A 69,681-nucleotide genomic window follows, 5' to 3' on the forward strand; every position below is an offset into this window, starting at 1 on the left:
ATCAATTAGCGGATATCTTCACTAAACCGCTAGATGAAGCTACATTTTGTAGATTGCGGAATGAGCTCAATGTACTTGATTTTAGTAACTTCACTAAAAATTGAGCTTGTGTTGTCCCTTGCATTCATTGTAATATACAACATGTTTAATTTGTAGCAATGCATATAGGGCTTGTCTAACATGGTTAAGATAACCGCCGAAAAGCGTGTGAAGAAGCTTAAGCTTGGATCAAACTTGACAAGCAACTAGATTTACTTACAAGCATTACATATGCATGAATGTTGTTTTGTCGTTTTGTTCCATTTGCCCTCTTGTTGCCTATTTTCTTAAAAAGAATTATAGCCTAAGGCAAAATATTTTGAAAAATATGAGGGTTTGAGAGAGGTCACTCACATCAGTCCCAATTGGTGTTTATTTGGATCTTATTCAAGTTGGGACTTGATTGGGAACAGGCAGCGCGAAGGAAGGATGAAGGATTGCTGGAAAAGGTGCACCGGACGCTGCACCGGACGCTGCTGTTCAGCGTCTGGTCAGTTCACAGGAGGTGAACTGCTGATGAAGGAGTGACCGGACGCGGCGTCTGTGCGTCCGGTCAGGAAGGTTTCAGCGTCCGGTTGATCGAAGGATGACCAAGCTGTACTGACCGGACCCTGTCTGCGTCCGGTCATGGACCACCGGACGCGTCCGGTCGCGATTCCAGAGGATTTGGACCTCTCTGGAATCGACCGGACGCTGGGTGGTAGCGTCCGGTCGCTACCACCGGAGCGTCCGGTCAGTGGATCTTGCGCGTCTTAAGGACTCTTTTCCCTTTTCCTTTTCTGTCGCGTTTTGGGGGTTACTTATCCGAACCTTCGGTTCTTCTTCCTTGACCTAACCCGAGCCACCGTGAGCCCGCAGCCAAGCCACCACCTCTTGCCTAGCCACGCCGCCGCAGCCGCCAGCCCAAGCGCCGGGTCGCCGCCGTCCCTCGCGCCGACCGTCGCGCCACCTCGCCCAGCCCCCGCGCCAGCCTCGCGCCGCAGTCCCGCGCCTGCCCAGCCGCGCGTCTCCGTGCCCCTGCCCCGCGCCACCATCGGCCAGTCGCAGCCACGCGTCGCCGTCTCACAAGCCACCGCCTGCTCAGCTCCTCGCCGGCCTTCTCGCACCCAAGCTCGTCGTTCCATCGGTGCCAAGGCTGAAAATCCTCGCCAAGTGATCTTGCCCTATCCTCCCATTGTTTGGTAAGGCAAATCTTGTGGTTCAATCTTGATCTCCAATTGTGACCTAGATCAAATTCTAAATACACTGATTCCCCATTGCATTCAGGGCGTTTGACCTAACCCTAACCGGTTCCGAGATCCCCCATGTGACGTCTTATCTATTCTCGGATCGCTGATCGTCAGGTAGAAAGCCACTCGATTCAAGTTCGCATCTAAAATTGCTTTCTCTATTAGGATTTCGCATCTATTAGATATATGGTATTTATTTGTATATCCATCTATTCTATCATGCAGCGAGTCGGTTCCGTTGTGTTTCGTCTGGCAGTTGGCAGTAAACTCGGAGCCAAGCTCGCGAGTAAGGATCGAGGCCAAGGCTCGAAAGCAGCAGTTTGACAGTTGATCTTCATCAGCGACAGTTCATCATCTTGTCAGTTCAGATGGCTCGCACCAAGAATATTGGTGGTGGTCCAGGTGATGATGATCGGAGGCCCCCGCCTCGTCAGCCAGCCGGATCCAAGGGCAAATCAACCAAGCAAGTAACATCCAAGAAGCGGAAGTACCCCGATGCAGAGACAGCCAGAGCAGCAGCTGTTGCAGAGGCCACAGAGCGTGCCGAGAGAGGTGACACCCGCAGCGGAGTTGTCATTGCAGATCAGCCAGTTTCACCCGCAGTCAGAGCTGCAATTGAGGAGGTTGAGCGTCATCATGGTAGTCCAGCAGGGACTGCCACGTTTGCAGGACGACGGGTTGCCATTGAGGAGGGTCCGTCAGCACAGCAGCAGCCTCCACCAGCAGAGCCTCAGCCAGCCCAGGAGACTCAGGAGAGTCAGGAGACCGAGCCGGCACCTCAGCTACGCCGCTCGAGTCATACCAGTGCTGCAGTTCCACCGAGGCCAGCTACACGGCGCAGGGGTTCACGCCCTCCGCCCAGACCATAGGGTCCGCCTCCAGTGGTTCACCTCGACTTGAGGGCCGCTACAGCCAGGCAGGTTCAGCAGCTGCGGTTTGTTGAGTTTGAGGTTTGGTTCCCTCCGAGGAGGGATGAGAGAGCAGCTGAGGGGTTCTACACGCCACTGCAGGAGGATTTCTACAATGCATATCTAAACAGTGGGGCAGTGTTCAGATCACAGAGGGTCTGTCCGATAGAGTCCATTGTGGCAGCAGCCGGAGAGGGCATTCGGCAATACTTGTCATATTTGCTAGGACTGTCAGATCTGATTGGACGGACAGGGATATATGTACCTTCTTGGGTTCGTCAGTTTTATGCCTCGCTCTACATCGATCCTCATCACAGATTCATTCACTTTGCCTTCAACGGCAAAGACTATAGAGTGATGAGTAGCAGGGCCAGAGAGATACTAAGACTACAGGAGCAGCCTGTAAGGATGCATGAGGTTTGCTATGGACATCAGGAGCCTCTCAGGCGTCCTCATGGAGGGTTGGTGCCCCCTACAGACTTAGTGCGCCATTGCTTCAAGGAGCCGTTTGGTGAGGGGTCGAACAGGAACCCTAGTGACTTGACTCCTACAGCGAGGATACTAGAGGCCATCATCAGGAGGACACTGCTTCCTAGGTTGGGATACAGGGAGGGCCTGACTCGCTTACAGCTCTGGCTTCTCAATGCCATCATGCAGATGACAGTGTTTGACATCTGGGACCTCCTACTTTCAGAGATGGAGGATACTATAGCTGAGGGATTCAAGGGTCGCAGGCAGCTTCCCTATGCTCACTGGATCACGTTTCTCATCCGCAGAGTTGTGATTGATAAGCCCCCTAGCATGATGGATGAGTATACAAGTGCCACTACAGAGTTCCCAGCTTACAACCTGTCACAGAGGATCAGACACGCCACTCCTCAGGCACCCAGTCAGCCTAGCCGTCGCCCCGATGTGCCAGAGTCTGCAGCTCAGCAGGACGAGATCATCAGAGGGATTGTAGCCACTGAGGAGGAGGAGCTAGAGGCACAGCAGGGAGTGAGTGAGTACAGTGACAGCTCTGACGACGACTACCAGCCTATACCTCAGATGCCTCCATACAGACACGATGCAGAGGCCGGTAGCTCCAGTTCTGCTCCACCTGCTCCACAGACAGACCCCGCTCTCATTGTTATTCTTGAGCAGATGCAGCAGGATCAGACACGACAGGCATAGGAGACAGCTACAAACTTCGCACAGTTTCAGGCTCGTCAGGACGAGTTTCAGCGGCAACAGTAGCTCCTTCAGCACCAGCAGTTACTCATGTAGTAGCAGCTCATGGGATTCATGCAGCATGTAGTGATAGCCATTGGGATTCCACTGCCACAGACTTCGCCCCAGCTTGCACAGCCTCCTACCACTTCGACGACTCCAGCAGTTGAAAGCTCTAGTTTGGTTTTGGTGAATTGATGAAACCCTAAGTGCTAACCTAGTTCATCAAGTGATCATGAGATAGATAGCACACTTCAAGTAGAGAAGCAAATGAAGATCATAACATGACAATGGTGATAGCATGGAGATGATCAAGGGCTTAAACTTGAAGAGAAGAAAGAGAAAAACAAAAAGCTCAAGGCAAAGGTATAAACCATAGGAGCTATTTTGTTTTGGTGATCAAGACACTTAGAGAGTGTGATCACATTTAGGTTTGATAGCCGTACTATTAAGAGGGGTAAAACTCGTATCGGAATGCGGTTATCAAAGTGCCACTAGATGCTCTAACTCATTGCATATGCATTTAGGGTCTAGTGGAGTGCTAACACCCTTGAAAATATTTGTGAAAATATGCTAACACTTGTGCACAAGGTGTGTGCAGGGTTGAGATGGGTTTGTGAAAATATTTGTGAAAATATGCTAACACTTCGGCGCTTTTGGAAAAATGAAATGTCTATTTTCTATTGCGCCGGATGCAAAATTCTTGGTGGTTGGCACAGTTGAGCAAGGGTGAAGAAGTTAGAGTTGAAATAGAGTTGGTCAAAATGATGCTGGCGTCGGTCTACTGACCGGACGCTGGGTCACTCAGCGACCGGACGCTGAAAGGCTGCGTCCGGTCGAGCTGTCAGACGGCACAGTAGGTAGGGTTGAGCACCGGACGCTGGTCTGCGTCCGGTCAAGATGGACCGGACGCGTCCGGTCGGAAAAACATGCCTCGGGGAGCTTACTGGAAACGACCGGACGCTGGGGCTTCAGTGTCCGGTCAGTTTTGACCGGAGCGTCCGGTCAGCTTCGTAGCCGTTGGAATCTGACGAACAGCGTTTGAAGCTAGTGACGCGTGGCGTCCATCGGACGACCGGACGCTGAGGGCCAGCGTCCGGTAAGTATGACCGGAGCGTCCGATCAGAGCGCGTTTTGCCTAGTGAAGGGGTATAACGGCTCTATTTGATGGGGGCTCTATTTATAGCCCCATGGCCGGCTGTGGCTCACATCTTTTGGCCATTTTCATTGACATAGCAACCTTGTGAGCTAAGCCAAAGCCCTCCCACTCATCTACATCATTGATTCATCATCATAGTGAGATTGGGAGTGATCCAAGTGCATTGCTTGAGTGATTGCATCTAGAGGCACTTAGTGATCGTGGTTCGCTGCGGATTTCGCTTGTTACTCTTGGTGGTTGCTGCCACCTAGACGGCTTGGAGCAGCGAGGATCGTCGAGCGGAGGTGGTGATTGTCTCCGGCTCCGATCGTGGTGATTGTGAGGGGTTCTTGACCTTGTCCCCGGCGGAGAGCCAAAAGGTACTTTAGTGAATTGCTCGTGGCTTGTGTGATCCTCATCTTGTGTTGGTTGTGCGGCACCCTATTGAGGGTTTGGCGTGTGAAGCCAATTAGCGCGTGAACCTCCAAGTGAGTGAATCGCCACAACGAGGACTAGCTTGCCGGCAAGCAAGTGAACCTCGGTAAAAATCATTGTGTTCATCATTTGATTCCGAGGTGATTGGTCTCCATTGTTATTCATCTTTGTGATTGATTGGTACTTCATCTACACGGCGGTATAACTATCCTAACCACTCTCTTTACTTTACCGTAAACTAGTTGACAAGCTCTTTAGTGTAGCTAGTTGTGAGAGCTTGCTTGCTCGGTTGGTGTGGCTCTTTAGTTAGCCTTTGAGAGCACACTAACATAGGGTATTGTCATTGCTCTTGTGTGAATTGACACTATCTAAACTAGAATTGTGGTAGGTGGCTTGCATTTTGAGTAGGCTAGCGCAACACTCGCTTCGCCTCATAATTGTCTAACCATTTGGTTAAGTGTTGTTGTAGAAATTTTTATTAGGCTATTCACCCCCCCTCTAGCCATTAGGACCTTTCAGCAGTACAGCCCATCAGGCTTCAGAGTCAGGGACAGCCTCCAGCTCAGTTTACTTCACCTCCTGTATAGGTGTCCCAGTGGTTAGCTTCACCTGGTGTAGCCCCACAGTTTACTCCTTATCACACGGGTTTCTCACCAGAGCAGACTTCCTCGCTATTCGTGCCTGAGTCGTCAGTCTCCAGGAGTCTTGGAGCATCATTCAGCGAGTTGACCGGCATGCCTACTCCGCCTCACATGCATACTGCCGGTCCGTCTACAGCAGCTCTAGCTATCATGACTACTCAGAGGCTCCCCTCGTCTGTCGCCTCGTCAGATCCTACGACCGACATACTTGCAGCTTCACAGGCAGCACCAGCCCTAGCTCAGACCCAGACCGCTTCAGCGACACTTCCTGCTTCAGAGGGTTAGTCAGTTCAGAGCTCAGGGTCAGATGATGATGGCGCCCAGTTCCACCTTGCTCCACGTACTTCAGCGCCCGACTCGTCCGCTGCAGCCCCGCCGACCGACCTTTAGGTTTTGGTGTTTGACGCCAAAGGGGGAGAGGGTTTGAGTATGTAGACTTAGGGGGAGCGAGTTTAGGGGGAGCTAGTTATCTAGTATTAGCTTATTATATACATTTGGAGTTTTATTTGTGTGATACACTATTACTTATGCATTCGTGTGTTTTCTTTCATGCATACTATTATATATACATGTGATAGTGCTATCTACATGATTGTGATATTTGACATGTGTGATCTCTACTTTGCTTTATCTATATGTCATATCACTTGTGGAATGCTCATTTGCTTTTGTTTCCGCGTTTTTACTTCGAAGCAAATGAGCTTTGTTATTTATACTCATGCTTAATTCATATCCTTTGAGTACATTGTGTTGGCTTGGATCATATAAGCTTGACTAACTCTTTTGTTCTTATTGACAAAAGCTTATATGAACCAAGCCCATCAAAAACCTCACTCCATAACATACTCGAGGTGGTATTGTCATCAATCACCAAAAAGGGGGAGATTGAAAGCATCTAGGCCCCTAGTTGGATTTCGGTGATTAATGTCAATACAAGATTACTATGACTAACGTGTGTTTTGCAGAGGCAATTAAGTTAGGTCATGGTAATGGAGATCGATTGGGCAATCGAGGTTGTCATGCCCCTACGCTGGAAATCGTTTCGGTTTTTAAAGGATGGACGACAAGGTTAAGGATAACTAGTTCTAAGTGTCGATTGAAGTTGGAGAGACACTTAGAGTAGTTTAGGACTTTGTTTTTTCCTTTGGCCGTACTATGAAGGGGGGTATGAACGGGTAGCTTGACCTAGTTGAGTCTAGTGAGTTAGGTGTGGTGCACACTTGTTAAAACTAGCTCTAGGTAGCTTCTATGAATGCCTAAGATCCTTTGGAGCAAACTTCATTCACATATGTTCGGAAGTTGGAAGTGAATGGAGGGTCAAATACTGACCGGACGCTGGCTTCGGTGCGACCGGACGCTGGCCGCAGGGTCCGGTCAGTTCATTTGACCGAGAAGATCAAGTCTGGTGTGACCGGACGCTGGGAGGTCATGTGACCGGACGCTGAGGGCCAGCGTCCGGTCAACTCCAGTAAGGGTCCAGACTTGGAAAAGTGTGACCGGACGCGTCCGGTCAGTGTGACCGGACCCTGAGTATCCAGCGTCCGGTCGTTTACAGTAAGCATCCAAGAGCGACCGGACGCGTCCGGTCGGTACTGACCGGACCCTGACAGCGTCCGGTCATCACTTGAATGCTAGTTCGCGGGTTGAACTGACCGGAGCGTCCGGTCATCACGACCGGAGCGTCCAGTCATCCCGCAGAAGCTCATAACGGTTCGTTTTTCAGGCTGGCTTATAAATAGAAGCTCCACTCGTGAGTGGAGCATCCTTTGCTCATTCCAACAGCTGAGAAACACGTTTGTGAGTGCCAAGAAGAGCAAGATCCTAGTGAGGTGTTTGTGATTTGAGAATCCAAGAGAGTAGCCTCACTAGCAAATCAAGAGTAGCAAAGTGTGCATCCATCTTCTCATTAGGCTTCGCGTGGTCAAGTGAGAGTTCGTGCTTGTTACTCTTGGTGATCGCCATCACCTAGACGGCTTGGTGGTGATTGGGAGTTTGGTGTTCACCCGGCGGAGCTTGTGGGTGACCCAACTCAAGTTGTGAGCGGCTTTGGGTGATTCGCCGCGACGGAGTGTCGAAGAATCAACCCGTAGAGAGCACTTGATCCTTGCGCGGATCAAGGGGGAGCTACACCCTTGCGCGGGTGCTCCAACGAGGACTAGTGGGGAGTGGCGACTCTCCGATACCTCGGCAAAACATCGCCGCGTTCCTTTCTCTCTCTACTTACTTTGAGCACTTACTTTGAGTATTTACTTTGAGCAATTCAATACTTGTTTTACATCCATAGAATTGCTTGCTAGAGTAAGTTTGGAACATAGGTTGAGAGGTTGTTGTGCATTAGTTTGATATAAACACTTTTCTAGGCACAAGGGGTTAATTGGGCTATCCGTAGGATTTGATTATTGCAAGTGAATTTAGAATTAGCCCAATTCACCCCCCCCTCTTGGACATCTTAATCCTTTCAAGGGGTCAGATGGAGAGTCCTTAGAAATGAGGGCCAAGGTGTGTGATTTGTGGGCCACCTAAATTTAAGGGCTTAAGTAGGAGGCCTGCTGGACCTGTGTTTTGAACCCTCAAATTTTACTTTGGAGCTTGTTTGGGGCCCTGTCTGAGATGCGACTTTATAAAAATGCCAAACCCGCCAGCTGTATACGTTTAGTACTGCAATTTCTGATCTGCCAAATTATTATTTTTTTGCAAAAAACGAAAATAAAAAAATAAAAATATCTAGTGATTGGGGATTGGGCATTTGGGCTCCATGATTCGGACCCATGATGGAAGGGCTTCAGGCCTGCAACCATTCAACGTGGACCCGATTTTTTGGAGCATTCGTTGCAGGGATGCGATTATGCGAGCGCCATTCGTGCTCTGAGCCTCTGAGAAGCATTGCGTAACGCACGACGAACAAACGGAGACGAGAAGCTGAACCTGAACCGCTCCCACCAATGCGCGAGGAGAATGCGCAACCTGCCGATCTCTCGCATCTCCGCCCCCTCTGAATTCTTTTCTCTCTCCTCCCGCACGAATCAGCTCGCTGCCACCGGCAACTTTTTCCGCCGTCCACGAAGAAACCGACGAGGAGGAGGTACCAATACCGCGGGAACATAACGACGGCCGGAAACGGCGCGGGCAATGAAGGCGGCCGCCGGAGGAGGCGGCAAGGAGAGCCCGGCGGCCTCCCTCCTCCGCTTCGTCCTCCTGCTCCTTCTCCCTCTCACCGTGCTCTACGTCTTCTACACCCTCCACGTCATTCTCTCCTCGACCCCCTCCTGCCCGCCGGCGGACCCCGTCACAGCCAAGGGCACGTCAAACGCCTTGACCGTCTCTCATCTTACCAACAATTTTGACGAAACTCAACTTACCAACAATTTTGACAAAACTCATCTTACCAACAATTATAACCTTACATCGTCAACGCCATCGCCGCCGCCGCCGCCTCCTCCTCCTCCCGCCGTGCTCACGGCGACGACGCTGCAGCACGTAGTGTTCGGCATCGCGGCGTCGGCGCGCCTATGGGAGAAGCGGAAGGAGTACATCAAGATCTGGTGGCGCCCTGGCGGGGGCATGCGCGGCTTCGTGTGGATGGACCGCCCCGTGCGGTCTTCCAGCGTGCCGGATGGGCTGCCGCCCATCAAGGTCTCGGCGGACACCTCCCGCTTCCCCTACACGCACCGGCGCGGCCACCGGTCCGCCATCCGCATCTCTCGCATCGTCTCCGAGACCTTCCGCCTCGGCCTCCCCGATGTGCGGTGGTTCGTCATGGGCGACGACGACACCGTCTTCCTCCCCGACAATCTGCTCGCGGTCCTCAGCAGGCTCGACCACCGGCAGCCCTACTACATTGGCTCCCCCTCCGAGAGCCACCTTCAGAACATCTACTTCTCATACGGGATGGCGTTCGGCGGCGGGGGCTTCGCCATCAGCCAGCCGCTGGCGGCGAGGCTGGAGCGGATGCAGGACGCGTGCATCCGGCGGTACCCGTCGCTGTACGGCAGCGACGACCGCATCCAGGCGTGCATGGCGGAGCTGGGCGTGCCGCTGACAAGGCACCCGGGGTTCCACCAGTACGACGTGTACGGGGACCTCCTTGGCCTCCTGGCCGCGCACCCCGTTGCGCCGCTCGTGTCGCTGCACCACCTCGACGTGGTGCGCCCGCTGTTCCCGAACGCGCGGTCCCGCCCGGCCGCGGTGCGGAGGCTGTTCGAGGGCCCCGTCATGCTGGACTCGGTGGGGCTGATGCAGCAGTCCATATGCTACGACGAGGCGAAGCGGTGGACGGTGTCGGTGGCTTGGGGGTTCGTGGTGATGGTGGCGAGGGGCGTGATCTCGCCGCGGGAGATGGAGACCCCCGCGCGGACGTTCCTCAACTGGTACCGACGCGCCGACTACAAGTCGCACGCTTTCAACACGCGGCCGCTGGCGCGCAACCCGTGCGAGCGGCCCGCGCTGTATTACCTGGCCGCTGCGCGGCGTGCGGTGGCGCGCGGCGGCGAGACCACTGTGACGAGGTACCAGCGGTGGCGGCGGCGCGACGAGGCACGCCCGGTGTGCCGATGGAAGATCCCAGACCCCGACACGCTGCTCGACAGCGTGCTTGTGGTTAAGAAGCCCGATCCCGCATTGTGGGATAAGGTAATCATCCTCGTCCAGCTCTCTGCCTCTGTTCATGATCATTGGGCAATTCTACTCTACTGTATCATCTACGGCTAGTGTTTGATGCTGACTGGTTAGTTGTTTCATGATCCTGTTGTAGTCTCCGAGACGGAATTGCTGCAGGGTGCTGTCGTCTCCCGGGGCAGGGGAGGACGGCAACAAGACAATGATCATAGACGTTAGTGTATGTGAGAACTGGGAGATCAACCAACGGTAAAATGTAATTATCACACAGACAATTCACTTTGTCCTTTATTCCTGTTCGCTTGTTGGTTTTAGCCAGCCCAAACCAGCCAGCCAACAGTGTTTTTCTCTCACAACAAACCAGCACCAACCAGCCCAAACCAGCCCAGAAACCAACCAGCGAACAGACCGATAGAAGGGAAAAAAGAAAGAACATCTACACATCCCCTTCCCATATGAGCATTGATCATGCCGGTTCTTGATCTTTTGTCCCTATATGAACCCATCTATCTACACATGCTGTTAATGCGACAATAGACAAGTTTAAAGGACTAGAATTACACGTTTACACGGGAGTCCACAGTTGATGTCGCTTGATGATACTGGCAGCTTTCAGGAGAATGTCTTGCTCTGTAGATGACCACTACTCTGTCTTCTGTGGCCACAGAAAATCAATTGTTCTGTTAGTGAGGAAAGAGGGCTCTTGTACACTAAACCAATAGTGCTACACTAAACTCCATGTACTGAACCGACCAATTGAGCAGTTGTACTACCAAATCACTCTGAAAAGCTCAGCTCAACTTAGTTGTCAAGCTGCTTCCTAAATAGCCACCAACACTCAGAGAACAAACACAAAACCACAACACAGATTCCCAATATCAGCTAAACTACAACAAAGCACGCAAGTGCACTTCTGCAGACTTATCTATCACGCAAAAGATGCCTAGTGTGGTAACTCCTACATGACATTTGGCAGCACAATGTTGTTTGGAGATCATACATTCCTGTTTCCTTCCACATAATGAAGATATGCAACAAGTTTTTCATCCCTACAGGTTTACAGAGCAGTATGTTGGCTGACGTTTGTTTGACGACCGCTATTTCACACGAAGACATATGTTTTCTGTAGATCAAAGTTTAATATATAATATACCAGACATTTCACATTGTGCTGTCGAATTAATAGTACCTCACATGTCAGAATCAGGATAAGAGATCAGTTTTTAAGTGGATCATAGTTAACATACCGTGCTTTTGATGTTGCAACCAATGGTCAGCTCTCCACTTGAACTTTCTAACCGTGAGAGATAGCAGTATGGAGTATCAATTGTTTGGTTGGACATCAACATTACTTTTATGTCATGGTCGGGCGTACGTACACACGTAGACGCCGAGCACGTGATATTCGGCGCGACACGGATCGAGCCGAACGCGCACAGCACGCACGCGAGGAGCAGCGGGGCGCGGTCACCGGTCATCGTGGCTAGAAGGCAGGAGATCGGTGCTTACTATTTTGGCGTAGCTTTCTGTTTTGGTTTGCATTAGATGTCCTTGTTTTTAGGAAGCGTGTGCTTCGGTTGGTTAAGCCGTGAGGCTATAAACATTCTGTAATCGGCACTGTTACGGGGAAGCAGATTATTATTCCCTAATTCTCTCCACCCTTCAACAAAGCCTACGATAGAGGGGTATAACCTCATCGGAGAAGACGGCCGACGGCTACGAGCTCCGTAGCCGAGGTCCAGCCAGTCAGGGGTTCGACTCCCTTGACAACCTGGTATCACGGTCACGACGATCCTCTCCCACCCGTTCCAACCATTCTCCCACAGCCGATGTCCACCACTTTCGCCCTCCACCATCCCCGCAGGTCCCTTACACCGCCTCCGCGCCGCAGCCAGCTGACATGAGCGATCCCACCCTCGCCGATGTGGTGGCCATGTTGACATCCCTCAACACGGAGATGACAACCATGAAGGCCGACATGGCGGCTATGAAGGCGCAGTCCGCCTCGTCGTCGGACAGCGGCACCGGCGGCCGTCCGGAGGGGCCGCGCGATCTTGATCGCCCCCCGAAATTCCAAAAATTGGATTTTCCCCGCTACGACGACAAGACAGACCCGATGCTCTTCATCAACAAGTGTGAATCCTATTTTCGCCAACAGCGCACCATGGCGGAGGAGCGCGTCTGGATGGCCTCGTACAATTTGGAGGACGTCGCGCAACTCTGGTACATCCAACTCCAGGAGGACGAGGGCACGCCACCGTGGGGGCGATTCAAGGAGCTCCTGCAACTGCGGTTTGGTCCTCCCCTCCGGTCGGCTCCGTTGTTCGAGCTCTCCGAGTGCCGGCGCACCGGGACCGTGGAGGAGTACTCCAATCGTTTTCAAGCCCTCCTGCCTCGCGCGGGTCGTCTTGCTGAGGATCAGCGCGTCCAGCTCTTCACCGGCGGACTCCTGCCACCGCTTAGCCACGCCGTCCGCATCCACAACCCGGCGACGCTCGCGGCCGCCATGAGCCTGGCGCGCCAGGTGGAGTTGATGGAGATCGACCGCCCGGTGCAGCCTCCTCCTCGGGCACCCCCGCGCGGCATCCTTTCTACCCCACCAACCCGACCAGCGCTCCCGGCGCCCCAGCAACCGCTGGCGCTTCTGGGCCCTCCGGTGGACGCCCAGCCGGGTCGCGGCGACGGCAACCAGCGTCGTCTCAACCCGGATGAGATGGCCGAGCGGCGTCGTCAAGGTCTGTGTTTCAATTGCAATGAAAAGTACACCCGCGGCCACAACAGGTTCTGCCGGCGTCTCTTCTTCCTCGAGGGCGTGGAGATCGACGACGCCGCGGACGGCGGCGCCGCTACAGCGGACGCGGTTGGGGAGACGGAGGCACCTGTCTTCTCCCTCCACGCGGTCGCAGGCGTGGCCATCGGCACGACCATGCAGATCCGCGTCTCGGTGGGCGCGACGTCCCTCATCGCCCTCCTGGACACAGGATCGACCCACAGCTTCATCGCGGAAGCTGCGGCGCGCCAGACCGGGCTTTCCGTCCAGTCCCGCCCGCGCCTGACGGCCACCGTCGCCAACGGCGAGAAAGTACCATGCCCGGGCGTTCTTCGGCAAGCCCCGCTCACCGTCGATGACCTTAGCTTCGCCGTTGATTTGTTTGTCATGCCACTTGCAGGTTACGACCTCGTCCTGGGAACCAACTGGATGGCCACCCTGGGCAAGCTGATCTGGGACCTAGTCGCGGGCACTGTCTCGTTCCAACACAACGGCCGCACCGTATGCTGGGCGGGTGTTCCGGCGCGCACGGGCCCTGCGCCACCTCTGCGGGCGACTCCCTGCTCGAGGAACTCTTGGCGGGGTTTGGCGACGTCTTCGCCGAGCCGACCGGCCTGCCCCCACCCCGAGGCCGCGATCACAGCATCACGCTCAAGCCGGGCGCGCAGCCGGTGGCTGTCCGGCCGTATCGGTACCCGGCGGCCCACAAAGATGAGCTCGAACGCCAATGCGCCGCCATGATGGAGCAAGGCATCGTACGCCGCAGCGACTCGGCTTTCTCATCACCGGTGCTCCTCGTCAAGAAGCCGGACGGCACGTGGCGGTTCTGCGTCGACTACAGGGCCCTGAACGCGCTCACGGTCAAGGACGCGTTTCCGATCCCGGTCTTCGACGAGCTCCTCGACGAACTACACGGCGCGCGTTTCTTCACCAAACTCGACTTGCGCTCCGGGTACCACCAAGTGTGCATGCGCTGGGAGGACATCTATAAGATGGCGTTCCGAACCCATGACGGACTCTATGAGTTCCTCGTCATGCCGTTCGGGCTGTGCAACGCTCCGGCAACGTTCCAAGCCCTCATGAATGAAGTACTCCGGCCGTTCCTTCGTCGCTTCGTTCTCGTATTCTTTGACGATATTTTGATCTACAGCACGTCATGGGCGGACCACCTTCGTCACATCCGCGCCGTCCTCACCGAGCTCCGCGCACACCGGCTCTTCGTCAAACGCTCCAAGTGTGCGTTCGGCGTCTCCTCCGTCGCATACCTCGGCCACATCATCTCGGAGGCAGGCGTCGCCATGGATCCGGCCAAGGTGCAGGCCATCCATGACTGGCCGGTACCCCGCTCGGTGCGCGCGGTCCGCGGCTTCCTCGGCTTGGCGGGATACTACCGCAAATTCGTCCACAACTACGGAGCGGTGGCGGCACCGTTGACAGCCCTCCTAAAAAAGGACGAGTTTACATGGGGGAGGAGGCTGCCGCGGCATTCGATGCCCTCAAGGTGGCAGTCACCACGGCGCCCATTTTAGCCATGCCAGACTTCGCCAAGACCTTCATCGTCGAATGTGACGCGTCGTCCCACGGTTTCGGGGCGGTGCTCATCCAGGAGGGGCACCCCATCGCGTTCTTCAGCCGACCCGGGGCGCCACGCCACCGCGCACTCGCAGCTTATGAGCGAGAGCTCATAGGGTTGGTCCACGCCGTCCGCCACTGGAGGCCGTACCTCTGGGGCCGCCGGTTCCTCGTCAAGACGGACCATTATAGCTTGAAGTACCTGCTCGACCAGCGTCTAGCCACCATTCCCCAGCATCATTGGGTGGGGAAGTTGCTGGGCTTTGATTTCGCCGTAGCGTACAAGCCAGGAACCGCGAACGCCGTGGCGGACGTGCTGTCATGCCGGGACACGGAGGAGACGGCTCTGATGGCCGTGTCAGCGCCTCGCTTCGACTTCCTGGCGCGTCTTCGGCAAGCCCAGGGTTCGGACCCGGCGCTGGTCGCACTCCGCGCCGACATCGACTCCGGAGCCCGCGGCGCACCATGGACCATCGTGGACGGCATGGTCCAGTTCGCAGGGAGGCTCTACATCCCTCCCGCCTCCCCGCTAGTCCAAGAGATCACGGCGGCGCTCCATGAGGAGGGCCACGAGGGTGTCCAGAGGACTCTACACCGACTTCGTCGCGATTTTCACTTCCCGAATATGAAGTCGCTGGTGCAAGACATGGTGCGCGCATGTGCCGTGTGCCAGCGGTACAAGTCGGAACACCTCCACCCGGCGGGCTTGCTGCTGCCGCTGCCGGTACCACAGGGCGTTTGGACGGACATCGCCCTCGACTTCGTGGAGGCGCTTCCTCGCGTTTGTGGCAAGTCGGTGATCCTCACGGTCGTCGACCGATTTAGTAAGTACTGCCACTTTATTCCACTGGCTCACCCGTACTCCGCCGAGTCCGTCGCCCAGGCGTTCTACACCGACATCGTCCGCCTCCACGGCGTTCCACAGTCCATGGTGTCGGACCGCGACCCCGTCTTCACGTCCACATTCTGGAAGGAGCTCATGAGGATGCTGGGTACCAAACTGCGGATGTCGACGGCATTCCACCCACAGTCAGATGGGCAGTCCAAGGCTGCCAATCGGGTGATCATCATGTACCTAAGGTGTCTCACGGGAGATCGGCCACGCGACTGGCTCCGGTGGCTGCCTTGGGCCGAGTTCGTTTTCAACACGGCCTACCAAACGTCGCTGCGAGATACCCCCTTCCGCATCGTCTATGGACGTGATCCCCCGTCCATCCGGTCGTATGAACCGGGGGAAACACGCGTTGCGGCCGTCGCTAAAAGCATGGCGGAGCGTGAAGAGTTCCTCGCCGATGTTCGTTACCGGCTGGAACAAGCTCAGGCGACACAAAAGCTGCACTACGACAAGGTACATCGTCATGTTGTGTTCCAGGTGGGCGACTGGGTGCTCCTGCGCCTCCGGCAGCGTTCGGCGTCGTCTCTGCACCAGCAAGCCACCGGCAAGCTCAAGCCCCGGTTCTTCGGGCCGTATCAAGTCACCGAACTCATCAACGAGGTGGCGGTTCGGCTGGCACTGCCTGCCCACGCTCGCATCCATGACGTTTTCCACATAGGACTGCTGAAGAAATACCACGGTCCGGCTCCGGACGCACCGCCGGCCCTTCCACCGCTGCTACATGGTGCCGTGGCTCCTGAGCCGGAGCGCGCCGTTCGTTTCCGCCTGGCGAGGGGCGTCCGCCAGGTCCTGATCCTCTGGAAGGGCCAGTCTGCGGCATCGGCTACTTGGGAGGATGTGGAGCCCTTCACCGCCAAGTTTCCGGAGTTCCAGCTCGAGGACGAGCTGCCTCTCGACGGCGGGAGAGATGTCATGGTCGGGCGTACGTATACACGTAGACGCCGAGCACGTGATATTCGGCGCGACGCGGATCGAGCCGAACGCGCACAGCGCGCACGCGAGGAGCAGCGGGGCGCGGTCACCGGTCATCGTGGCTAGAAGGCAGGAGATCGGTGCTTACTATTTTGGCGTAGCTTTCTGTTTTGGTTTGCATTAGATGTCCTTGTTTTTAGGAAGCGTGTGCTTCGGTTGGTTAAGCCGTGAGGCTATAAACATTCTGTAATCGGCACTGTTACGGGGAAGCAGATTATTATTCCCTAATTCTCTCCACCCTTCAACAAAGCCTACGATAGAGGGGTATAACCTCATCGGAGAAGACGGCCGACGGCTACGAGCTCCGTAGCCGAGGTCCAGCCAGTCAGGGGTTCGACGCCCTTGACATTTTATCTCCTCTGTTATAGCATGAATCTTTTCGATGTCTTCAGTTCTTACAGGAAGTTTGGCCACGCTAGCATGCCACTGGGCCCTTGATTTGTTCACTATCACCTACAGATTTCTTTGGTAAGGAGGGAAGCCAGTTGGAATTAAAGAATAAACAGCCTGTTCATTTCGGCTGAATTGACTTATAAGCCATGGCTGAAAGTACTGCTGGCTGGATTGGTGTGAGAGAAAAACACTGTTCGAGCCGTGGATTATAAGCCAGATACGAGCGAATAAGCCGAAACGAACAGGCTGAAAGATAATATGGTCCATGGAATAGCAATGAGTCCAAAACTCCACATTGATATGCAAAATATGCATTCAGACTTCAAAGATAAGATAAAATGGCAGTTCAATCATGACACATTACTTGGCTGGAGAATAGTGAGTTAGGGACTACAACGGGGAGCTTTTCTGTATTTATCAATGAAGTAGAAGTCAGTCCAATTTCAACCACTTGCCCTTCTATTGAACCAGCCTGCAATTGAAAAGCACTTGTAGTCACTCGAAGTGTGCATCAAGCCGAAAAGCAGTAAACCAGTTTGGTATAGCCATTAAAACTATAGACAAACTAAAAATATCTAACTACGAAGCACTTTTGTTAGAAGAAAGCTAAGTCCTGACTCAAAAAAAAAATTCCCCACTGCTTAGCCTTTGTTAACATTTAAGGAAAAAAATGCACCAGATGCAGCATGGGTTCTTTTGTATCTTATTCAGTATTTGAGAAACTCATTGAAGTATGATAAATTTTCATTGTTTACCTACGTTATTGACTTGCTGAGATAAAATAATTCTTATCCAAATTGACATTAAGCTTACTCAGGAAGCTAATGCATATAATGTATTTAACTTTTACAGAAAGTTTAACTACTAACTTTTACCCATTTTATTGCTGAGATATCACGTGAATTTGGTTCCAGAAAAAAAATAGAGTGCAAAAGGTTCGTTAGATAAATAACCAGGCACCTTGATGTAGTCTCCAACTACGACTGGCCTTGAAAATTGTAGAGAGAATCCACTCAGCATGTTACCAAGGATATCTCTTGCCGCAAAAGCAGTAGCAAAACCTGTAACAACATACAGAAGAGAATATTATTCCCTCAGTCCCGCAAGTACAGGAAATGCTAAAACAAAGAAGAACACTATATGTTAAAACATTACCTCCAACACCACCAACAGTTAATATTGACTGCACAGGTACACCACAAGCTTCAGCGAGAGCTATAACTCCAAGTGCTATCAGTCCTAGCGATGACACCTTATCAAATGCTGACAATCTTTCACGGTCAATTCCTGTAGCAGTTTGTTTGGCCATAGCATGTCCAATGAAGTTAGTCTTCCACCTGTGAAGGAACCACACAAAAGATATAGCAAATACCCCCTTCCATGCATGTGGAAGATAAGCTGAAATGCCTGGTTCAATAACTGCAGCCCTGAGGAAGAAAGAAGACATCAAAGACCTATTCAGAATAAAAGTGTAACCAGAAAAATGATCTGCATCATAGTAGTATGGTTTGTATAACAATACCACCGAATAAAACAAGATCATGTCAATGTCAGTATGAACAAATATAAAATACCATATATGGCCATGAATTTTCTAGCACGTATAGATATATATTGCAGAGGAACATCATATATTGGAGTCTACTTTAAAAAATACACAGAATATATGAAAGGAACATGGAAACTCCCGGAACATGGTTTTAACCTCAAAAGCATTCGGTGAAATTTCATGGTCAATAATGTTTTACAATAAGAAGGTACTAAGGAAATAATGCTTTCAAAAGGTGAAATAGCAAATAAGTTCTCACATCTGCGAAAATGCCATAAATGTGATCATATATTTTGCAGGATCTTCCAGTGCACTCCACAAGCTTGTTTCATAAGACACATGTTTCTTAGAAGAGTCTCTCCAGAGTGTCCTGAGAGTACCTTCTGATGCATACTTGTGCATCTTTCTTAGAACAACAGGCATTACAAACCAAGCCATTGCTGTACCAATCAGTGTCCCACCAAGTGTAACGATTACCTTTTCTAGATCTCCATGATTACCAAATAACTCTTGGTCATGAAGTTAATTGCATCATTCAGATACTTCACGTTGTTGCCTGCAGTAGTGCTAGCATCAATCAGTCTGTTCGCTGGTTGGTTTCTGGGCTGATAAGTCCGGCTGGTGCTAATTTGTTGTGGGAGGAAAACAATGTACCATGGCTGATAAGCTCTGGCTGAAACCAACAAGCGAACAGGCTGAATAGCAGAACAATGAGCATCTTCTGACATTTGAATCCAGGTGTTCCCACCATCATCTGTGCTATCAACTTTCGACGCTCCTGTAGAAGCAGAAACCTTTGACATGGCAACTAACAAAAAAGCCCCTGCATTGACTCAGATTACAACATGCACATTGTCAAATTTACATAACTGGAGATCAAGCGCTCACACACAGTGACAAAAACATTGTGGAAATCAAGAAAGAAAGCATTTCAAGCACATAGAGGAAAAGCTGATCCAAGCAGTTTAGTGGTAAGGCGTGCACTGTGCACTTGCTCAGGACCCCCCCAAACCTAGGGTCCAAACTTTTTTTAAAACCAGTATACTTTGTATTAGGACAAATCAGCAAATTAGATGTATGATAAATATATTAGCAATAAAAAGAGTATTTATCCTTCGGCCAACCAATTCCTAAGGCCCATGCATTTTTCCTACCTCTAATTAATCCCCACTATGTTAGAGTCACAACAAGTATCTCTCTGGCTCTCCCTTTCGGCCATGTTCGCTTCTCTTATAATTCGTTTTTTTCAGCTTGTTTTTTCAGCCGGAACAATATTTTTCTCTCACACCAAATCAGCCGGAACAGTGTTTCGGCTTGTTTTTTCAGCGAAGCGAACGGGGCTTCTTTCCAATCAGCGATCGCCGTACCAATTGAGAGAAATTTCCCCTGACAAATTAACTCCCATCTTAGTGCTTGCAGGAGAGTACGTTTTAGGTAAGAGCAGTGTATCATATCAGAGACCGAGCTGTTGGAGGAGTAAGATGTTGTCGGTAGAAGGGAGGCTGGTTCTTATTAACTCCGTTCTAAGTAGTCTTCCTATGTTCATGGTGTCCTTTTTTGAAATACCTAGAGGGGTGTTGAAGAAGTTGGATTATTTTAGATCACGGTTTTTTTGGCAGAGCGATGAACACAAGAAAAAATATAGATTGACAAAGTGGGAGGTAGTATGTACACCAAAAGACCAAGAAGGACTGGGAGTCCTAAATCTAGATGTTCACAATAAGTGCCTCCTAAGCAAATGGATTTTTAAATTGTTAAATGGAGACGGGTTTGGCAACAATTGCTTAAGAATAAATATTTAAGGGACAAAACTTTGACACAGGTTCAACCGTTCAATACATGCCCAGAGACTCAGTTTTGGGCTGGCCTCATGAAGGTCAAGGGTGAGTTCCTCTCGATGTGTAGGTTTGATCTAGGTGACGGGTCTCAAGTGCATTTTTTGGAGGATTCGTGGATAAGACCATGCCCACTTAAAACGCTCTTCCCTGCACTATATAACATTGTGAGGAAAAAGAGTGCATCTGTAAGGTCAGTGTTGTCTATGACACCGTTAAATGTACCTTTTGGGAGATCTCTGATGGGTGCTAATTTGCAAGCTTGGCACAATGTGGTGGCTATGGTTGCAGATGTACACCTAAGAAACCAGAGAGATCGCTTTATGTGGGGGCTACATCAGAATGGGTTGTTTTCAGTCAATTCTATGTACAGAGCTTTGTTAGGAGCCGAAGCTTTACCGTATAACATTTTAATCTGAAAACTTAAACTACCTCTCAAAAACAAAGTCTTTATGTGGTACTTATATAAAGGTGTAATTTTAACAAAAAGATAATTTAGTGAGATGGCAGTGGCAAGGAGATAGGAAGTGTTGTTTCTGTTCTTCCGACGAGTCCATACAACATTTACTCTTTGACTGTCATTATGCTAAATTCTTATGGAGAATTGTTCATGTTTCCTTCAAGCTAATACCTCCAACTAGTGTACACAATTTGTTTACAGGTCAGTTGGAAGGGATAGATAGGAAAATGAAATCTCAAATTCTTGTGGGTGCAAGTGCCATTTGTTGGATGATTTGATTAACCCGAAATGATATTGTGTTTGATAAGGCCCTAGTACCATCTTATTTGTAGGTTATATTCAAGGGGACATACTGGACCAGGTACTGGTCCCTACTACAGAAGGAGGATCGTCATATGATAAAGTTGGGATGCAGGACTATTGAGACAGCCGCGATGGAGGTGTTTGCAAGACACGGCTGGAGATTTAACAACAGGCTTGCTTTTTAGTTGTGGTTTTTGAAAACTTTTTTTCTGTCTGTATGGCTGGAGATTTACCTAACTGCTATTCTATATCCGCTTTTTAGTCTCTCCTTGAGTGAAAGATTTAACATCACTAATGACTATTGCGATTCAACTTCATGTATAAAATTCAATTACCTGAATAGGGCAAAAAAAAAAAGAGGTAAGTAATCTGTACCGGTATGCAACAGCTGACAGACAGCAAGTGAATGACTCTAAATCAAGTGAAACTCCTTTAAATAGATGTTTTAAAACGTTTATGATACGCAACTACACATAATAGCGAGTTGATGACATATTTTCCAGTATTTCCAACATGTAGCGGATATATCCGCATAGCTAGTTCTGAAATGTAGCCTTCAAACAGTTCTGCAACACGAGGTAAATAAAAAGAAGGCAAAGCAACAAACGATGCCATGATAAAGTTTTCGTGGTGGGCCGTTAACCAAGATGAGCATTCCGTTGTGGTCAGAACTGCTATATGAAGTAATTCCGTGATGAAACATCAAGTACGTGTAAGCAATATCCCTTAACAAACTGGAGTACAGGGAAACGACTTCGAATCAGGTACAGTTGCTTTACTAAAGCACAACACATTAACACACATCAAAGACCAAACGCGTAGATGATCGCAAGGCGTTCGAAGAAATGTCTCACCGAATATCCGCAGATCACTCGACGACGATTGCCGCAGTCCTGTCGTTTCCGCGGAGAAACAAACAAGCAACCGAGGGTGATCTCCAATCAGGCTATCACCATCCGCATTCCAACATCAAAACTGAAACTTTGAGTCTTCACTGAATTGAAACCAAACACTGAACTGAAACCAAACCGACGTTCAGCTCAATGGCAGAACGACTTGGAGGCAGGGGCGGATCCAGCGGTGGGGCGGGGGGGCTCAAGCCCCCCTACTAAAAACCGAATCAGTGCAAATTACTGTAGAGCCTCTATAAATTTTTAGGCAAAGTTCTATAGTATAGAAGGGGCTGAGACTTAAGATCGAGCAGCAGTGTTGTTCAGTTCCTAAAATATTTCCTGGATCCGCCGCTGCTCGGAGGGAAGTAGTACCAGATGGTTCAGCTAATCAGCTGACGCGCGCTGCAACTACTAATACTACTACTAGCAGACTAGAAGGGCGAGACTACGTGAGCACTTGGCTAGCCCAAAAAGCAAGCTGCTGGCTGTCAGGAGGTTTCGACACCTGGTCTTTCAAGCAATCAAGGCAAAACTACCGGCTCCGCGACCCGTGGCTGCGAGAAGACGTCATGCGCTGCGCTGGCCGTCACCCGTGGCTGTGATGGTGATGGTGATGGCAATGGCCCTTTTCCCTGTATGTTTTTACTACGTACACGTACCCGGTACCCCCACCGCCCGGGTGTCAGACTGACATGGCTAATGGCTTCAAACCTTCTGCTCCTCATCAGTGTTTGGATCCCCAGAACTAAAATTCAATCCCTATGTTTGATACTAATTAAAAATATTAAATACATACTAATTACAAAACTAATTACATAATGAAAACTAATTCACGAGATGAATCTATTAAGTCTAATTAGTCCATGATTTACCCACTGGATGTTACAGTAAACATATGTCAATCATAGATTAATTAAGCTTAATAAATTCGTCGTGTGAATTAGCCACGACTTATGCAATTAGTTTTATAATTAGTTCATGTTTAATTTCTCTAATTGCCATCCAAACACCCGATTTGATCCGGACTAAACTTTAGCCGAAGGATCCAAACGTGGCTTGCTTCAGATTCTTGCTGCAGTATGGGAAGGAGTCGAAGTCGGTAATAAAAAACAGTAATTTTACTAGCTTCTTGTTTATTTTAAGAGAAGAAAAAAATATAGAAAGGAGTCAGACTAGTAGAGCCATCAAAAAGACCTATCAATCGGGACCTAAATCAAATGGGCTCCTGTTTGACGGCGATCCCGGCCACGACTGGCTTAGACTAGCTGCCATGCGTACGAGAGCATGTCTTATCGCTAGGGATGAAAAGCGGTCAGAGTGGATAATGCCTTTATACGATAATGATACATAACAGACATCTGGACGACGTCTCCGTCCTCCACTCATTTCCTGCATCCGCTCATTCCTCCCGCCCCCTTTCCTCATCGCAGCATCTCCGCGCCACGCCACGACGCTAGGGGCGGACCCAGCGCTAGGACAACCAGGGCCATTGCCCTAGTCGCAGCGCCGAGTCTTGAGTCGCGCCGCTCGGCTCCTCGCTCTCCTGGCCGCCTCCACGCCGTCGCCTGCCGCTGCCCCTCACCGGCTCGCCCCCTCCGGCCTCCAATTTGCGCTCCGCAGGCCGCTTCTCCGCCATTGGCTGGTCGCTGGCCACCCGCCCGCCGTCAGCCGCTGCCCAAGTGGCCGCCCCGGCGCCCGGCCCCGCTCGGCTGCCCTAGTCATGGCGAAATCCTGGGTCCGCCCCTGCACGATGCTCCGGACGCTCCTCTGTCGAGCTACGCTCCCGCGCCCCGCCCCACACATGTCGCACGAGCCGCGTGCCCCGCTGCCTCCCTCTCCCTCCTTCTGCTTCGGCACGGCGGCGGCCCTGGTGCGAGCTCGGGCTCTGATCCGCGCGCCCACTCCCGGAGACTCCCTTCCTTTTCTCTGGCCGGCTACCCCTGGCCTCAACTCCGGTGCGGGGACGGGTGCGACCCCGGCGCTGGCGTGCGGCCCTGCTCTGGCACGGGACGCACAGCTCCAGCACGGGCGACCAGCGCAGCCTCCCCCCTCCCCTATGTTCCTCGACCCCCGGCGGCTCCTTCCCCCACCTTGGCGTCCTTCCTCTTCCACCCCGGCAATGCCCCTCCCCGCACACCGGGAGCCCCGAAAGCCAGCAGAACGGGTGTCCATGGTGCTCCCCGCGCTAAGCTCTCTCTCTCCCTATATGTTGTAATTGTATGTTTTAATTGTTTCATATGTTTCAGAGATATGTTGTCTTTGTGTTCATATGGATGTTGCAAAAGTAGATCGGAGGATGTTGCACATGTTGCATATGTTGCAATTATTTCAGAGGCATATTGCGAGAGTATGTTTCGAGTGTTTCAGAGGTTTCAGCGGCTATGTTTTTCTGGACGCACATTGCAATTGTTTTTAACTTGATGTTGCATATGTTCTACACATATGTTGCATGTGTTTTATTCGGATGTTTGCGTATAGTTGCAATGGTTTTCAAGTGCGTTTCAGGTGTGTTTTCAAGTGTTTCATAAGCATGTTTCAACTGTCTTCAGACATATGTTGCAACTGTTGTATTTAGATGTTTTAAAAGTAGATCGGGTGTTGCATCTCTCCTCCCCACCTTCTGTTGCATCGTTTCTCCCAGAGCCGGCAGGGCATCCATACAACGCCATGGTCGGGTCCTTCCGAATCAAAGGCGTTGCGCGCCCTTTCTCTCTTGTCGCTCGGGCCCCGCGGGCCCTGCGTGTAGTGCGAAATAGGCACGGCGCTGCAGGGGCTGAGGCGGGGGGGGGGGGGGGGGGGGGGGCTTGCAGAGAGGAGCACGTCTAAGATGGAAGCACAATGGCGGGATGGGGTTGTGGAGGAGATAGGGCATGGATATGGACACGCGTACGCATGCTGGGGCGGTTTCCATACGCGGGTGCCAGAGCGTCCGGATGCGTCCTGACACTAGGCATACCGTTGTTGATATCCTAACGTCATGGAATAAAGCCATAAAACATCAACTGAACACAAATTACTTAGGTTCTTTGGTGTATTTCAATTAGATGCCTATGTAACTATACAAACAAAGCTCATGTAGTAATTGATAAGATCATAGCTAAGTGCTAAAGCAATAGTAATTAACAAATTGCAAGGCTGCTAAACCTTCATAGTTCAGATATCACCTTTAACTTATTCATATGAACTCCGATTAAAGAAAAATTTGATCAGTTGAATTCTTTGCAGCATAACTTGGCTATCTGGATCATTTGTTCTTCAAGATTACACCACCATATATTGAGCACTTGTCGAGCTTTTGGATACTCAAATCTCCTTCTTAGCAATCCTAACTCTTGAAAGATCTTCAACCTTGTGCCTTGACTCATCCCCGATCCATTGTGAGTGCTCAGTTGCTTTGCTTGAGTTCTTTGATCGTCTTGTCATTAACCCTTGATGATGTCTCCATTTTCTAAATATAGTGGATTAAGGTTGTGTTTAGTTGGGGGGAGGGGGAGGACAACCACCTAGTTCTAGTGTTTGGTTAGGGAATAGAGGGATGGAAACCGCCCAAGGGGAGAGAATATTCTATGAAGATGTCGTCCCTCCTCATCTCCTCATCAAAAGTCAAAAGTGATGTATCGCGTCGTCCCTTCAATGCACCTTTACTCGTGAGTGGGCGAGTCGCGCGAGAGCTCCACGAGGGGTGGCGGTGGTGGCCACGGTGGAGCAATGCAGGTGCCGTGACGGCAACGGCGGTGGTGGTGACCCGATCTCGTGGTTAAGAAACATGATTCTGACATTGTGGGGTAAGGTAATCCTTTTGGAGCTCTCTGCTTCTGTTCATTTTTATTGGACAATTCTCCTTTACGGTATCATCTACTTCTAGTGTGTGATGCCGATGCTGACGGGTTAGTACTGATCCATTAGTTTTTGGATGATCCATTACTGTTGCAGTCTCGGAGACAGGAATTGCTGTAGGGTTCTATCGTCTCCCTAGGCAGGAGAGGATGGGAACAAGATGAAGATGATGCCCATAGTCCATAGACGTTGGTGTATGTGAGGACTGGAGATCAACCAGCTGTGAATGTAAGTACCGCACATATAAGTTGTAATGGTAATCCGTCCGTTTCCCTGTCTTTTATTCCTGTGACAGTAAGATAGAAGACAAAAAAAGAAAGAAAGAAAGAAAGAAAGAAAGAACGAACAAACATCTACGCATCCCTCTCATATATGAGCATTGATCATGCTTGTTCTTGTTCTATTGGTCCAATTGAAACTATCTATCTACACATGTTGTTGATAGCAACAACAAAAAACTTTAAAGGATAGGATTACACGGGAGTCCAAAGTTGATATAACATTTGACTTTATCTGACCACTCCTCTATCTTCTGTGGTCAGATAAAGTCAAATGTTAATGAGTAAGGAGATAGGGCTCTAGTACACTAAACCAGTAATGTTACATTAAACTCCAATGTACTGAACCAATAAAATGAGCAGTTGTACTACCAAATCAGTCTGAAAAGTTGAGCTTAAATTAGTTGTCAAACTGCTTCTCAAATGGCCACCAATACGCAGAGAACAAACACAAAATCATAATACAGATTCCCAACATCAGGTAAACTCTAACAAAGGCACCGCACTACGCAGACTTATCAACGCAAAAGATGTGAAGTGTGGTAACTTCTACATGATGTAACGAGTTTTTGATTCCTGAAGGCTTATAGAGCAGTATGTTGGCTCTTGGCTCATGTTCATTTGAACTATTGCTATTCCACCCAAAAACATTTGTTTTATGTGATATAAAAGGCTAATATGCAATATTGTGCATAAAAATGAACCAATGGTCGCTTTATTATCACAGGACATAGAGAAATGCATATGGTATACCAGGTCAATTCACATTATTATGTTTCATCAAAGTAATAGTACCTCAACATGTCATGAGTAGGTAGCAGTTTTTTTAAGAGCAACATAGTTAACGTACCGCGCTTTTGATGTTGCAAGCAATGGTAAGCTCTCCACGTGAACTTTCCGTTAGAATAAACTACCCCTTCCTTGTATGAACACACAGCATGGGAAGGCGGCGCCGAAAAGGCCCCCTGCTGTGGTACTATAGCCGCTGTTAAAGGCAGACGCCGAATGGCTCACCTACCACACTGTTTCCTGAATGGTCTCGGCCTCCTCCCACCATGAAATTAAATGGCCTGGTTCCTGAATTGGCAGAATCAACTAGGCATAGAAGTGCTACCAGGATAGAATGATGCTCCATACTACTTTAGCGAATGGGCAAAGTAGTGACAAGTGCAGTCCTGATTCAAGCGGTCAGTTGCACAAAGTGCAGTGGTCTTGATGGGCCATCCTCTTTTCTAGAGATTATCCGCTGTGAGGATTTTTTTCTTGCACCAAAATCCAGACGAATACTTTGCACTTGTTTCTTGCATGAGCTTTCCAGAAAACCCCATAGAAGCCTCTTAATTGGATCCTATAAGCTGACTGGCCGGTGGAGTAATTGCCATCGGGTGTCCATCATGTAATCGTCATAGGCGGCATCTAATTTCTTGGAGTAGTTGAGGACACAAACGACGAGTTTCCTATACGTTACAGCACGCTAACCACCAAAGCTCCATGAGGTCCTTCGACAAAAGAGTGATACGTTGATTAGCACTAGGCCCCTAATTAGCACGAGAGTGGCGAGTCTGGAGACGTACGTTAAGGTGCCGGCAGGACACAAAGATGGCATCTCTCGGTGATCTCTTGGACCGGCTAACAAATCGTTGATATATTTCTCTGCGCAATCCGCTTGCTGTCCCAACTTAAATAATACGACCTCAGTGTTTTGACATTTCTAGATTCATAGCTTTTATTATGAATCTTGATATAACATATATCTAGATATGTAGCAAAAGTTATAAAAAAAAACTATAACCGTAAAACGTAATATAAACTACTACTTTGATCCATACTACTTCCTCCGTTTCAAATTATAAGTTGCTTTGACTTTTTTGATACATCTATTTTGCTATGCATCTAGATATAATAATATGTCTAATACATAGCAAAATAGATAAATCAAATAAGTCAAAGTGACTTATAATTTGGAACGAAGGGAGTATTACACAGTTGGGTTTTTTTTTTTTTTGAGAAAAGTTTTTATTGTGCACCTTTTTTGAATTGGACCACTGGAGCATGAGAATACTCGGTTTGCTAGTAAGATATAAGATACAGAAAACAACCACGCCACACCTGTTAATCTGGACAACCGGCCAGACCCGTTTGCAGCCACTAATTCTGGATGAAAGCAACTAAAGCTGGATAAAAATGGCAAACTAAATTTTCAAGGATCACATCACGTCCAAAAGGGTTCAACGAACTGGAGGCAGTTGCCGAGCTGAGGTCGTCAATTCACCGTCATAGCTTTCTTGAACGTGTGCATGAGCTCGCGATGCTGCGAAGTGAGCATGAGCTCGCGATGCCGCTAAGTGAGCATAGTAGGCTGGTGGAGCTACACAAAGAAAGAACAAGCTGTAAGTAACAAAGAAACCAATGATCCAGCATGCTCACTTACTTAGAGTGGCTCAATGCTTGAGATAGTGAAGTTATATGCAGTCACCAAAATGTAGCTAAAACGCCAACTTCTTGGCTTTGTTGTTTGTTAAATTATGCTTTGTTAAGTCAAGTAATTGAAAATGCAAATAAAGCACAAAACACCCAAGAAACAATCAATGCAGGTGACTACTCAGCCATATATAACTCTGGTTGGGCCCAACGAACACGGCTGCATGTTGCCAATAAAGTGTCAGATGCATACTGATTGTTGGTCAAAGTACAGTTGCCACATGAAGTGAATCTACAACTTACTTTGTGCAGAGATTGGTGCATAGAGACTGAAGTTCATCAGCATCATATTCGTTTTCATCATGAAGGACTCGATAGGACACTGTACTAGTTCCCTGAAAGGAATGCATTCAAATATTTACAATCAAACAATCAAAGCTAAAGTATTCTTAGGAAGCAAGAAAAAGATGTACTTTACCCCAACAACTGGATGGCTACAAGAGAACTCAAACTTTGTAGAACAACTATCTTCACCAACAGCAGATTCTATGGACCAAGGAAAAATGAAAGGCAAAAAATCAGACACCAAAGCACTTTCATCAGTAAAAGAAGAAGGTAACTAATACTAACCAGCTCGTCCAACAACCACATATGTGATTGGCAGCGTACTCGTGAATATAGAGGTGCAAGCCTTTTATCAAATCAAAGAAGTACAAAACTGATAAAATGGTCAGGTAAAAATAAAGACACAAAGATAATCCAGACCATATATATACCTTCCGTATTGCGTCTATTTCTTGAGACAAAATGAATCTAAGTTGACCTTCATCTACACCATTTCTGTGCAAATTAATGCACTGTTAGCACATCTCAATGAACTGGACAAAAATATCAAAGGGATAACAGTCTTCCTAACCTGAAGAAGATTATTTGACTAGGAAATATCTTTGTTTTTCTTGAAGAAAATAAGCAGAGAACTTCTGTAAAAAAAAGAAACATTAATGCCCAAAAAGGCAATGTGACAATAGAAACATTAGTGCCCAGAAAGGTACATGTGACAATAGGTAGTTACTATACATCGCATATATCAAACACAATTTTACTAGTTACTTATATTAAACACAATTACCTGACCATGCTTTCCCTCACTTTATTTTCATTATGCAGAATTTTTATGGTTACTTCCTTACATGGTTGCTCAGCGACTAAAGCATTATACCTACTAGATACAGGCCAATCAAAGGTTGACACCACCTGCATGAATGCACCAAAATATGATTGGCCAGTGGAAGGTGTAACAAATGTAGTACAACTAAAACAGAAAACAGATTGAATCAAGGAGATGTTAGATACAGGAAGGAGACATACAGACGCAATGGATATATTTGAATCACAAAATATATCAGCTCCAAAAACAATTGTAGGGTCGTCTTCTTTTGCAGAAAATGGCATAACAAAGTTGTGCGGAAGAACATCAGCATCACGCCTTACAACCTGATGAAGAAATGCAAAACATGAGTTGTATTTTTTTCTTTTTTTCCTTTTTTTTTTGGGGGGGGGGGGGGGGGGGGGGGGCATGACAGTAATCACAATATATCATAGAAAAAAAAACTTGTTATTTATTTCATAAGCAGTAGTCTTGAGATAGACCTTGCTCGGGTTCCTAGCATCCTCAGGCGAACAACATTGATATACAAATCCAAGTTTCTCACACACCTTTTCACTTTTGTCTGCAAATTGCACATTTGATTGTAAAAAAAAACACATCATCTGACCAATCAATCAATAAATTTCAATACCATATGTTTCATCTCCAACTTCTTTGTCTGGCAGAATTACAAGCAGAAGTCCTATTTCTTGTCCATGTATGCTAAAGATTTCTGAGATCGTGTCATGCATATGCCAGAGAGCGTCTTCTACGTCAGTGGAAGAACCAGGCTTTACATGGACGCAACTTGTTGCCATTGGATAAAATCCCTACAAGTTATTAGAAGTCAAAGTCAGATGTGCAGTTTGTGATTATTTAAATTGCACGAGCCAAGAGTGAAAGCACTTTACCATTCCCATGTCAACACAAGTCCCTACTAGCTTCTCTAAGAATTTTCTTGTCTCTTTCGAACTCATTGAAAAACTTATATATGCCCAGCTTTTCACGTTTCCCATTTCATTAACCTAATACAGAATAATAAATAAAATAATACATATACGTGAGGATACATCTTTTATAAGAGTACAAGGACTGGAAACAATAGTATATGACTGGAAGCAGAGTTGAATAAGAATACAATACAATGTATTAATCTGGTTGCTATGCTCCTGTGCCCAAGATGTAATAATTACCTAGACTAGATTTGACCATGCTTGTCAACTATTCATCGACGATATTTGGGTCTCTGCTTTGAACATTATGATTTTGTGGCTTGCTCATATTTGGTTCTCTGCTTTGAACATTATGTTTTTCTGGCTTGCTGCTCACATTGTTTTAAGTTGTGTTGAAGTACTTGCAAATTCAAATCACAAATATATGTTGGATATATTTAAGAGTGGCATAAGCACAAGCCAGTGCACACATCTCATCTGGAACTATAATTCATAATTCAATTGAGGATGCATGATGCTATGTTTGATGAAACTTAAAAAACAGTTATAAAAATTGTCACTACCATTTTTCATATTTAAGGATATATATAAATGTAAAATGGCAATCATAGATATGTTATCGGAAAAAACTGTCATAAAATCATAAGTTATAACTGAGCTTTTATAATCTATATCTATAATCTATTAACCCAATATAAAATTTTGGGTCCATGTTCAATTTCGAAATCTGATTTTTTTTTTATTGATGGTCAACGGAGCTAGCAATACCTGGAAGACACTACGGTCGATAGACTCCATCTCAGCAACAGAACCATGAAATCCACCATCACTATCTGTGGGCAACTCATCTTCAGACTCTGCCTCACCATCACTATCTGTGGACAGCTCATCTTCAGACTCTGCCTCATCAACAGAACCAGGAAATCCAGCCCTGTTCGGCAGGACTGAAAAATACTGTTCCAGCTGATTGTTGTGAGAGAAAAATACTGTTCTGGCAGGACGTGAATAGTGATTTCGTGAGGAGGAGAACCAGCCATCTCCACCTCCATCTCCATCTCCACCTTGTTCTTTGTCACTGCTATCATCTTCTTGTGTCTCATCATCCGAGACATTGGGAGATCCCGAACATTTACATCCAACCATTCTTTGGAGCCTCCATCTCCTCCAATCTCCTTGCCAGAGTTGACATGATGTCCATTTTCATCAATCTCCTTGCGCAACCCAGCTGCTCTCGAATCTCCTCCAGTCTTCTTGATAGAATCAAGATATACGGCCTGATTAACAAAACTGTAACCATGAGGATTCTGTAAACTAAAAAGAAAAAGGAAATGGCATCAAACAGGACCTGTTTCTTTATTTTCCATGCAGTAAAGTCCATATATTCATTGCTCCGCATCCTAACTTCATGGGAAAAAACACTCAAGACATATGACTCCATGTTCCTCACAGAAGATTCTAATATCCATAAGAGAATCATGTAAGCTATGTAGGAGAGTTCGATCCTGGCTCAGGATGAACGCCGGTGAACTTCCATTATCCCCTGCAAAAATTGCAGATGCAACTTTCACCAAGTGAACAAAAAAACTGAAGGTACATCTTTTTTTTTCGAACTACGTAGGAAAGCTGCGCATCATTTCATTAAGGTAGAAATAAAATACACGAGTCTAAATAGACCCTACTCAAGTACAAAACACCACCAACACACACCCATTCACTTAACTAAAACAGGCGCGCCACAAACTAAATTCTTGTCGACCAGACAAAAACCGCCTGCCTTATACCCCCACGGCCGGCTCCCTGACCAAGAGTTCCTGGAGCTTTCTTGCTCCAGCCCTGCACCAAAGATTGCCCTCAGTGCTGACAGCCCTAAGAACCTCCTGGATGCTTGGCGTGGCATTTTCAAACACACATGAGTTACGGTGCTTCCACACCTCCCAGGCTATCAAAATTATCAGGGAGTTGAGACCCTTCCGTTCCGCCTTAGGCACTGACGATATTGCCTCCGCGCTTCGGAGTTCTTTTGATGATGATATTATTACATTAATTATGATGTAGTAAGGTTCGGAACGGTTGTGGCAAGACGGTCAAATTTAAGTTGCCGGCGTCGTCAGGGTCTCTCCTTTTCATGGTCTGCTCACGGAACTGGATGGTGCTCCTAGGCAACCCAACATTGCAGGATTCAGCGAGATTGCTCACCCCGATGCGCAGCCTCTCGTCGTCGTGTCCCCTGATGCGCAGCTTCTCGAAGATGTCGCCGTGCCCGGAGAAGCTACAAGAGCCAGGATGCAGGGCCTCCGCACTCCACCACGGCAGCTCCTCCCTCCGCACTCCACCACGGCAACTCCTTGCAGGATTCATTGTTTCCGCGTAGGCTTCCTGGGGTCTCCGCGCTCCCCCACGCCGGGGAGTTCAGGTGCTCCTTGCCCTTTCCACTTCTCTGCACCTTCCACTTCTTCGCCGCCCAGTAGTAGTCCGCATTATTCGGCGCCGCCGCGGTCGGCGAGCGCATCGCGTCTGTTCTGCCCTTATTCATGGGTGCGGCTCGCCGGCTCTCCGACTCGCAGACGCCCCCGTGCGAATCAATATGCAAGCCGTATGCGAGAAGAGTTCTCAAATCGAACGTCAAAGCCCAAGTTAGCCCATTAGGGTGGTTTCCTGGGCCGAAAAACCACGTGCCAATCTCCCTTGGGCCAATGTGCCGGGCTCTTTGGAAGACCACCGGACACGGATTCAACGCCCGCTTCCCTTCGTTTTTTCCCCGACCCACGTCGTCTCGTTGCTCACCATCATCCCTCACGCGTCCACGGCTGCAGCCGTGCCAAAAAGTGTAGCCGAGCAAGCTCGCTATTGCACAAACATCTCAGAACCCAGAAGACATACCAGTAAAAATTTCCTATTTTCCTTCAGGGCTATACTCAATTTCTTCAAGGGTCTATTTGAATCTCGTGAATTAAAACCAATATGTAGAATATGCTGCTCATTTCATTATTAGATTACTTTCTAATTCTTCTCAGTTCCTTGAAACCAAAGTGCGTGGGCCTAAGAGTAAATTGCGTGCAGAGCACAAGAATTTGCAGTTTACTCTTTCTTCAACAAAAGTTTGAGTGAGGTTCTCATGGGGGACTCGTTCTTGGTATTAAATGTTGAAAGTGATTGATGGGTTTTTATCATTTTCCGTGTGTACGTAATGCAATACTGATGCGCACAATAGAGTTTTTATCGTTATAGATGTTGATAGTGATTTTTTTTAACCAAGACGCTGACCGTTGATACATGCTCGCGAGTGTTGCTTGTTTACTGTACTAGCTAGCTAGGGGTATGATTTAAGAGTCACCCGCGAATTGATCATGAATCAGTTGGTTAAGTTCTTTACAGTGGAAACTATCCATCTGTGTTCAAGTCCTCGATTTGGCACATTTCCTCGTATTTTTCTGGATTTATTATAAGATTTAACGGCGCTATACTTTAAGGGGGTGTTTAGTTCCACGGACTAAATTTTAGTCCATGTCACATTGGATGTTTGGACACTAATTTAGATTATTAAATATAGACTAATTACAAAACTAACTGCACAGATTGATACTAATTTGCGAGACGAAACTATTAAGCTTAATTAGTCCATAATTTGACAATGTGTTGCTATAATAAATATGTGTTAATGATGAATTAATTATGCTTAATAGATTCATCTCGTAAATTAGTCTCCATATGTGTAATTAGTTTTATAATTAACTCATGTTTAGTCCTCCTAATTGGCATCCGAACGTCCGATGTGATTGGGACTAAACTTTAGTCTCTAGAACTCAACACCCCTAAGTGGTAGATGACGTCCCCATCGACGGCGAGGCACCTATGATAACTTCGTGAATCTAGAAATCTTCTGGCTTAGTACTGTAATTTTTTTTAAAAAGAAATGCTTCTGCACCCATATACTCATCTCCATGGACAAAGCGTTGCCGTATCAATCGAATTGAATCGGCACAGTGTCAAGGAAAAAAAGGACATGTATGAAAAAATATGACATTCCCTGGACTTTTGGTGTTGATTGCCTAGATTATTCATATTTGTGTGAATACTAAGGATATATATAGTATATGCTTTTGTAGTTCCATGTAAGCATAAGCCACGAGATGAAAAAAATTACGAATTCAAATTATGCAATCCTTTTTTCATGATACTCCATGAAATCATTTTATGCAGCTACTTTTTAGTGTTGATATATAAGCGTGCATGGTAAATGATCAAATGCAAGCTGCGGACAAGTCGCGATAAAACAGAGTCAAATCTTGTCCAGTGCTCCGGTATAAACAGTGGCGACTGTGAACGCACGGCAGCCACACAAACCCGTGCCTAAACTATAGCTGGAGCCCTGGAGGCGAGAGCGCGACAGCGCGAGAAGGACGGCGGCCAAGTGGGCGGCAGTGGCAGCCGCCCGCGCAGCCACAGGCGCTCGCCCGCGGCCGCGCGCACCACGCACGCGAAAACGGAGGGGAGTAAACGCCGTCGCCCGCCCCCGCACCGCAGCCAGACGCTGGAAGCGCCGGCCCGGAACGAACGCGCGGCGCCACCACCCACATCACTGCCCTGCCCCAGCACCACCCACCCAGCGCCACGCCCGCCCACCACGCCACCACGCGGACCGCAGCCGCGCTGCAGCTGCTCACAGACAGGGCAACGGACCTCCTCCACCTCCACGCGAGCGAGCGGACGACACAACGCGGCCATCCCATCACCGCACCGTTGAGATCCCTCTCCGCTCGCCTCTCGATGGTCTCCGCCAGCGCGCCGCCGCCGCCGCAGTCCGATGCGGCCGGGTCGGGGGAGGACGCGAGCAAGAAGGTGCGGAAGCCGTACACCATCACCAAGTCCCGGGAGAGCTGGACGGAGCAAGAGCACGATAAGTTCCTCGAGGCCCTGCAGCTGTAAGCAGACCGCAACCCCTCACTTGGGTTTCGTTTGTTTCGATGCGCGCTTTGCGTTTCACAGGTATGAAGCGCCGGGCTTTGTGGTGTATTCTGGCTAAAAGACTAGATGTTTTCTGTCTTTTTGATGCGTTAATTGTGTCGTTGTGGATTTTTATTTTTTAATGTCTTGGGCATTTTTCTGAAGATATGGAACAATAAATAGCGGTGCAGCTGCTTGTTCACTTATTTGGGATTTTGCTATCATTTTTTGTAACTCAATTTGTTTTTTTATGATTTCAATCTAGAACTTTATTCGTTGAAGATTTCCCAGTCCTTTTTAGGTCAACATAGGGAAACAAATTATGTATTCAGGCAGTTCAGATACTGTGATTCACAAGCTGAATATGGAGTGCAGGTAAAATTCTCCAGTTTGCAGAATTTGGTATTTGAAATGATGAAGAAATTTGTGCTCTTTGCTCTACTGGTGCTACCATTAGCCAGTTTTTTTTTTTTTTTAAGATTCAACTAGGACTTCACTAGTTGAAGAGTTTTCGGTTTCTTGCATACGAAAATAAGATGTATATTGGGCATTTGGGCTACTGTGGTTCACAAGAGAATATGTAGGACAAATAGGAAGCATCCAATTTGTGGATGTTGGAATTTCAACTGATGAAGACTCTAGTGCAGTAGTGCTCTTTGCTCAACTGGTGGTGTCATTTGCCTGGGTAGGGCACACTAGATTCTCTAAGCCAGCAAAGCATGTGTTCTTGCAATTAGTCTGCCGACACAAGTTAAGCAGGATCCAAAAATCATGCATCTCATCTGTCCAATTAAAAAGGCGTGCATCTTTATCAGCATATACTTTGCGGATGGCCTTTCAGAATGCACTCTTACACACACGGGTTGTTAGCAGTATTCTGGCTTCTCTCATTCTCTGCTTCATAGTATTTTGATTGCAAGCATTAACTTGGTCCTGATTGGACACCTGAATTTATTGACGTCTTTGAGCATCATGATTTGTTGTCATGATGCCACTCTTGGTCCCAAACTCCCATAGCCTCATGTGCTCACACTATCGTTATCTCTGCACAACTTTCTTTTCGGTGCGTATGATCGCAGCCTTTTGCATATGATTGTGATGATAACGTGCCTTGTTGCCCCAAGAGCACACCATTTACTGTTCTTGAATCCATACACCTGGCCCAAAAAAATTGTCAGTGAAATATAAGACCACATCTTGCATGTAATATTCGTGTGTCAACTATGTTTCTTTTCTTTTCAGCTTTGACCGTGACTGGAAGAAGATAGAGGCTTTTGTTGGCTCCAAGACCGTCATCCAGGTATTCCTATTGTAAACGGAACTATAAGCTGTTTAACTGTATAAGAAGCCTGTTAATCAAACTGTTTAGCTTATGCATCAACAAATCAAGTGAAATAATGCATCAAATATTCAATTTGTTACTTTAAGCGGATGCTGATTAACAAATAACTGACGGTTTTGCCTTGGTTGTGTTCTTCTTCTCTGTGTTACAACTTACAACAATAGAACTAGAAAGCATTAGAAATAGCAGTCAAGCGTTACAACATTAGAAATAGCAGTCAATTTGGATATCTTCATCTCCTGGTCCTACATTTTTCAATGTTAAACAAGCACCTATCTGTTCATTATCAATTGATTCTATCCTAGAACCATTTTCATTTGGTACTTTTGTTTGGTGTTGTAGATTAGGAGCCATGCACAAAAGTACTTTTTGAAGGTTCAGAAAAATGGAACCAGTGAACATATCCCGCCTCCACGACCAAAGCGAAAAGCTGCTCATCCATATCCTCAGAAGGCTTCCAAGAATGGTGAGACTTCATATCCTCAGAAGGCTAAAAATAACAACCATATCTATCAGTCTCATGCACCATGGGGCATCAAATTTACAAGCACCCTTTGTATATCAAATAGTTGCTTTAATGTCCTCTCCCTGACTTACAGAACCAAACTATGGGCTCAAGACAGATTCATCTTCCATCCGTAGGAACTCTGGCATGAATGTGTCTGTTTCTTCATGGGCTCATAGTTCCATCCCACAAGCTGTTGCTTCAACGATGGTGAAAGGTTTGTATTCCACTGTGCTTCTTCTGTCAAAATGTTTTGTTGGAATATTCCTCTGTTAATTCTTATCTTTCACCCAGAAGATTTAGGTGCTGGAAGACCAGGTCCAAATAATTTTTGCTCAAGCAGTACTGAAGGCCCTCCAAGAACATGGCAACCTGGTGAAACAAATGATCAAATAAATCTAGTTCCATCACTCCGCCGTTAGTACCTCATGATATTTCTGCTAATCATCTAACAGTGCAAAATAATTACTCAGATTCTGTCCACCTCTACTTGTGAATTTGTAAGCTTCAATCTTAAAACTGCTGGCCCCTTCTTTAGAATGAACCAAACTCCAATAATCTTTTGATGGTGCTTAACATACGGAGAAATGGTGTAACGAAAAACAGTGCAATCCATTTCTTTATACTGCTTTTTTTTCAAATATTCAAATATTTTACTATTTCCAATTTTGAATCTTTGTCTTGAATGAATTGCTAGCTTATCTTATTCAGATTGGCATCGTTGACATTTCTATTCTGTCTTTCAAATATTTGATACAGTTATGCCGGATTTTGCGGAAGTATACAGCTTCTTAGGTAGTGTTTTCGATCCAAGGACAAGTGGTCATCTGCAGAAACTTAAGGAGATGAATCCAATTGATGTTGAGACAGTATGTCAGTCATGGATATGCCTTATTTCCCTTTTCTCTTCATCATAATCATAAACATGTCCTAACTAGTCTGCAGTAACATTTGCACCATTTGTCCTCCAAAATAATGGCTTTTCTCAAATTCATAGTTATGACAACGCAATATAAACAATTTCTGCTAGTCTTTATTATGTACGGTGCCTGGTAGTAGTTAAGCTCTCCTCATTCAAGCATTGTGGCAAACTGAATAGTCACTATGTTTCGTTCTCTGTCGAATTCATCATTTCCTCAAAATTATGGTTTGGAACTCTCTGCCTGTATTCACTAATGGACATGTGTGTCAATTTACCGTTAGGCACTGTTGTTGATGAGGAATCTCTCCATCAATTTGACGAGTCCTGATTTTGAAGATCAAGTAAGTAGTTCAAACATGTCTTCAGATTATGCCTCTACTAAATTGTTTGCCACTAATTGATGATTGTGTATTTCGACCCACTAGTAATTGTAATGTGTTCTTTAGGGGTCTAGTTCATGTTTCTGTGTTTTGCTGTTTGCATCATTTCTCTATGGTATTTCCTCTAATAGAGGTTTCCTTTACCTTTCTTAAAATATTAGTATTCAGAACTATGTTACCCATCATGTTATGTCATTTTTGCTGTGTGTATACAGTGGAGGTAGCCACTTCGAAAATTCTCATTCAGTCAACATGTAAAGAAGCTACACATGATTTGTGTAGTTTTGCCTTCTTGAACCATTCATGATCTTAATTGATGCTTCTAGCAGGGCTTGCCAATTGGTGATGCCAGCACTCAGTAGAGCAGGCCTGAAGTCTGAACCACTATCTTATAGCATAGACTTTTATGTCCTGACACCCACATTGCATTAAGTGAGAAAACACAAGATTAATCTGTGCTAAGTGTACCAGGTTAGCACGGATTAATCTTCAGAAAGTTAGTCTTCAGTAAAGAACTAATCTGTGCCAAGCATGTCAGGTTAGTCAAGCACCTCAGCACTGGTAAACTTGTATATTAAAGTAGGCATGCAGTATAGTTCGATCATCAAATCAGGATGCGATTTCTCTTATTCTCAAGCATAAAAAGACTCTTCAAAAAAAATAGCATAAAAAGGAACTGAGCTGTACTCTATGCATTTTTGACAGAGGAAGTTGTTGTCTTCATATAGCACTTCTGATGGACTTGAGCTAGGGAGCTCCAGGAGTTCAGCTCTAGCGATGAGTACGCCTTTCATGTAAGGTGTGAGTTCTTCGTTGTCCCGCCACCTCTTTTGTTCCCACAATTTACTGACGAGTTCATAACTATTCCAGGATTAAAGGCGAATAGTGTGGCCAGGTCTCTCCACATATAATTTCTGTTCGACAGACCTCAGGATGGTGCCCTGGCATAGCACCGATGAGTGATGAAGGAGGTGCTTGCACCTTTGTGCTTCTCGCTAGCTTCATGCCTTCGGCTGAAGATTGTGCAAGGGTGCAGCCGTGTACAGTAGGCTTCTGAAAGGTGAGATTGGTCTGCGGCCTGATGTGTATATATAATTTTTGCCAGGAAGCGTGTACCCTTCCTGTCCTATCCTATCCCAAAAGGTCTGTCATCTAGGCTCATGAAAGCTGCTTCAGATCAAGGCTGTCCTTGGAAATTGAAAGAGGAAAGGAGATTTTGATCGGTTTCTGGCTGCTCTGTTGATACGAAACTTGTGCCCCATGTGGCCGTCTCCATCTGAGAAAGCATGTGTGCAAGTTTCACTTGAGGAGTTGAGGCGATCATGGTGCTGTAATGCGGCTTATCTTCCCACTTCGAATATTTGTTGTTCCTATGTATTGTCTATATTGCATCAGGCGTTGCCATTATGTAAAAGGAAAATAAATTCACAGTGTAAAGGAGACTTGTGCGTTAGCACTACCATTTGAAATCTATGCAGTGTCGAGGATACCCAGCGACTAGTCTTTGCCACATTTTTTGTTGCTGTATCAGCAGTCTGGTTACTCTGACAACGAGTTCATTGCAAGGGTGGATATGCTATTTGAAGTGGCCTTTTTCAAATGCTTTAGTTTATTAGTTCAAAAAAAATGTTTTAGTTTCATTTTCTTTGTGCAAATAAAAGGCAATTCCCTGGACCCTACTAAACGGGGTCTAAAGCTTAATCTATGTCCAAGTCCAACTATCTGCTACCCAACTGTACGTTTTCGAGTACATGTGTCCTGGCTAGAGTCCAATGACCATGATAAACTCAACTGTAGTCTGGAAAAGGTGCTTCAGTATTCCAATTTTGCAACACCATTGGACTCGAACGCTCGTGCTAATTCCGGTCAAAGCCTAAGGCAGCAAGCTGCCTGGAGTACTTAAGCATTTCTCCTCCAACTGCGGGTGCAGCCATCGCATCTCCAGCTCCAGATGCTCACTTCGCCTTGGCGCAAATAATTCCGACACACGAAAAAAAAAAACGCAAGGATTTCTCGGTTCCTCCTCGCGCTCTCCCCTTCACCGAGAGCATCCCAAGAAAGGCTCGGCCACTGTGCTATCTCGCCCACCAAGTCAGCACCAGCAGCGGCTGCGGCGCCATGGCCACCGCCCCCAACGCCTCCTCCCTGCTCCTGGTTTCCTCCCCCATCTCCACCGCGGCACGAGCCAGCGCCGGGTCCTGCCCTCCCTCCGCCCAGCCGTCGCTGCGCCTCCGGCCGAGGCCGTCCCTGGCCGTCGCGGCCGCCGTCCAGGCGGAGCACCAGCCCGCGGTGGCCGCGACGCCGAAGCCGCCCGCGCTACCGTTCCGCGTGGGCCACGGCTTCGACCTCCACCGCCTGGAGCCCAACCTCCCGCTCATCATCGGCGGCATCAACATCCCCCACGACCGCGGCTGCGAGGCTCACTCTGACGGTACGCGGTCCTGGGGCCGCCACTTCCCTCTCTGTTCCTGCGTGGTTCCGTTTCTGACCTCGCGTTTGGGAATTTCTGTTTCGCCCTGTGCAGGCGACGTGCTGCTTCACTGCGTGGTGGACGCGATTCTCGGCGCGCTGGGGCTGCCGGACATCGGGCAGATTTTCCCGGACTCCGACCCCCGTTGGAAGGGCGCCGATTCTTCGGTGTTCATGAAGGAAGCCGTGAGTTTCTCCTCTTTCTAGTGCGTTATCTCTAGTTCATTCGATGCAATCAATTCCATCTTGTTTCCCTAACCATGTTAGGATCTGCGGTATTTTTTGTAAGTAGCATGGTTTCAAGTGCTAGTTGAATGCTTTATCACAACAAAATGTAGAGTTTCATAGAGAGAAAAAACTCGGACTGTGGGGATAACATGCGTCGCATTAAGGTAGAGGACGGCCCGTGGCCTATGAGTGGGCCGGTGCAACAAATATGTGCTTTGGGTAATGCGGGGCAGACGAGGTTTTTTTTTTTTTTTTACCTCCCCCGTGGGGGATTGAACCCAGGCCGCGAGGGTGCCACCCGGAGTGCTTCACCAGCCGGTCTAGCATCCGTTGGCAGAGTTCCATAGAGAAATTTTGGGATTTTCAGAAAACAGTTAGGTAATCCCTACTGATGATCAATATGAAGCATGTCAGGATTTCGATATCATGTGTAAAATTGGACGGTCTCTCTGTACTTGAAGTGCTGGATCAGTTATCAGAGCATACTGTAGATTGATTACCTAAAATTTGGTGAACCATTCGTAATTCCACATCATTTTTTTAAATGAATAACTTCACATCTTATAGCATATCGTGTTGTTTAATTATTTTTTCTGCTCGTATTTGTTACAGACTTATAGCTTTATGTCAAAATGTAATATGTAGATGCCTTGTGGTATTTGGATTGGAGAACATCCTTGAAAATGCCATAGTTCATTCCCTGCTTTCTCACTGTTTCGCTGGTCTATTTTTCCTGAATCATTAGATGCTCAGTCGTTATTATGCCAAGATGTCTTGGCAGTTCTTACACGAGTTGCTGACTGCAAAATGTGTTTTGACCTTGGACTCTTTAAGGGCAGAAAATATTCCACGTTTTAGATTTTGTACAAGCCATGGGCCACGTGCATAGAATGCTGACTGCACATTTACTATTGGTACTTTCGGAAGTTTTCCCCATGCCTTAGAATTTGGGATTAAACTGTGTCTCTTTTTCTGCATAAACCCGTTGACTAGTGAAATTTGTCTTATGTCACTTATTTAGCATCACACTATTTGTTGCCCCTTCAGACAATTTATGTAGGGTCTTATATCTAATCTGAGCATAGCTGTTCTCTCTTATAGAAAACACTTGCTTCTATTTTAGCATTGAAGTGCTTGAAGTCCCAATATACAACACTTTAAGCTCCTTCTATTGCCATGTCGTTTCAGGTGAAATTGATGCATGAAGCAGGCTATGAGCTGGGCAACCTTGATGCTACGCTGATCTTGCAAAAACCAAAAATTAGCCCATTCAAGGAGACAATCCGTTCGAATTTGTGCGACCTACTTGGGGCAGATCCATCTGTGGTCAATCTCAAGGCCAAGACACACGAGAAAGTTGACAGTCTAGGGGAAAACAGGAGCATAGCTGCTCATACTGTAGTTCTCCTGATGCGGAAGTAGAAAGAACAAATAGTAGATAAGTGTATCGTGCTACAAGAAAAAGGTCGTTACGTTATACTTGTGATTGTTAAGTGATCTAGCCAGTATAGAAATCTTCATGTGGTAGAAACAATAAAGCTGACTGCAATAAGAAATTTTCTGTGTTTTACTTGTACTGTCAGTTTGTTTCATGGAGTCCCCCCCTTCTACAATGTATCATGATGTTGAGTTGTCTTTAATTGATACATAGGAATGATATTCATCAATGTTTTCAGGTCGTCCGATTAATCGCGATTAGTCGTCTTGGTCGGTCCTTGGTATTCGATTAGGAGGACCGACTCGATTAGCTCGACCAGAAAGCTGGTCGTCCGATTAGTCGACGACTAATCGCAATTAGTCGTCCGACTAGGACAGAGACGACCAGTTTGGTTACTCTATTTTTTGGCCTGTTTAACTAGGCGGTCAACAACAACAACAACAGAGCCTTTAAGTCCCAAACAAGTTGGGGTAGGCTAGAGTTGAAACCCAGCAGAAGCAATCAAGGTTCAGGCACGTGAAACTTGTTTAACTGGGCGGACATGTGGGACTATTGAATGTCAATGTTTGTGACTTTGTGTTGAACACTTTAGCTTATCTGTACTGAACTAATTTGGTTATGTAATATGCTGGCTGTGTGGCTGCTATGGTCTGCTAAATGTTAGTTATTTTGCTACTACAGTAGTGCTGCTGTTCAGGTGCATCAAGATCAAGACTGCATTAGTGTCACCAGCTAAACACCAATGTAGTCTTGATGCTTAGCTTTATTGTGTGTGTGTGTGTGTGTGTGTGTGTGTGTGTGTGTGTGTGTGTGTGTGTATAGAGAGAGAGAGAGAGGTATATATCCTGATATACATGGATGGCTAGATGGATGACCAGGGTCGACTAATCGGCCTGGTTGACGACTAATCACGATTAGTCTCCTGGTCGGTCCCATGGCGACCAGGTTCGACCAGACGATGTGAAAACATTGATATTCATATCGATAAACATCCTGGTCTGGCCGTCTTAGTGTGAACATCCGGTGAACTTCATTTACACCAATAAAAATATTTTTCCTTTAACGAGGTTCAACAGAATGAAGCAATAGTTATCGATTGCACACAAGATACATAAAATTATGGGTGAAAATCAGATAGATTTAAACAAACTCGTAAGTACTAGTGTATTAGTAACATCATTAAGACATGTTCGTTTATGCTGAAATTTAGCTTATGCTGAAATGTTGTGAGAGAAAAACACCGTTTCATAGCTCAAAAGTAGCTCAAGTGAACAGGGGTGTACCAGATTATCTTATCATCTGTACGAAGGACAACTACCACTCAGTGTGATAGTCTGGATATTGAGGCCAAAAAATCGACCTGCTAAGCACACAGCATAGTTTCAACCTTCAACATGGAAGGAAGAATCAGATAGAATACCGAAGCAAGATTGAAGCAAGCGCCAATGAAATACACTGCAGCTTTCTCCAGTTCCATGTGGTCTGAGGCTGCTATGGTCTCTGAAACATATAACAATATTCTTTGCCAGCCTTTTTCTGAATCTGAAGTCAAAACGGCCTTGTTTCTTATGGAAAGCAATAAAGCTGCTGGGCCAGACAAAATTCCCATTGAATTCTATCAATCATGCTGGGATATCATTAAGGATGACATCTTGAAATTGTTTGATGACTTCTTCCATGAAAGGGTAGATATCAGTAGACTCAATTATGGAATTATAACTTTACTTCCTAAGGTGAAAGAAGCAAATAGGATACAACAGTGTAGGCCGATGTGCCTACTCAATTGTCTGTATAAACTTATTACCAAAACCTTGACAATCAAACTCGAAGCGGTTGCGGAAAAGCTAATTCATTGTAACCAAACTGCCTTTATGAAGGGCAGAAACATAATGTCTGGGATTCTATGTCTACATGAGATTCTACACGAAAACCAAAAAAAGAAAAGAAACTGGAATAATTCTAAAGCTAGACTTTGAAAAAGCATACGACAAGGTTAATTGGAATTTGTTATTTGAGTGTATGGAGAAGAGAGGTTTTAATCAGAAATGGTGCAACTGGATCGAGCAAGTGGTCACAGGGGGGACAGTGAGTGTTAAAGTGAATAATTCTATTGGCCCTTACATAAAGAGCTACAAAGGAGTTCGACAAGGAGACCCCTTATCTCCAATTCTCTTCAATCTAATTGCTGACTGTTTAACTAGAATGGTTTCTAAAGCTCAGCAGAATGGTCTAATCACTGGTCTGGTTGAACACATTATACCTCATGGGGTAGCAATTCTGCAATATGCAGATGATACAATTGTTTGCTTGAAAAATGATATGGAAGGGGCTGCTAATATGAAATCTGCTATATGTTTATGAAATGATGGCTGGATTAAAAATCAATTTTAATAAGAGTGAAATCATTATGATAAATGATGAAGGCAATTTAGGACAAGCTTATGCTGAATTGTTCAACTGCCAAATTGGCTTGTTCCATATAAAATACCTTGGGGTTCCAGTAAGTCCAAGTAAACTCCATGTTGCTGATTGGCTTCCACTTATTGATAAAAGTCTCAAGAGACTGGATGTGTGGAAAGGTGGGTGTATGTCGATTGCTGGCAGATCCACTCTCATTAGTGCCAATTTGAATAATTCTCCAATCTATCATATGTCGGTATATTTATTACCCAAAATAGTAGTGGAAAGATTAGACAAAATTAGAAGAAGTTTCTTTTGGCAAGGTGGAGGCACACAAAAGAAATATCATTTGGTTAAATGGGAAAAGATTTGCAAAAGTAAGAAGAAAGGTGGCTTGGGAATCAAAAATTTGAGAAAAATGAACATTAGCCTTCTCAGCAAGTGGTGGTGGAAACTTGAAGATGAAAAAGGTCTATGGCAGGATATCATTAGATATAAATATTTGAAAAAGGACACAATTCATAGTTTTACACATAAATTGAGTGATTCCTCTGTATGGTATGATATGCTTAAAGTTAGAGAGATTTATTTGCAAGGTAGAACTGTGGGGATTAGAAGAGGAAACCTCACTAGATTCTGGAAGGATGCATGGATGTATCAGCAGCCCGTCTGTGAAATTGCTCCAGTGCTATTTGAGCTCTGTGATCAGAAAGAAGTTACTGTTGAACAGGTTAGAAGTGGTGAGGTTACTTTTACATTTAGAAGATGGCTCCCACAAGATCTGAGAGCTAGCTGGGAACATATCCGGAGAGATGCTTATTCATTTCCGCTGAGTCTGATAGGATTCTCTGGTTACTAGAAAAGAAGAAGTTCTCAGTTAAGTCAGTTTATAACGCACATGTTCGGACGTTGGTTTACATCATAGGAAAATTTGGAAGGGAAAAGTGCCGGCAAAGATTAAGATCTTTATGTGGTTACTGACCAATAATGCAATTTTGACTAAAGACAATTTGATTAAAAGGAAATGGAAAGGTGAACCTGAATGCTATTTCTGTAGGAACCCTGAGAACATTCCTCATCTGTTTTTTCAATGCTCCGTGGCACGAACAGTTTGGGCTATCATGGCAAAGTGTTTTGGCGCTAATACCATTCCAAAAAATCTGAATCAATGCTGGAGTTGGTGTGAAAAGTGGCTACCATTTGGCGAAAAGTTCCATATGTGTGGTGTGGCAGCAATTTGCTGGGCTATCTGGAAAGCGAGGAACAAAGCGTGTTTTGAGAAAGTGATCATTAAGAGTCCAATTGAAATTATATATTATGTTTGTGCGCTAATAAGATATTGGGCAGGTCTTTACTCTGAAGCAGACAGGAAGCAACTTAATACTATGCTTCAGATAGCAAACAAGTTACTGAAGCAGCAGAAGAGGAGTGACGGCAACTCAGCACAGATACAGGATGGTGATTCTGACGGGCAAGACAACGCTCCAGCATGAGGACTGGGAAGGAGAATTCGTGTTGAAAAGCTGCAAGTAACAAAAGGTCACAAATTCAGCTTCATTTTGATGTATATATACTGCAATGCCTCTTCGTGCGGTCTGTACTCTCGTCCAAACTCTCCTGATGGAGTGATTTGAGAGCCGGAGAGTCCTGGTAGACAGTTTAGCTTTTTGGTGCCCCTGAGTCGTAGCTTGGGTAGCCTGATGGGTAGTTCCGATCGGAGGCTGACGAAACTCTTATCTTTGTTCTGTTATCTGTCTACTCTCTTCACAAACTTTGTATTTCCGTTGATCTTGATTAATGGAAATGGGAAATGTTTCTCGGTTGGAAAAAAAAAAGGTGTGTTCTGTTTATTTACTTCTTCTTGTTACCTATATTCAGCATTCAAAACAATGGATAAACTGTAATTTTAAGTCTAAGCTGTAAAAAAAAGAGAGTCTAAGCTCATGACTACAAAAGGTCTATTTCATCACTCTGACTGACCTGACCAAAACACATCAGCAGCTAGATCTATAAACATCTCGTGCATCGACTAAACTGCACTAATTGGACTAAGTTTATGCACATCAGCAGCTAGATCTGCCATGTGCCTGTTCATACTGTGCCATACTGAATATATTTTTTCAGCATCATGATGCCTTGTATCTGCTGACACGAACTTGAAACCCTCAACCCCTCCAACATCTACAAAACTCCACCCAGTCTCTTTTCTCAACCCAACTCTCCTCATTTCAGACCTAATCTTTGCAGCATCTCTCCATCTCCCAGCCGAGGCATAGGTATTTGACAAGGACACTCTCCATATGTCACTCTCCGGTTCCAAGGCTGACAATTCTTCAGCAGCTTTTTCTGCAAGATCAACATTCCCATGAAGCTGGCAAGCAGCCAAAAGAGGTCCCCAGATGGATGAATTGGGATGGACAGGCATGTCCCTGATGAATTCTTCAGCCTCTGCAAACCTCCCAGATCTTCCAAGCAGATCAACGACGCAGGCATAGTGATCCATGCTAGGTTCAATGCTGTGGTCTCTTCCCATGCTTTCAAAGCACTTGTAACCTTCTGAAATCAAACCAGAGTGACTGCAAGCTGATATCACACTCACAAATGTGATAGCATTTGGCATAGGTGTTCCAGCATCCTTCAACTGGTGGAAAACCCTTAGAGCTGAATGGCCATCGCCATGCATACCATAAGCATTGATCATTGAATTCCAGGAAACAAGGTCCTTAGTATCCATCCGTTCAAAGATCATCTCAGCAAAATCAATTCTTCCTAACTTAGCATACATGCTTATGAGAGCATTGCATATTGAAACGTCATATACAAAACCAGATTTCATGATGTATCCGTGAAGCATCTGCCCTTGATGAAGTACTCCTGCATTAGAGCAAGCCTGCAGTATGCTCAAGACCGTGACAAAGTCAGGCGCAAGCCCACCAGCAGCAGCATGAAGAGCACTGAAAAGCTCCATGGCTTCATTCACACGGTCACTTTTGGCAAGGCATGAGATGATGGTGTTCCATGAAACAATATCCTTAACCTTCATACCTTCGAATACCAAGAGTGCAGCATCAATTTGCTCAAATCTAGCATACATGCCCATAAGGGAGTTCTCAATGCTGACGCTTGGGAAAGCACCCATTTTAATTGTGTGCGCATGGACCCCCACCCCGTTCTTCATGGACCCTGAAATGGTGCAACCGTACAGAATTGACGCAATAACATCCTCGTTAGAGCACACGTTCCCACTCTTCAGGTAGAAATCCTTGAAAAGCCAGATAGCCTCTTCAACAAATCCGTTCTTTGCATACATAATGATGAGAGAATTCACCACTGAGGCATCATGCTCGAGCTCCAACAGAACAACAAGAGCGTGCACTGGACTGAACAATTCCGAGGCGCCCATCAAAGAGCACGCCTGAATGACGCTCAGCATCGTGACATTGTTGGGGAGGACACCATCTTCCAGCATCATGACGAACACCTCGAGGGCCTCTTCGAGCATACCATTGAGCACGCACCCTGATATGATGGCGGTCCAAAACCCCTGGAGGCTGCATTGAGCTGATGGATAACCGCAGGTAGAATTCCAGGAGATAGAGCATTAGCTATCTTCCTCCTCTTTGCAAAAAGAGTGAGTGCCTTCTCTCTAATAGCATCAGTCAAGCAGTGAACAGGTAGATCCTTGTGCTCCTTGATCCAAGCAGTCCAACTCTCAGCCAGATTATTATTGATGTAGTCACATTTGATGTCTGGACTGAACTTGCTCCTTGCCCACAATAGGTTGTGATATTGTTTGAGCCAGTGAAGCACATCTAGACTATCATCTACTACCTTGTCAAAGAAATACTTCAACTTGTGTGGTGTATATGCTCTAGCAGCAGGCCACATGTTCTTAGCATAGACATCTCCTGAGTAGTACATCATGTTTTCCATCAAATGCCTAAAGCACTCCCTCTGTTCACCATTAGACAAAACCTTGGCAACTGCAGCTTCAAGGCCCTTGCAAGCATCAATATAAACAGCTAGCTTGTCCATGGGGCCTATTGCCTTGCTCAATTGTTCCATAAACCATGTCCAATTTTTCTTTGTCTTGGAGTCAAAAAGTCCAAAGTCCAAGGGGTACATCCAGTTATGCCCATCCAAAGCTTGAGCTACAGGCAAGTGTCCATTCCAAAGTCCATTTAGTGATGTTGAGTCTATACTAATATAGGGCCTAGAACCATTTTTGAAACCATCAATTATAGTCTTGAAACAGTAGAAAAACCTTTTGAAATGAACCTTGTCCTCCACAGTCTCAGTGTCTATCTCTAATATACTCCTAGGTGACCTCATCTCAACCTCTGCCTTGAATTTGTACAACCAATCAAATGAATCACCCCATTTACCAAACAACTTATTGGCTGCCCTTTGTCTACCATAAACTACAGTCTAATACAAGATCTCTATTTTGTACCTAACTTGAAGCTTGTCATGTACTGCCTTTGGACCCATGCTAGGCTTCCTCTTGAGTAAGGGTGTGGCCCTCTCTGCCACCCAAGCCTATGATGCCATTGAACACCCAGGGACTCTAGCTCTAGAAGGACAATTGTGAATGCCTTCATTTATTTGCACCTGCAAAATGACATAAGAAGCCTGCACAAGTAAACATTTCATGAAAACATTCATAAGAATATTAAATTAGTTGAACAGCAAAAACAAGAAAGTATACCCTCACACTCTCATCATGTTGTGTCCTAGCTCTAATAATCCAAGGGCACCCAAGAGCAGCATAGTGTCCCCTAAACCTTTTCTTGTCAGAATGAGCAGTATCAAGTTCAAACTCCTTTACTATGGCACGTTGCCTCACTGCTAGCTAAAATCATCCATACTAGGGTAACAAGTCCCCACATACATGTCAAGATTATTCCTGTCCCACTTAAACATTGGCTCCTCTTCTACATTGTCATCCACTGGAATAGTAGCTTCACTCATATCTTGTTGCATTTCAGCTGTCGTTGTAGGGATAGGTATTGCTTCCCTTGCTGCTTGTTCTGCACTCTCATCTGTTGTCTTAAATCCAATTGCTTCATATACTTTGTTCTCGTCTACAGCTACAGTAGCATTGCCATCATCATTGCCATCTAGAAGTATGATCAGATTGGCCTAATCCACTGGCTCTGGTATATTAATAGGCATAGATGGAGGTGGTGAACTACATGTATCACCAGTGCCCTCTGCATTCTCAGATACATTAGAACCACTGCCTCCTACATTTCCAGGAATCCCACTGCCTTCACCACTAGTGACACTAGATGCACATCTACGCGTAGAACTATCATTACCAGAGTATGCATGTTTACTGACAACATCAACTACAAGAAAAGCAACCCTTTGTCCCCATCTGTCCTTTACCATTTGTTGAAAATGCTCATCCCTTCTCACTTTCCATTTAGAACCACTATTAGTGTCCGCTACCTAGACTGATAGTGTTTGTGATGGCCCCCAGATGATCTTTGTGGCCATCTCATCATGAAATTTCTCCAAAGTATACTGCCCAATTCTATCCATCCACAACTCATGCTCTTGCTTGACCATTTCTACTAGCCCATACTCCCCATCAGCGACATATTTACCAACCTTAATAACTAATCTAAACGCAGTGCCAGGATCAATCCTGATAGAATGAATCAACAACAAAACAACCAATGGGTTAGAACAATATCCTACATGGCACAGTTCTAAACAAGTCTACCATTTTTAGTGCAATCAAATATTTGTTGATGCAAAAGTGGATCTGCAAACACAAAGGGCTAATACCCGAATCGGTATCCAAGGCGTGCCAGTCGATTTGACTTGTTAATCGACAAGGATGAAGATACGAGCACTTTGGTCCTGACAACAGCGATATGCCCGGAAGTCACGGCCAAGAGGTACTCACGCGGAACTCGAGGATTGCCGAAGGTCGCACTGAAGCGATGCAGCTCGCCGAATCAATGAGAACTCGTAAAGAGAAAATAATGCAAATTGACGAAGTCGCCGAAAAGTAAGTAGATGCAAATAGGAGTAAAAATTGGTTTTGATATTGATTGATATCTATTTACATTGCCCCTCACTCCATATTTATACCCTGATCTAAAGAGACACAACCAGACACAACTAGGACACCAAGCCCATATCTAGGGAAACACGTGACTCTTACATGAATCATACTCTAACAAATATAGAAAAGGAAATCAACTCCTATCTATTTCCCTGTCCGTCTTAATTATGATGGAAATCTCACTGTCCTTCTTCCCATCGGCATACCCCCTGTTTCATCGGCAATAGTCTTCAAGTCTTCCCTCATCAACATACTCCTTATTTCATCGGCAGTAGTCCTCAAATCTCCCTTCATCGGCATACTCCCTGTTTCATCGGCAGTAGTCTTCAAGCCTCCCTTCATCGGCATCACCAGCTATCGGCAACCATCTTTACAAGCTGGCTTTCATCGGCTATCAAAGTATACAGTAACTTTCCCCTTACCGATTAGTCCACTCCGAACATTTTAATACGTGCAAAAAACGGTGTCAACACATGCCCCCCAATTTCGGAGTATAAAAACCATTAATGCTCCGAAATTTACTCCAGATTACCGTAACTTATTTTCCAAGCCAAAACCTGATCTGTTATCAAATCCAATCAAATCTAATCCTAATTCACGCACTTCAGTAAATATCGCACAATCGCCAACCACTCTTGCCTTGATTATGGTTAAGATACCAAAACAATAACCTATCGGCAAGATCTTAACATGATAATGCTGTCATTTTCAGAATTAAAATATCCTGTACCGATATCTCTTCCAAGTCATGATTACTTGCCATCAACCCATCTGTACAATCCCCTGATCATCGTGCAAACAGTTACCATATCCATCTGAACCACTTCGACCTACATGCGCGCGGCATAGAGATAAGTCCAAAATACCCCTACTCCAAGCGGCTTATAAATAGATTCCTCCAGAACACTTGTCTTCTACCCTCAGACTCTAATCTTTGACATTTTCTCTTTCCGGCGGCGACTCCGATGAACCACTGCACGACCTCAACCAACAAGAACCCTTCTCCAGTGTTACCTCAAGTCTCCGGCTCGTGCCTTCATCTTCTTCAAGATAATGGCAGTCAACTTCGACGTCCCCATGGTTCGCTCCTCTTCCATTACCTTTACTTTGATTCCCCTAGTTTTTGCAAATCCATACAGTTGGTGATTTTTCCTTTCTTTTGTTCTCTGGATCCTTCAAACTTAGGAACTGCGCAACAAATTAGTTATTCCAACCGACCAGCCGCATGTCTAATGCCTAGGACCAATGGGCAACCCAGATCCAACCGATCTGATTAATGCAGAGGTTAACAGAATCCCCTTTAGAGCCCAAAATTTCTTTCTGAATTTATGGAAAGACACATTCCGATCTTGGCCCAAAACCACCAAAGGGTGGAAAGATTGGTACTTGAGGGTTAATAGATCGATGCAAGTATACTGGGCAGAACGGAAATTAGACCAATGCATTAGGCTATCTATTGCTGATATGCAGAAGAATGAATCGATGATGATTGCAGCTGCTTACTTCTGGTCAGACACAACAAACACTTTTATGTTTGGACATGGCCCAGCTACTCCTACACTTGCCGATGTCCACATGCTCACTGGCTTGGATATTTCAACTACCGATGAAGGCTTCATTTATGGTAGAAAATCTGAATATAGGATGAATACCCGTAACATCGGTGGTTGGATGGGATACATTCAAGAATACCAGAAGACTGGGACACTTAACCAGAGGGAACATGCCACATTCTTGAATATGTGGTTAGAAAAAATTATTTTCTGTGGTCGATCAGTAGGACCAACCAACGCCTTCCTCCCCGCAGCTGAACTTTTGGCTAATGGCGTAAGGTTTCCTCTTGGCCGATACCTTCTGAGCTCCACTTATCATCTTCTTCATCAAGTATCTCAGAAACTTCTGCTTGGCGAACCCATCGGCAACCTAGGAGGCCCGTGGTGGTTTATCAACATGTGACTGAATGCCCATATGCACAAACGCTTGCAATGGGACTTTTTTGCCCAATAATTCCCACGAGAAATTGCTGAAGACCATGTGCTTGGGGATGATGAATCGGCAACACGCTCACCCCTTAATTTTGGTGAAGCCATAATTGTCCTTCCCGGAACAGAGGCCAATGAAGACCAGATCGGCAGATTCTTCCAAAACTTCTACAATGGTCTTTCTCGTGATCATAGGGCCTGGGTACCTTATATTGACGAGGACAACATATTTCCCCTTCTTTTCAACTTTACCGATGACACCCTGAATCAGGATAAGGAACTCATGATGGCCATCATTACTCCCAGGGCAATTCCAGTGAATACATTTGGTAGCGGGAAAAACACCAATATTTCATATGAATTTTACAACCCATCGGCAGTATCCCGTCAATTAGGCTTTTGGGCAACTGTCAATCAAACTTTGCTTTGCCGATGTGATCAAACCCAAGGAAACAATCACCTGTGGAACAGATTGGAACAAGGTGGTACAACTCTCCCCCGATGCCGATATCACAGATGTTGATATATCCACCTGGACACCAGTATCCTTCATCACCGAGTCATACAAGCAATGGTGGCGAGAGTGGAAGGAACAACTATTTGCAACTTCTGCTCACACATATCGGCACATGATCGACCCTGAATATGCCATCCCTGACGACACAGTAAGTTTCTTTTAACTCCTTTTTGCTTTTTCCCTACATATATCAGTAACTGACTCTCTCATGACAGGTTAACAACCCAGCACCATCGGTGAGCAAAAGTGGGAAACCCTTCGATCTTCAGCCTATTTCCCCGATATCACCGATCGGCTACAACGCCCCCACCTTAACTGCTTTGACCCACCAGAAGATCCACACCAAGACCATCACTTCTAAGTCCAGATTGACTACAGCTAGGGCCACTCCATCGGCTGCTGCTACAACCTTGGTCAAGGCATTCAAGGTAACAACCTTGTTTATTTCTACTTATACCGATTACAAACTGTATTAACATTAATCACCAGGGGGTAAGAGCTGCCACTGGATCGTCATCGGCAATTCCTCCGATATCAAGCACCACTTCTTTTGACAAACCTTCAGAGGTATTCTCTTGACTTTTCATTCTATCCGTTAAATATCATACCTTACACTTGTTTTGCAGCAACAATTGGGTACATCGGCAAGCGTACCAGACGTCCAAGCTTCACATCCAACAAGTGCCGATGCCCCCCAGCCAATCGTTGCCGATGCCCAAGCAAAGCGCAAAGCTTTAACAGATGCCGAGGCACAGCCAAAATGACAAAGGTCCATGCCGATCCCTACATCTGCCCCAATGTCATCGGTCATCATACCTCAAGAGCCAACCACTGATGAAGTCACAGAGGACATCCCATCGGCAAGCTCAGCCGATCCCTCACACGACACACTCCAGGTTGTTTCTTCCAGTCAAGCACAGGAAATTGCCTTGAAACAGGTAAACCGATTAACCTAGCTGATTTACAATATTCATACTTATCCTTAACCGACCTCCTTTTCTTTTTCTCAGGAACAAGACTCCCCAAACAGCCTATTCTCCTTCGCTATTGACATCTCTGACGATGATGGAGAGGAAACAAGTTCTTCCCTTGTACTGGGAACAATATCGGCAGAAACTAAGTCTAGGTTGGAAGCTCTCCTGAACTTGCTATAGCAGGATACCGCCCAACTTGTAGATGATTCGGACCCCGCAAAGGCAATTTTCAAAACAATCCGTGGCCAGGTCCCTGCCGATGTTGAAGAAGTACTCTTCCTAGCAGCCCATTTAGAGAGTCGCCAACTACAATATCAACGGGCTGCCCAACGTATTGCCGATAGAGCAGCTCAGGCTCAACTCAAGGAAGAGATGCTACAACTGAAACAAATTGCCGATGAGAAGCACAAGGCATCGGCAACTTGCAGACTTCGGGTGCTGAACTTAAGCAGAAAATCTTGGATTTATCAGCAAGGAAGATGGCTCTATTGGCTGAATTGAAGGAAATCGAGGCAGCTTTAACTCATGCTCAACAAGAAGAAAGCTAGCTACCCAATGCCATCAAAACCCTTCAGCAAGAAAGAGATATCCAGGCTCGCAAAGCTTTGGCCATGAAGAAAAAACTCAAGCCTGTGGAGGGTACTGCCGATGACGATATCAAAGAAATGGAGGAAGCCGAGCAAATTCGCCTACGTGCAATATTAGCTATCCAATCCTTGTTGAACTTGTAATCTTGTTTATTGTATTGGCATTTTACGAGATATTGACATCCTTGCGTAATTCCAGCCGATAGGACTGTTATCAGCACTTATACTTTTATGCATCCATCTAGATACTAGGGTAATATTTCTTTAAATATTTTCCATTTAATGCTCTAGGAAACACAACCCCTTCGAGGGTTTCTAGAATATATGCGTTACCAGGAACAGACTGATTTATCCGATATGGACCTTCCCAATTAGGAGACCACTTTCCTAAACTTTGAACTTTTGGTCCCAATCGGTAAAACCAATTTCCAGACCAGATCTCTATCGGCAAACTCCTTTATCTTCACCTTCTTGTCATACCATCTGGCTACTCTTTTCTTATTTTCTTCGATGCTAACTAAAGCCCTTAACCGATGACCCGCCACATCTTCCAACTCATCCTTCATAAGAGTATTATAATCATCGGCTGTCAGCTGATCTTGAGAACATATTCGCCTAGAGCCAACTTTAATTTCCCAAGGCAATACTGCATCGTGTCCATATACTAACTGATAAGGCGTTACTTTGGTTGCACCATGACATGACATCCGATATGACCACAAGGCTTCATTTAATACTGTATGCCACCTCCTAGGATTTTCTTCAATTTTGCGCTTAATGAGTTTGATGATTCCCTTTGTTAGAAGCCTCAGCTTGACCATTAGCTTGAGCATAATATGGAGACGAATTTAAAACTTTAATTCCCATACCTACAGCAAACTCATCAAATTCTCCTGACGTAAACATAGTGCCCTGATCGGTAGTGATAGTCTGAGGAAATACCAAATCGGTAAACAATATGCTCTTTCACAAAATCAATCATATTAACCGATGTCACCTTTTTCAAAGGAATTGCCTCAACCCATTTTATGAAATAATCGGTAGCAACCAGAATAAATTTATGTCCCTTACTCGATGGCGGATAAATCTGACCAATGAGATCAATAGCCCATCCCCGGAACGGCCACGGTTTGATTATAGGGTTCATAGCCGATGCAGGCGCTCTTTGAATATTACCAAACTTTTGACATCCCTGACATCCTTTAAAATATTTAAAACAATCTTCAAGAATAGTCGGCCAATAGTATCCATTCCTTCTGATCATCCACTTCATCTTGAAAGCCGATTGATGCGCACCACACACTCCTTCATGAATTTCACCCATCAATGTTTTCGATTCATCACTACCAACACATCTGAGTAAAACTCCATCTATAGTTCGATAATATAATTCATCATCGAGGAGCACATACTTGGTAGCTTGGAACCTTATACGTCTTTCAACCTTTTTATATGGATCCTTTAAATAATCGACAATCTCCTTTCTCCAGTCATCGGTATTAACTGCCGATGTTAGCACTTCCTGAATAAGTTGATACCCTGAAGCATGCTGAGCTAGTCGATTAGCTTCCTCATTATGCAATCGAGGGATATGTTCAAGACGAAAATCCCTAAATCCTTTCAATAATTGCACACATTTTTCATAATACGAAATCAAAGCTTCACTTCGGCATTCATAAAGTCCAGCCAATTGATTTATAACTAGCATAGAATCACCAAAGATTTCAACAGCATTGGCACGTATCTCCTTCAGTAATTCTAACCCTTTTACCAAGGCTTGGTATTCAGCCTGATTATTCGTCGACGTAGCAACAATCGGCAATGAAAACTCATACTTCCTTCCTTGAGGTGAAATTAACACAATGCCGATACCTGCTCCTTCACCACATGTGGACCCATCGAAGAAAAGTGTCCAGGGAGCAACTTCCAAAGAGTCCACTGAATCATAATGCTGAGTGACCAAATCAGCCATCACTTGCCCTTTAACTGCCTTAGTTGATTCGTAACGTAGTTCAAATTCTGATAATGCTAAAATCCACTTGCCGATTCTACCACTTAATATCGGCATCGACAGCATATATTTGACTACATCGTCTTTGCATATGACCGTACATTCGGCAGATAACAAATAATGCCTTAATTTGACACACGAAAAGTATAAACATAGACATAATTTTTCGATGGCCGAATACCTCGTCTCAGCATCCACTAGTCTTCTGCTCAAATAATAAATAACACGTTCTTTCCCTTCAAATTCTTGAATAAGAGCTGAACCGATAACTGTATCATCAGTTGATAAATATAATCTGAAAGGCTTCCCGTGTTGAGGTGGAACTAGCACTGGAGGATTTGTTAAATATTTCTTAATTTCATCGAGGGCTAACTGCTGCTCAGCTCCCCATACAAATTCCTGATCGGCTTTCAATTTAAGTAATGGACTGAAAGCCTTGATCTTACCCGACAGATTAGATATGAATCTTCTAATGAAATTAATCTTACCGATCAACGATTGATAATTCAGTCTTATTGGCAGGAGCAACCACCTTGTTAATTGCATCAATAGACTTCCTACTGATTTCGATGCCCCGCTGATGCACCATAAAACCCAAGAATTGACCTGCCGATACGCCAAATGCACATTTATTAGGATTCATCTTCAATCCATGCTTCCTTGTACACTCCAGTATCTTTCGCAGATCGGCTAGATGTTTTGTGATATCTCCAGACTTAATCACCACATCATCAATGTAGATCTCCACTAATGTGCCGATGTATTCATGAAAAATAAAGTTCATAGCTCTCTGATAAGTAGCACCGGCATTTTTCAAGCCAAACGTCATGACTACCCACTCAAACAACCCTACATGACCTGGACATCTGAAAGCAGTCTTGGGAATATCTTCTTCAGCCATGAATATTTGATTGTAGCCTGCATTACCATCCATAAAGCTGATAATCTGATGTCCGGCTTGCAGCATCAATCAATAAATCAGCAATCGGCATTGGATAGCCATCCATCGGTGTGGCTTTGTTGAGATTCCTGAAATCAATACAAACACGAAGTTTTCCATTTTTCTTATAAACAGGAACCACATTAGAGATCCACTCTGCATATCGACACTGCCGAATAAACTTTGCCTCAATTAATTTAGTTATTTCAGGCCTTAATATCAGGAAGTATATTAGGGTTGCATCGGCGCGCTGGCTGCTGATGTGGCCGAAATCCAGATTTGATAGGTAACCGATGTTCAACTACCGATCGGTCTAATCCAGGCATCTCAGTATAATCCCAAGCAAAACAATCTTTATACTCCTTTAACACATCAATTATTTGCTGCTTACACTTGGAATCTAACTTAGCACTAATAAAAGTAGGTCTTGGCCTATCACCATTACCGATATCTACTTCTACTAAATCATCTGCCGATGTGAACCCTTGACCTAATTTTCCATCATCGGCAAACCTATCCATTAAAATTCTTCTTCAGAACCGACTGCTTGGATCGGTGGAATTTCATAATCAGCAACTCTAAGGAACTCTTTTTCCCAAACTTCTCCTGATATGCATTTAGTTCGCTCATAAGTATCTGATTCTGCCGATGCGATGATATAAGAAGAATCACCAGGGACAACCTCAATCTTATCCCCAATCCACTGTACGAGGCATTGATGCATTGTAGAAGGAACACAACAATTAGCATGAATCCAATCCCTCCCTAGAAGCAGATTATATGCACCCTTGCCGTTAATAACAAAGAACGTCGTCGGTAAGGTTTTGCTGCCGATGGTCAATTCAACGCATACTGCCCCTTTAGCCGGCGACACATTGCCTTCAAAATCTTTCAGCATCATATCGGTTTTGGTCAAGTCTTGATCTCCCTTACCAAGTTTCCGATACATCACATAAGGCATAATATTAATCGCAGCCCCTCCATCAATAAGTACCTTAGACACAGGCTGCCCATCAACTCTGCCCTTCACAAACAAAGCCTTAAGATGCTGTCTCTCGTCATCGGTAGGTTTCTCAAAAACAGCCATCATTGGATCTAGTGTCAACTGAGCTACTTGATCAGAGAGAACAACTTCTTCCTCATTATCAGATAGTGCCAAAAATTCCATCGGCAACATGAATACCATATTAACATCTGCCGATGGACCTCTTATTTTTGTGTTTTACCTGCCACTGCTGATGACCGGACTTTTCATTGGAGGAATTTTCCTCTTGGTATAAATCCTCCTGACGCTCACGTTGCATCCTCCTTCTCTGTGTTTTTGTTAGACCCTCCGGGCACCATCGAGGAAACTTGGTTTTCCAAACCGGCTGATAACAGGTCCTAGTCGATTCCACACGGCGTATATTAGGGTCCCTGTAGAATATTTCCTCATCGGGAACTCTTGCATTTGCCATTTCCTCAAGCTCCTCTTGATTCCTCGGAAAACATCCAGCGCGTTTACCAAGCCTTTCATGTACACTAAGTCTGCCCCCAGCCGATCATGTACTGATGTTCTGCTTCTAATCGGCTCATTGATAAATAAACCCCGATTGCCTAGGTTGAAATCTTCTTTCTGACCGATTGACCCCATAATAACCATTGCACTCAGGGCAATTTTCAACAGTTGGCAATTTAATACCTTCTTCCCAGCAATGGATAAAAAACGGGCACCTCCAATGATCTTTATGCCGATGCCATTCTTCCCGACGTTTTTCTTCTTGCTGTTGTCGATATCGATCATTACGCTGACGCCAACCCTCCTGCTGCCTTCGATGAGTAATCACAATGCCAGGTCGAGGAGGTTTTTTTGGAACTACTGCTTTCTCCCAGCAATCCCTTACTTCTTGCATCATCGGTAGTTATCCGATGTTGGGGATCCACTGATGCGTTTTTCTCAGCAGCCTCGGACGTCAATACCTTGGTCTTCCCTTTGGCCTCCAACGTATTTGCTGGAAAGGGGTGTTGATCAATTTTCATCGGCCTTTGGGCATTAGAAGTACCAAACTTAATTCTCCCAGATTCAATAGCCGATTGTAACTGTTGCCTGAACACCTTGCACTCATTTGTACTGTGTGAAGTTGCATTGTGCCATTTGCAGTACAAGATCTTCTTCAACTCTTCTGCTGATGGGATCACATGATTAGGTGACAGCTTAATTTGGCCCTCTTGAAGCAGAAGATCAAATATTTTGTCAGCCTTGGTGATATCAAAGGTAAACTTTTCTGGCTCTTTTTGACCAAAGGGACAAGATATCGGCTTTTTATTCTTAACCCACTCAGCTAAGCCGATAACTGGTTCTTCATCAGAATCAGAATCTCCTACTTCTTCAACAAATGATACCTTTTTACTCCAATTCTTTTTAGGTTCAAAAACCCTAGTATCTTGATCGGAGATCCTTTGCACAAGATGACTGAGGCTTTCAAATTCCTGAGAAGCATATCTGTCTTTAAGATGTGGCAATAACCCTTGGAAAGCCAGATCGGCAAGCTGCCGATCATCCAGCACCAGACTGTAGCACTTATTTTTTACATCTCGTAATCTTTGCACAAAGCTCTCTACCGATTCATCATTGCAGCTGTCTCAATCTTACTAAATCGGTAAGCTTCTTCTCATGGATTCCAGCAAAGAAATACTTATGAAATTGTTTTTCTAGATCAGCCCAGGTAATAATAGAATTTGGTGGTAATGAAATGAACCACGTAAACTGCCGATCCAGACAAAGATGATGAAAATAATCGAACTCTTAATTCATCTCTGCTAGCTGCCTCTCCACATTGAATAATGAAGCGATTGACGTGTTCCATTGTTGATGTATCATCCTGCCCGGAGAATTTAGTGAAATCTGGTACCTTGTACCGATTTGGGAGAGGAATTAAATCATATGCAGGAGGATATGGAGTCCGATAAGAATAAGTATTGACCTTGGGCTTTATCCCAAACTGATCCTTCATAATTTCTGCTATCCTATCAGCCCAAAAAGCATCAGCTTCCTGCTGACGAACTGGCTGAATTTCTACTAGGAGGTACCTGCTGATATCCTTCCACATATCTTTGTGGCCCACGATCTCCAGCAATCGGCATATTTGCCGTTACTTGTGGTCCATTAACCTGTTGGAAAGGATTCATCGGCTGAGCTGCCGATGCTTGATTCTGAACACCAGCTTGCATATAACCTTGTTGAATCCCTGCAATCTGTTGATTTTGCTGAACTGTGTGTTGAACAGGTAACTGTCCTGACCAACCATTATTAGAACCCATCGGTACAAAACTCACCGATGGCTGGTAATTTGCTGACATTGTTGGATAATTATAACCAGCTTGAGGCATAAACTGAACCCCAGTTTGACTCATAACAGGGGCTTTCTGCTGTATCGGCAGTAAGCTTGCCGATGGATTTGAACTGGGCGTTTGAACCAAAGGCATCTGGAAACCCCCTGGAGTTGGTTGCACAGTAGTTGTTGTGGCATATTGAGGCACTTGGGCCATCGGCGAAACAGCCAATGGTACAGGAGCTTTTCCTACTGCATCAAACACTTGAGGTAATCCAGGATTGAAAGCAGATGACCCCGGAGGCATACCATATCCCCACCAATTAGTAGGAATCTGGCTATTCTGAGACACAGGGCCTGACATAGCTGATGCCGATAGATCTGTACTAAGCTGAATTCGTCCTCCTGGTAGTACCGGATCTGATCGTATCGGTGTAGATTGAATATTAGGTAAGCCTGCCGATACTGGAGAAGAAGTAACTTCTGTACCCACAACGGCCGAGGGAGCCGATGGAGTATTGACAGATGCCGGCTCTGGTTGGTGATAGGCAGGCCCAACATAATGCGGTGACGCTTGTCCTTCTTTGAGAGTTCGAACCACAGCATTATGAACAGTATTGGACAACACATTGGAATGATTAATCAAAGCATGATTTACTACAGAATTAACCATCTCTTGAAGTTTACCAGGATTGGAGTCAAAGGTAACCTGCCGAGGCAACGACAAATCTTGCTTCTGGATGACTTGTCCACTCTTGTTCAGGCTAAACGATTTCAGACAAAGCTGCCTGTATTCTTCTACGGCCTTTTCCATAGCCTGCCTCTGTTCTTCCTTAAGATCTTCTTCTGATACCGCGATAATATTCCCCGCATCGATCTCGGAATTGAACATATTGATCGGATTGATTTGTCCCACCGAGCGTGCCAAAAGATGTGTTGATGCAAAAGTGGATCTGCAAACACAAAGGGCTAATACCCGAATCGGTATCCAAGGCGTGCCAGTCGATTTGACCTGTTAATCGACAAGGATGAAGATACGAGCACTTTGGTCCTGACAACAGCGATACGCCCGGAAGTCACGGCCAAGAGGTACTCACGTGGAACTCGAGGATCGCCGAAGGTCGCACTGAAGCGATGCAGCTCGCCGAATCAATGAGAACTCGTAAAGAGAAAATAATGCAAATTGACGAAGTCGCCGAAAAGTAAGTAGATGCAAATAGGAGTAAAAATTGGTTTTGATATTGATTGATATATCTATTTACATTGCCCCTCACTCCATATTTATACCCTGATCTAAAGAGACACAACCAGACACAACTAGGACACCAAGCCCATATCTAGGGAAACACGTGACTCTTACATGAATCATACTCTAACAAATATAGAAAAGGAAATCAACTCCTATCTATTTCCCTGTCCGCCTTAATTACGATGGAAATCTCACTGTCCTTCTTCCCATCGGCATACCCCCTGTTTCATCGGCAATAGTCTTCAAGTCTTCCCTCATCAGCATACTCCTTGTTTCATCGGCAGTAGTCCTCAAATCTCCCTTCATCGGCATACTCCCTGTTTCATCGGCAGTAGTCTTCAAGCCTCCCTTCATCGGCATCACCAGCTATCGGCAACCATCTTTACAAGCTGGCTTTCATCGGCTATCAAAGTATACAGTAACTTTCCCCTTACCGATTAGTCCACTCCGAACATTTTAATACGTGCAAAAAACGGTGTCAACAATATTGAACTTATCAAATGGGGCACCCGCTAGAATCCATTGCAAGGAGTAGTACTACATAAGCTGCCTACGAAGCACAAATGGAAAAAAACAAATCGGATCGATGAACCCTGACCCTAATGCCAAAAACACAATGCAATGCAGACCGTGGATAGGGCTTAAAGCAGGCACATACCTATGGTAGAACCGCCTAATTCAATGTCTTTCAGGAGTACTTATGTTCCATTAGACACTAAGTACTCAGGAGAGGACACTAAACTACACAGTTTCATCGAGCACACCCCAAGGGAGAACTCAAAAATCCATATTTTTTCATCAGGATCATAAATGAGATAATAAAGCTTACAACATTCTTAAGTCATTTCTTACATCACTTTATTACAGTACTAGGATAATTCCTCAATTTGTTATAACAGCGAAATATAATGATGTTATCAGAGTTACAGAGGAAGCATGATTACTTTAATGACATGGAGGAGCATTGATATAGTGGACATTTTATACAAGAGATGCTAGTAGATTTTACATCTTTTTTTATAAAATCTTTCGTGAGGGTTATAAATAAACACTACGGTCGTAGCGTCAAAGGAATCCTCTCTGAGCCCACCAGGAGGTTTCCACACACAAGAGTCAGCTCTAAGCATCATCCAATCACCTGCAACAGGGGAATAAAAACTCGAGTACTCGAATGTACTCAGCAAGACTTACCCGACAGAAGAAAAATAAAAGACTCCAAGGATATGCAAGGCTATATGGCTTGTGGGTTATTACATCTATGGAAGCATTACTAAACGTGCGTCCTTATATTCAACTTCATTAGCAGTCATCATTAGTTCATTAACTAACCATTCTATGTAAGCACATATGCTACTTTCAAGCAGGTGGTAAGCAATCAGAACCATTTTAACATCTTTTATATTCTAGTTCTTACTACGGTGCTAGACCATAGCCAAGTCAGTACCGTATCACATGGTGATTCATGAACCAATGTATCATAGCTAGGTACCCTAAAATATATGCCCCGCTTATACTCTAGGCATAAGCAAGACCAACTCACCACTCTCCTATCGAGGGGTCTAGGTCCTCGTCCAAACTTGGACTCCAAGCCTCCACTCCTGAGTCCCGAACTCAGTGTGGTGCTTAGACCTCCACCATCCCAGCCTCCAATCAGTTGGTCTGAAAAAGAGCCGAAACCTACGACAAGAGAGCAACGAGCCTTCCCGCTCCCATAAGCAAGTATGTACTCATGATAATAACTATGTGACCTGACTACCATCCACAGCAACGGATCCTCAATCGACATAGGCAGAACAAGTGTAATCTGAGCCTCGCTCGAATGCCTAACCAAGTCCAGATCCAAAGTACCATTCCACCCGGTCTCCAATTATCATTCATATATATTCCATGTGACAGTAACAATAATATATTTCCTATCTCTCACGAATGATAGGTAATCACTTGACTTCTATCGGATCCTATAGCATAGCAATCTACACGATCTTGACATACTAGTAGGACTTATAGGATAAGGATATATATATATATGCAAGTGGTTTTCATTCAACTCCATAAAACTTAATGCATACGCATAAGATAAAGTACATAATAATAGGGGTTATGCACCGGGGCTTGTCTGGGTAAGATATAGCCAAATAGTTAGCATTCCATCATGGTGATACGATCATCAAGGCACTATCTTTTCCGCTACTTCAGTCGACTCTCTGATCTATCGTTGTTCCTATTATGATATACATAGATGAAACGTAGAGACACAATTAATCAATGGTAACCACAACTCTTAAAATACAATTACACTCTGCAAGCTAACGAGCTAGCTTAAATAACTAACATACTAGTCTATGTATCCACATCGTCAAGTAAGGTTTTATCTCCGAAAAAATGTTCTAGTTTTAAAATCCCAAGGTGCTTTGGTATTTAATTGATTAAATATATATTTTTGAACTATGGCTCATTTAGCTACCTTAGCAAACTAATTATTATAGAGCTACAAAAATTACAGTGAGCACCTAATAATATTAGGGATTTACTGTAAAAGTTTTAGAGCCAACACTATCACCAATTTATCACAAAATTTCCTTCAAGTTTATATCTTATAATTTTAAGCATCACAAATTAATTATATAACTCCTAGAAATATTACCAAACTATGTCAACAAAATATACTAGCAGATAGATCACAATTTTAGGAACCTAACAAAATTTGTTTCATAATTTTAGGACATTACATGCTTTTAGATTAATTACACAAAACTAGTTCTTAAATAAAAATACAAAACTATTTCTAATTCTTTACTAAAAAGACGAACCACACTGGCCCAATGTGGCCCACGTGCGGAGGCAGCCCATGACGGGGAGGTCGTGCGCTGGCGTTTTAGCGAAAATGCCCCCGAGCTTCCTACTATTCTCGCAAACATTATTCGTCCTATTTAGTATTTACTCAGTCAACACTTATGCATGAAAGACCCCAAAAGAAGCTATCTTCACATCGGGGAGGTCCCCACGACCCCTGTGCTCACCGGCACGACGTGGACTGGTATGGCTCCATTACGCCGGCCAACTGGGACCCTTGCAAACCAAGCTATGGGACCGATGCTCACCTATGGGCCGACGCATGATGATGGTGAAAGCTCTAGTTTGGTTTTAATGAATTGATGAAACCCTAAGTGCTAACCTAGTTTATCAAGTGATCATGAGATAGGTAGCACATTCCAAGTGGTGAAGCAAATGGAGATCATAGCATGATGATGATGCCATGGTGATGATCAAGTGCTTGGACTTGAAAATAAGAAAGAGAAAAACAAAAAGCTCAAGGCAAAGGTATAAATCATAGGAGCTATTTTGTTTTGGTGATCAAGACACTTAGAGAGTGTGATCACATTTAGGTTTGATAGCCGTACTATTAAGAGGGGTAAAATTCATATCGAAATGCGGTTATCAAAGTGCCACTAGATGCTCTAACTCATTGCATATGCATTTAGGATCTAATAGAATGCTAACACCCTTAAAAATGTTTGTGAAAATATGCTAACACATGTGTACAAGGTGATACACTTGGTGGTTGGCACATTTGAGCAAGGGTGAAGAAGTTAGAGGTGAAAAGAAGTTAATCTTGCTGGTCAATAAGTGACCGAACGCTGGTCTCAGAAGGACCGTCGCGTCCAGTCAAGTGTGGCAGCATAGACGCCAGTGTTGGTCAATCGACCGAATGCTGGGTCATGGACTGACCGGACGCTAGCGAGGTGAGTCCGGTCCTATTGTCGGACATCGCTCAGAGGCTAGGGTCTCTGATCGAATGTTGGTAGGGTCCGGTCGTGCATGACCGGACGTGTCTGGTGGACGGTTTGCATTTCTGGAACCTTACTGGAAACTACCGAATGCTAGTGGCTTAGCGTCCAGTTAGTTATTGCGCAGCATCCGGTGAACACAAGTTACCGTTAAAGTCAGGACACGTGGCGGTCATTGGGCGATCAGACGCTGAGGTCCAGCGTTCGGTCAACTTGACCGGAGCGTCCGGTCAGCCCGTGTTGTGCCCAGTGAAGGGGTACAACGACTCTATTTTGTGGGGACATCTATTTAAGCCCCATGGTCGGTTGAAGCTCATAACTTTGGCAATTTTCATTGACATAGCAACCTTGTGAGTTTAGCCAAAGCCCTCCCACTCATCTCCATTATTGATTCATCATCTTTGTGAGATTGGAAGTGAATCCAAGTGCATTGCTTGAGTGATTACATCTAGAGGCACTTGGTGTTCGTGTTTCGCTATGGATTTTGCTTGTTACTCTTGGTGGTTGCCGTCACCTAGATGGCTTGGAGCAGCGAAGATTATTAAGCGGAGGTTGGTGATTGTCTTCGGCTCCGATCGTGGTGATTATGAGGGGTTCTTGACCTTTCTCCGGCGGAGAGCCAAAAGGTACTCTAATGGATTGCTCGTGGCTTGTGTGATCCTCATCTTGTATTGGTTGTGCGGCACCCTATTGAGGGTTTGGCGTGTGAAGCCAATTAGTGCATGAACCTCCAAGTGAGTAAATCGCCACAACGAGGACTAGCTTGCTGGCAAGCAAGTGAACCTTGGTAAAAAATCATTGTGTTCATCATTGATTCCGAGGTGATTGATCTTCATTGTTATTCATCCCTGTGATTGATTGGTTCATTCATCTATACGGCGGTATAACCTTCTTGATCACTCTCATTACATTACCGCAAACTAGTAGTCAAGCTCTTTAGTGTACCTAGTTGTGAGAGCTTGTTTGTTTGGTTGGTGTGGCTCTTTAGTTAGCCTTTGAGAGCACACTAACATAGAGTAGCATCATAGCTATTATGTGAATAGATACTATATAACCTAGAATTGTGGTAGGTGGCTTGCTTTTTGAGTAGGCTAGCACAATACTTGCTTCACCTCATAATTGTCTAACTACTTTGTTAAGTGTTGTTGTAGAAATTTTATTAGGCTATTTAGCCCCTCTCTAGCCATTAGGACCTTTCAATTGGTATCAGAGCCAAAGTCACCATGATTTGAGGTTTAACAACTTTCGGTGTAAAAATGGCTCAAATCAATAACACCAAGAAGCTACCCCAATTTGATAGCATAAATTATTCTTATTGGAAGTCAAAGATGACCACACACATCAAGTCAATCAATAGAAAGGTTTGGAAGGTGGTAGAAACTAAAATTGAGATTAAAGATCCGGAGAATCCCACCGCGGCCGAAGAAGTGCTTCTCCAAAACAATAATATTGCTCTAAGTGTCATTCATGATGCAATTGATGAAAGAATATTTAAGCAAATCAAGAATATTGAGATGGCATATGAAGCTTGGAAGAAGTTGGAAGAATCATTTGAGGGTACTCAAGCGATAAAGGGTGCTAAGGCATATATCCTCAAAGAGAAGTTTGCAAGCTTCAAGATGAAGGAGGATAAGAGTGTGTCGGAGATGTTTCATAGGCTTCAAGTGCTTGTCAACGATCTCAAAGCACTTGGAGAAGAGGTGAAGGACAAGGACTTCTCCCATAAGTTCTTGAGTTGCTTACCTTCAAGATTTGGCACATTGGTCACCATTCTAGTAAGAAGCGGTTTAGACACTATGACACTAAACCAAGTATTGGGAGATATAATGACCAATGATACTTATAGAGATGATGATGAGAAGAAAGAAAAGAAGGAGAAGAAAGATAAGAAGGATGACAAGAAGAAGAGCATGGCATTCAAAGTCACATCATCCAAGGGCAAAGCTAAGCAAGAAACATCAAGTGAAGAAGATGAATCTTGGGATGATGATGATGAAGAAAAGATAGCTCTCTTTGTCAAGAGATTTGGCAAGTTCATGGTGAAGAAGGGCTACCGTGCTAGAAGAAAGAAGCCTTCATCCAAAAACAAAGAAGAGTTAAGAAGGTGCTTCAAGTATAGAAGCAAAGATCATCTTGTTGCTTAATGTCCATACAATAGCGACAATGATGATGACAACAAGAAGAATAAGAAGAAGGACAAGAAGAAAAAGAAAGAAAAGAAGGATAAGATGGCATTCAAGAAGAAGAAGGGGGTTCATATGTAGTCACTTGGGATTGTGATGCTTTCTCGAGTGATGATGATGATGACAGTGATGATAGCAAGACCACCAAAAAGAAGGTTCTTGCAAGCATTGCTATAAATGAGAAGCATTCTCTTTTTGAATCTTCACCATGCTTCATGGCTAAGGCCACTAAGGTACAATCTTGTAATGATGAAAGTGATGAAGAACATGATGATAAAAATAAACATGAGAATGACCATGATAGTGATAGTGATAATGATGAACCTACTAAGGATGAACTATTTGACATGCTAGAAGATGCTAAAGAACACTTTGACATCAAGAGAAGGGAATGCAAAAGCTTGTGTAAGAAACTAGTAGCCCTTAAGCAAGTCTTTGATGAGCTCAATACATCTCATGAGAGGCTAGAGGAAGCCCATGAGAAGCTTGGCAAAGCTCACAAAAAGCTTGAAAAGACTCATTCATCTTTGCTTGATGAGCAAAATAAAAAGAAGCATGTTGAAACTTGCAATATAGGTTTAACTTGTGATATAATTGATGAATCACTATCTATGCCTATCATTATTGCTCCTACTAACCCTTCTGGTAGCACCTCCACTTCTATCTCATCTAGTAGTGATAGTCTCACTTATGACACCTCACTAGTAGTTGAGAATGAGAACCTTAAGAAGAAGGTCAATAAGCTCACTCACACCTTAGCTAAAGCTTATGGTGGTGAGGACCGCTTGCTTATGTGCTTGGATAGCCAAAGAGCCTCTCTCTACAAAGAAGGATTGGGCTATACCCCCAAGAAAGGCAAAGTGGCCTTTGCTCCTCACAAGACTAGTTTTGTGAAGAACAATGGTCGGTTTTATAATAGTTGCAAGCAAGTGGGTCACAAA

The 69,681-nt window shown here is 45.4% G+C and overlaps 6 protein-coding genes and 1 long non-coding RNA gene across 26 annotated transcripts; 3 read left to right on the forward strand and 4 right to left on the reverse strand.

Moving 5' to 3' along the window:
• Positions 1 to 8,538: 8,538 nt before the first annotated feature.
• On the forward strand, positions 8,539 to 21,200 carry LOC136467431 (uncharacterized). Of its 3 annotated transcripts, none has more exons than XM_066466125.1 (2): positions 8,539 to 10,228; positions 20,992 to 21,200. In XM_066466125.1, exons 1-2 carry the CDS (start codon positions 8,729 to 8,731, stop codon positions 21,145 to 21,147), a joined length of 1,656 nt encoding a protein of 551 aa, XP_066322222.1. In that variant the 5' UTR covers positions 8,539 to 8,728; the 3' UTR covers positions 21,148 to 21,200. The 3 variants fall into 3 exon arrangements, with proteins under 3 accessions (XP_066322222.1, XP_066322224.1, XP_066322223.1); XM_066466127.1 differs by lacking the exon at positions 20,992 to 21,200 and adding an exon at positions 18,664 to 18,798; XM_066466126.1 differs by lacking the exon at positions 20,992 to 21,200 and adding an exon at positions 10,350 to 11,371.
• Positions 16,938 to 18,144, reverse strand: LOC136467432 (mechanosensitive ion channel protein 1, mitochondrial-like). Its single transcript, XM_066466128.1, has 3 exons — positions 17,971 to 18,144; positions 17,776 to 17,876; positions 16,938 to 17,287 (listed from the first exon to the last, which is right to left on the reverse strand). Exons 1-3 carry the CDS (start codon positions 18,122 to 18,124, stop codon positions 17,162 to 17,164), a joined length of 381 nt encoding a protein of 126 aa, XP_066322225.1. The 5' UTR covers positions 18,125 to 18,144; the 3' UTR covers positions 16,938 to 17,161.
• Positions 21,201 to 28,580: 7,380 nt separating the features above from the next.
• LOC136463967 (uncharacterized) lies at positions 28,581 to 29,085 on the reverse strand. The gene is made up of 3 exons (XR_010761121.1): positions 29,022 to 29,085; positions 28,870 to 28,937; positions 28,581 to 28,786 (listed from the first exon to the last, which is right to left on the reverse strand). It is a non-coding gene; the product is annotated as an uncharacterized lncRNA (long non-coding RNA).
• A 240-nt stretch (positions 29,086 to 29,325) lies between these two features.
• LOC136465954 (protein argonaute MEL1-like) lies at positions 29,326 to 31,603 on the reverse strand. The gene is made up of 6 exons (XM_066464488.1): positions 31,358 to 31,603; positions 30,450 to 30,563; positions 30,191 to 30,368; positions 30,042 to 30,121; positions 29,521 to 29,885; positions 29,326 to 29,371 (listed from the first exon to the last, which is right to left on the reverse strand). The coding sequence occupies exons 1-6, from the start codon at positions 31,601 to 31,603 to the stop codon at positions 29,326 to 29,328; spliced, it is 1,029 nt and encodes a 342-aa protein (XP_066320585.1).
• Positions 31,604 to 34,857: 3,254 nt separating this feature from the next.
• Positions 34,858 to 40,073, forward strand: LOC136467433 (protein REVEILLE 6-like). Of its 18 annotated transcripts, none has more exons than XR_010761568.1 (10): positions 34,858 to 35,477; positions 36,678 to 36,735; positions 37,120 to 37,243; positions 37,377 to 37,499; positions 37,577 to 37,699; positions 38,042 to 38,151; positions 38,486 to 38,545; positions 39,056 to 39,122; positions 39,313 to 39,383; positions 39,455 to 40,073. XR_010761568.1 is itself a non-coding variant. In XM_066466132.1 (9 exons), the coding sequence occupies exons 1-8, from the start codon at positions 35,296 to 35,298 to the stop codon at positions 39,380 to 39,382; spliced, it is 873 nt and encodes a 290-aa protein (XP_066322229.1). In that variant the 5' UTR covers positions 34,861 to 35,295; the 3' UTR covers positions 39,383 to 39,385; positions 39,455 to 40,073. The 18 variants fall into 18 exon arrangements, 11 of the variants coding, with proteins under 11 accessions (XP_066322235.1, XP_066322234.1, XP_066322233.1 ...); XR_010761569.1 differs by having other exon boundaries at positions 39,313 to 39,378; XR_010761566.1 differs by having other exon boundaries at positions 34,859 to 35,477; positions 39,290 to 39,383.
• A 162-nt stretch (positions 40,074 to 40,235) lies between these two features.
• Positions 40,236 to 42,902, forward strand: LOC136467434 (2-C-methyl-D-erythritol 2,4-cyclodiphosphate synthase, chloroplastic-like). The gene is made up of 3 exons (XM_066466141.1): positions 40,236 to 41,015; positions 41,109 to 41,239; positions 42,470 to 42,902. The coding sequence occupies exons 1-3, from the start codon at positions 40,703 to 40,705 to the stop codon at positions 42,701 to 42,703; spliced, it is 678 nt and encodes a 225-aa protein (XP_066322238.1). The 5' UTR covers positions 40,236 to 40,702; the 3' UTR covers positions 42,704 to 42,902.
• A 4,167-nt stretch (positions 42,903 to 47,069) lies between these two features.
• LOC136465955 (pentatricopeptide repeat-containing protein At1g06140, mitochondrial-like) lies at positions 47,070 to 50,513 on the reverse strand. Its single transcript, XM_066464489.1, has 4 exons — positions 50,324 to 50,513; positions 50,011 to 50,239; positions 48,759 to 49,332; positions 47,070 to 48,663 (listed from the first exon to the last, which is right to left on the reverse strand). The coding sequence occupies exons 1-4, from the start codon at positions 50,511 to 50,513 to the stop codon at positions 47,149 to 47,151; spliced, it is 2,508 nt and encodes an 835-aa protein (XP_066320586.1). The 3' UTR covers positions 47,070 to 47,148.
• Between the last annotated feature and the right edge of the window lie 19,168 nt (positions 50,514 to 69,681).

The sequence above is a fragment of the Miscanthus floridulus genome, chromosome 7 (assembly GCF_019320115.1).
Source record: "Miscanthus floridulus cultivar M001 chromosome 7, ASM1932011v1, whole genome shotgun sequence".
NCBI classification, from domain to species: Eukaryota; Viridiplantae; Streptophyta; class Magnoliopsida; order Poales; family Poaceae; genus Miscanthus; species Miscanthus floridulus.

Excerpts from the sequence above, each read along its gene's own strand:
- LOC136465954 (XM_066464488.1), bottom strand. The coding sequence starts at position 31,603 with ATGTCTCGGATGATGAGACACAAGAAGATGATAGCAGTGACAAAGAAC. Across the intron at positions 30,564-31,357 it reads GCTGTCCACAGATAGTGATG|GTTAATGAAATGGGAAACGT; the intron begins GTGAGGCAGAGT and ends ATTCTGTATTAG. Across the intron at positions 29,372-29,520 it reads GTGAGGGAAAGCATGGTCAG|AAGTTCTCTGCTTATTTTCT; the intron begins GTAATTGTGTTT and ends TTTTTTTTACAG.
- LOC136467434 (XM_066466141.1), top strand. The coding sequence starts at position 40,703 with ATGGCCACCGCCCCCAACGCCTCCTCCCTGCTCCTGGTTTCCTCCCCC. Across the intron at positions 41,016-41,108 it reads CTGCGAGGCTCACTCTGACG|GCGACGTGCTGCTTCACTGC; the intron begins GTACGCGGTCCT and ends CGCCCTGTGCAG. Across the intron at positions 41,240-42,469 it reads CGGTGTTCATGAAGGAAGCC|GTGAAATTGATGCATGAAGC; the intron begins GTGAGTTTCTCC and ends ATGTCGTTTCAG.
- LOC136467432 (XM_066466128.1), bottom strand. The coding sequence starts at position 18,124 with ATGGCCAAACAAACTGCTACAGGAATTGACCGTGAAAGATTGTCAGCA. Across the intron at positions 17,877-17,970 it reads AACTGTTGGTGGTGTTGGAG|GTTTTGCTACTGCTTTTGCG; the intron begins GTAATGTTTTAA and ends ATGTTGTTACAG. Across the intron at positions 17,288-17,775 it reads TAGTTGGAGACTACATCAAG|GCTGGTTCAATAGAAGGGCA; the intron begins GTGCCTGGTTAT and ends TTTCAATTGCAG.
- LOC136467433 (XM_066466130.1), top strand. The coding sequence starts at position 35,296 with ATGCGGCCGGGTCGGGGGAGGACGCGAGCAAGAAGGTGCGGAAGCCGT. Across the intron at positions 37,244-37,376 it reads TCAGAAGGCTTCCAAGAATG|AACCAAACTATGGGCTCAAG; the intron begins GTGAGACTTCAT and ends CCTGACTTACAG. Across the intron at positions 38,546-39,289 it reads GTCCTGATTTTGAAGATCAA|AGGAAGTTGTTGTCTTCATA; the intron begins GTAAGTAGTTCA and ends CATTTTTGACAG.
- LOC136465955 (XM_066464489.1), bottom strand. The coding sequence starts at position 50,513 with ATGGTAAAGGACAGATGGGGACAAAGGGTTGCTTTTCTTGTAGTTGAT. Across the intron at positions 50,240-50,323 it reads TGAGAATGCAGAGGGCACTG|ATGGCAATGATGATGGCAAT; the intron begins GTGATACATGTA and ends TCATACTTCTAG. Across the intron at positions 49,333-50,010 it reads GACAGGAATAATCTTGACAT|GCCCTATATTAGTATAGACT; the intron begins GTATGTGGGGAC and ends AAATGGTTCTAG.
- LOC136467431 (XM_066466125.1), top strand. The coding sequence starts at position 8,729 with ATGAAGGCGGCCGCCGGAGGAGGCGGCAAGGAGAGCCCGGCGGCCTCC. Across the intron at positions 10,229-20,991 it reads ATCCCGCATTGTGGGATAAG|GTTATATTCAAGGGGACATA; the intron begins GTAATCATCCTC and ends TCTTATTTGTAG.